Genomic DNA, 71,240 nt, shown 5'->3' with positions numbered 1-71,240 from the left:
AGGGTGGCCTGGGTCCTCCAGCCCCTTCCTGGGGAGGGGGGTCTATGTTGGCCTGGGACCTCCAGGCCATGCCTGGGTGGTGGGTGTCTAGGGAGGGGGGTTAGGTTGGCCTGGGTCCTCTAGGCCCTGACTAGGGAGGGGGGACTAGGGTAGCCTGGGTCCTCCAGGTCCTGGCTGGGGAGGGTGGTCTAGCGCAGCCTGGGTCCTCCAGGCTCTTGCTGGGGAGGGGCATCTAGGAAGGGGGATCTAGGATGGCCTGGTTCCTCCAGGTACTGACTGGGGAGGGGGGCTAGGGAGGCCTGGGTCCTCCAGGCAGTGGCTGGGGAGAGGGGTCTAGGGAGGCCTTGGTCCTCCAGGCTCTGGCTGAGGAGGGGGTTCTAGGGTGGCCTGGGTCCTCCAGCACCTGGCTGGGGAGGGGGGTCTAGGGCAGCCTGGGTCCTCCAGGTCCTGGCTGGGGAGGGGGGTCTAGGGTGGCCTGGGTCCTCCAGGTCCTGGCTGGGGAGGGGGGTCTAGGGCAGCCTGGGTCCTCCAGGTCCTGGCTAGGGAGGGTGGACTAGGGTGGCCTGGGTCCTCCAGGTCCTGGCTGGGGAGGGGGGTCTAGGGCAGCCTGGGTCCTCCAGGTCCTGGCTGGGGAGGGGGGTCTAGGGCGGCCTGGGTCCTCCAGGTCCTGGCTGGGGAGGGGGGTCTAGGGTGGCCTGGGTCCTCCAGGTCCTGGCTGGGGATGGTGGACTAGGGTGGCCTGGGTCCTCCAGGTCCTGGCTGGGGATGGTGGACTAGGGTGGCCTGGGTCCTCCAGGTCCTGGCTAGGGAGGGTGGACTAGGGTGGCCTGGGTCCTCCAGGTCCTGGCTGGGGAGGGGGGACAAGGGTGGCCTGGGTCCTCCAGGTCCTGGCTGGGGAGGGGGGACTAGGGTGGCCTGGGTCCTCCAGGTCCTGGCTGGGGAGGGTGGACTAGGGTGGCCTGGGTCCTCCAGGTCCTGGCTGGGGAGGGTGGACTAGGGTGGCCTGGGTCCTCCAGGTCCTGGCTGGGGAGGGTGGACTAGGGTGGCCTGGGTCCTCCAGGTCCTGGCTGGGGAGGGGGGTCTAGGGCAGCCTGGGTCCTCCAGGTCCTGGCTAGGGAGGGTGGACTAGGGTGGCCTGGGTCCTCCAGGTCCTGGCTGGGGAGGGGGGTCTTGGGCAGCCTGGGTCCTCCAGGTCCTGGCTAGGGAGGGGGGTCTAGGGCAGCCTGGGTCCTCCAGGTCCTGGCTAGGGAGGGTGGACTAGGGTGGCCTGGGTCCTCCAGGTCCTGGCTGGGGAGGGGGGTCTAGGGTGGCCTGGGTCCTCCAGGTCCTGGCTGGGGAGGGGGGTCTAGGGAGGCCTGGGTCCTCCAGGTCCTGGGTGGGGAGGGGGGTCTAGGGCAGCCTGGGTCCTCCAGGTCCTGGCTGGGGAGGGGGGTCTAGGGTGGCCTGGGTCCTCCAGGTCCTGGCTGGGGAGGGGGGTCTAGGGTGGCCTGGGTCCTCCAGGTCCTGGCTGGGGAGGGTGGACTAGGGTGGCCTGGGTCCTCCAGGTCCTGGCTAGGGAGGGTGGACTAGGGTGGCCTGGGTCCTCCAGGTCCTGGCTGGGGAGGGGGGACTAGGGTGGCCTGGGTCCTCCAGGTCCTGGCTGGGGAGGGGGGTCTAGGGTGGCCTGGGTCCTCTAGGTCCTGGCTGGGGAGGGGGGTCTTGGGCGGCCTGGGTCCTCCAGGGCCTGGCTGGGGAGGGGGGACTAGGGTGGCCTGGGTCCTCCAGGGCCTGGCTAGGGAGGGGGGACTAGGGTGGCCTGGGTCCTCCAGGTCCTGGCTAGGGAGGGTGGACTAGGGTGGCCTGGGTCCTCCAGGTCCTGGCTGGGGAGGGGGGTCTAGGGCAGCCTGGGTCCTCCAGGTCCTGGCTAGGGAGGGTGGACTAGGGCGGCCTGGGTCCTCCGGCGCGAGCAGCGGCAGGAGTCGGTCGTGGCATCAGCCGTGGAGCGAGGGCCCCGGTGGATTGGGGCCAGGGACGACTGCCTCCCCATCTCCGGGGAGTGGAAATGCGCAGCACCTACAAATTCAAAGCTAAATTCTCGGGAGACCCATCGACATTCCCTTCGTTCCTGGTGCACCTCCAAGCCTACATGATGGACATGGGATTCACCTTCCATGATGATGCCGAGCGCGTGCGCTTCGTGGGTGAGTCCCTGGAAGGGAAGGCAGCAAAGTGGTTCATGGACTTGTACCGTTACAACCCAAGAGCTATCCGCAATTACAACCACTTCCTGAGAACCATGCGCCAGATGTACGTGGAGCCGTTCGAGAAGGAGACGAGAAGAAACTCAATGCCTTGAAGCAAGGGAAACTGACTGTGGCCGAATATGCCAGGGAATTCAAGGAGCTTTCCTCAGCGGTGCCAGACTGGACCGAGCCCCAACGAGTGCACGCGTTCGTGGGGGGCCTCTCCGGGGACTTGTCCAGCAAGTGCCTCCTTTTAGAAGACCCCCTCATGGTGGCCGGTTGGGTCCAACTGGCAGGAGAGATGGAGAGCCGTCTGGAAAGGGCGGCTGAATATCGAGTTGCCGGCAAGGCTGGGGTGAAGACCTCTACCCCCGTGAAAGCCAAGCCAAAGACGAAACTGGAACCGAACGAGCGCACTCGGCGCATGGAGAAGGGATTGTGCTTGGGCTGCGGTCAGGCTGGCCACTTCCTCGCACAATGCCCATCGAAGACAGTGCCTAGCGCCAAAACAACGGGAGGTACCCCCCCTAAAGCTTCTCCGGCCAAGAAGACGCTCCCGAAGAAAAGTGCCAAGTCTCTGCTGGTCCCAGCCGGCGCGGCAGCGATTGTGGAGGAATCGGAGGAGGGCAGTGGCCAAGACAGAGAAGATCAAGCGGAAGAGCAGTCGGGAAACGAAGACGGTCTGCTGTAAAGGCGCCCCGCCAGCAGGCCTCCGGCAGGGGCAAACGAGTGGTGAGTGATTCCCCCCAGATACTCTTGCCTGCAACTCTCACCGACCCCAAGTCTGGGCGGAAAGTGGGGGTTCGCTGCATTGTGGACTCAGGGTGTACCCAGACTTTAGTAAGCCCAGCACTAGCCGAGACTTTGGGGGTGGGCAAGGTGCCATTGGGTGAACCCCTACCCATCACTCAGCTGGATGGGAAATGCGCTCCTGGGGGGGGAGGCTACCGTAAAGACGCGCCCGATGGATTTGGACGTGGAGAAACATTGGGAGCAGATTCAACCCCTGGTAGCACCCCACTCAGCATTCCCGTGTGTCCTGGGGCTGGATTGGTTGAGGGAGCATGATCCCACAGTGAAGTGGAAAAAGGGAACAGTGAAGTTTTCCTCGCCCAGTTGTAAGCAGCATGTTCGGCCCCAGCTCCCCCAAAACGACCGAGTCGTGGCCGCGGTAGGGTCCGCCGGGGGAGCGGCCCTCCCACAGGAGTATCGAGACTTTGCAGATGTGTTCGCCGAAGCTGAGTGCAATCAGCTTCCCCCCCACCGCAAAACTGACTGTGCCATCGAGTTAAGGAAAGGGGAACCCCTTCCTAAAGCCAAACTTTATTCGATGAGCCCGAGGGAGATGAATGAACCCAGGGAGTTTTTGGACAAAAACTTAGCCCGGGGGTTCATCAGACCCGCCACTTCGCCCTTGGCGGCCCCGGTCCTGTTTGTGAAAAAGAAAGACGGGTCCTTGCGCCTCTGCACGGACTACAGAGGGCTGAACGCTGTTTCCACTTGCAATGCCTACCCGCTACCTTTGATTAAGGACCTGCTGGGTCACTTGGGGAAGGCGCGGATTTTTACAAAATTGGACTTGAGGGAGGCCTATTACCGGGTCCGGATAAAAAAGGGGCATGAATATTTAACTGCTTTTAACACCCCCCTGGGGCAATTTGAGTACACCGTCATGCCGTTCGGCCTCGCCGGCCAAGAAACTTGGTCCTAAATACGTGGGACCCTTCCCTATTGTGAAACTTATCAATGCTGTAACTGTAGAGTTGTCCTTGCCTAAAACTTATAGGAATGTACATCCGGTTTTTCATTCCAGCCTGCTGCGGAGAGATCCTGTTCCGGATGTGTGGCACCCCCCGCTATCTACACCTGTACCGGTCTACATCGATAAAGACACTCACTACGAAGTCAACCAAATCTTAGACTCTCGTGTGCACAAGGGTCGCCTCCAATATTTGGTAGATTGGAAGGATTTCCCTTCAGGGGACAAGGAGTGGGTAGAGGCGGAGAATGTAAAAGCACCTCGCCTCCTCCGGGCTTTCCACCGTGCGTTCCCTGATTGCCCCCGACCGGTCGATGCAGGCTAGGGTGGGGGAGGTCCTTTTAGTGTGGAGGGATGTCAGGATTGTAGAATCTCTGTCATAAATTAGCTCGAGTTCCTCCATGTCAGTTATATTGTTTTATATTGCTTGGCGCCTGCTTGCTCCAGGCCCTGTATCCTTGCTAGCCATAAAAGTGAATAGTTTGTTATGTTAACCTTATCACATGTTGTGGGCTCTTGCCTGGGCCTGGGATTGTTGTCACCTCCTCAAGGTTGTGAGAATGTATTTTTGTTTGTCTTACACATATGTCTTTTCTCTGACTCCCCTCCCTTGGGAACTGTCAAGTTTTGAGCGGGAGAATTGTATTGATAAGCAGAGGCAAATCTGTACTCGGGTCAGATTTGACTTTTCAGTCCCTAGCGTATAGTACTTTCCAATAAAGCTTTCTTTCATTAAGAAGCCTGTTGTGAGTTTTCTGTACGTTTGACAGGGGGGTCTAGTGCGGCCTTGGTCCTCCTGGACCTGCCTGGGGAGAGGGATCTAGGGAGAACTGGGTACACCAGGCCCTGGCTGGGGAGGGGAGTCTAGAGCGGCCTGGGTACTCCAGGCCCTTGCTGGGGAGGGGGTTTTAGGTCAGCCTGTGTCTTCCAGGGCCTTGCTGGGGAGGTGGGTCTAGGGTGGCGTAGGTCCTCCTGGCCCTGGCTGGGGAGGGGGATCCTGGGCGGACTCGGTTATCCAGGCCCTGGCTGGGGAGGGGGGTCTAGGGCAGCCTGAGTCCTCCAAGCCCTGGCTCAGCGGGGGGGGGGTCTAGGGCGGCCTGGCTGGTGTGGTGGGTCTAGAGCAGCCTAGGTCCTCCTGGCCCTGCCTGGGGAGGGGTGTCGAGGCCGAACTGGGTCCTCCAGGCCCTGGCTGGGGAGGGGGGTCTAGAGCGGCCTGGGTTCTCCAGGACCTAGGTGGGGAGTGGGGTCTAGGGGGAGTAGTATGGCCTGGGTCCTCCAGGCCCTGAATGGGGAGGGGGATTTAGGTTGGTCTGGGTCCTCCAGGCCTAGCCTGGGGAGGGGGGTCTAGGGCGGCCTGGTGGTCTAGGGCGGCCTGGGTCCTCCAGGCCCTAGCTGGCGAGGGGGGTCTAGGGGGGTCAATTGTGGCCTGGGTAATCCAGGCCCTGGCTGTGGAGGGGGTCTAGGGCGGCCTGGGTCCTCTAGGCCATGGCTAGCGTGGGGGTCTAGGGCGGCCTCGGTCCTCTAGTCCCTTGCTGGGGAGGGTGGTCTAGGGCGTCCTGGGTCCTCCAGGCCTTGGCTCGGGAGGGGGGTCAAGGCCAGCCTGGGTCCTCCAGGCCCTTACTGGAGAGGGCGGTCTAGAGCGGCCTGGATCTTCCCGGCCCTAGCTGGGGAGGTGGGTCTAGGTCGGCTTGGGTCCTCCAGGCCATTGCTGGGAAGGGGGTTTATGGTGGCCTGGGTCCTCCAGCCCCTTCCTGGGGAGGCGGGTCTAGGGCAGCCTGTGTCCTCCAGGGCCTTGCTGGGGAGGGGAGTCTAGAGCGGCCTGGGTCCTCCAGGCCCTGGCTGGGGAGGTACGTCTAGGGTGGGGAGGTGCGTCTACGGCAGCCTAGTTCCTCCAGGCCCTGGTTGGCTAGGGGGGTCTAGAGCGGCATGGGTCCTCCAGGCTTTGGCTGGGGAGGAGGTTCTAGGGCGGCCTAGGTCCTCCAGGCCATGGCTGTGGAGAGGGTCTAGGGTGGCCTGGTTCATCCAGGCCCTTGCTGGGGAGGGGGTTCTCGAGCGGCCTGGGTCCTCCAGGTCCTGGCTGGGGAGGGGAGTCTTTGGCGGCCTAGGTCTTTTTGGCTGTAGAGACCCCCTCCCCCCTCTAGGGCGGCCTAGGTCCTCCAGGCCATGGCTGGGGAGGTAGGTCTAGGTTGACCTGTTTCCTCCAGGCCCTGGCTGGCTAGGGGGGGTCTAGAGCGGCATGGGTCCTCCAGGCCCTGGCTGGGGAGGTGTGTCTAGGGCGGCCTGGAGGGGGGTCTAGGGGTCTAGGCTGGGGAGGGGGGTCTGGGCGGCCTGGGTCCTCCCGGTCCTGGTTGGGGTGGGGGGTCTAGTGTGTCCTGGGTCCTCCAGGCCCTGGCTGGGGAGGGTGGTCTAGTGTAGCCTGGGTCCTCCAGGTCCAGGCTGGGCAGGGGGATCTAGGGTGTCCTGGGTCCTCCAGGCCCTAGCTGGGGAGGGGGGTCTAGTGTGGCCAGGTTCCTCCAGGCCCTGTCTGGGGAGGAGGGCCTAGGGCAGACTGGGTCCTACAGGCCCTGGCCAGGGAGGGGGGTCTAGGTTTGCATGGGTCCTCCAGGCCTGGGCTGGGGAGGGGGGTCTAGGGTTGCATGGGCCCTCCAGGCTTTCGCTGGGGAGGGGGGTCTAGGGGGGTCTAGTGTGGCCTTGGTCTTCCAGGCCCTGGATGCGGAGATGGGGGTCTAGGGCAGCCTGGGTCCTTCGGGCCCTGGCTGGGGAGGAGGGTCTAGGGTAGCCTGGGTCCTTCAGGCCCTTGCTGGGAAGGGGGGTTCTAGGTTGGCCGGGGTCCTCCAGGCCCTGGCTGGGGAGGGGTGTCTATGGTGTCTTGGGTCTTCCAGGCCCAGGCCGGGGCAGCGGAGCGGTAGGGCAGCCAGAGTCTTCCAGGCCCTGGCTGGGTTGGGGAGTTTAGGGAGGCCGTGGTGCTCCAGGCCCAGGCTGGGGAGGGGGGAACTAGGACCTGTTCTCCTCCAGTCCCTGGCTGGGGTGGGGGTTGGGCAGCCAGGGCCTGACCCTGGCTGGGGAGGGGGTGTATTGGGCATCTTGCCTCCTCCAGGGCTTGGCTAGGGAGGGGGGTCTAGGGTGGCCTAGTTCCTTCAGGCCTTGTCTGTAGAGCCCTCCTCCCCCCTCTAAAGCGACCTGGGTCCTCTAGGGCGGCCTGGCTCCTCCGGGTACTGGCTGGGGGGCGGGGTTGTCTAGGGTGGCCTGGGCCCTCCCGGACCTTGCTGGGGAGGAGGGATAGGGTCTAGGGTGGCCTGGGTCCTGGCAAGAGATGGGAGCAACAGTGAGAACCGGGCATGGAATCACTGGTTCAAAATTGAGAAAGGAGTTCGGCAAGGCTTTATATTGTCGTCTTGCGTATTTAGTTTGTATGGGAGCACATCATGAGAAAGACGGGGTTAGATGAGTCACAAATTGGGATCAAGACTTCAGGGAGAAATATCAGGAACCTCAGATATGCAGATGATACCACTCTAATGGCAGATAGCGAAGACTAACTATAGATCCTGTTGATGCGGGTGAAGGAGGAGAGTGCAAAAGTTGGCTTGAAAGTTGGCATCAAGAAAACAAAGATCATGGCATCCGGCCCTCTCAATTCCTGGCAAATAGATGGGGAAGAAATGGAGATAGTGAAAGATTTTATTTTCCTGGGCTCCAAGATCACTGCAGATGGGGACTGCAGCAAAGAAATTAAAAGACGCTTGCTCCTAGGGAGGAAAGCTATGGCAAATCTAGACAGCATCCTAAAAAGCAGAGACATCACCCTGCCAACAAAAGCACATCTAGTCAAGGCTATGGTCTTCCCAGTTGCAATGTATGGCTGTGAAAGTTGGACCATAAGGAAGGCCGAGCGTCAAAGAATTGAGGCTTTTGAACTCTGGTGCTGGAGAAGACATTGCTCGATTAGAATGCGGTACGGGTAAGACAGAAGACACAAATTCTGGAATCGTTTTGTTAGAAGCAGCCAAGAAGGCCTCATCTCAGTGGCCCTAATTGAACCCTGAGCAGCACAAAGCAAACCAGATCAGCTCAGAAATTCATCTTCGGGGAGAAGGCTGTGGAAGACCATCTTGACTTAGTTTTTAAAAAGAAGAAAAAAAAAGGAATCACAAGGCAGGATAATGTAATAGTCCTCTCTGTATTATTAGTAAAAGTCCAAATAATGATAAAGAGTCAACCAAAATGGGATCCTAGGTAAATAACCCGCTTTCTGTGTTTCATCAGTGGTTGCTCTGCAGAGTAAGTAAACAAGTTGAAAATATACCCATATACACTTTCAAAAAAACATAATTAATAATTTTACAAAGCTACAATAAGACATACTGTCAGGATCACTGCCTGCTCGCTGCCATGAATCTCTATATTGGCCAGGGTTTCTCCATATTTGCTTAGCCTTAGTTTTACCTTTCGCTTTTGGGTCTCTATGTAACCTCGACCCTCTATATTTTTAGCTGTCTGCCTGAAATCGAAACCTGTCTGCTGTACCCTGCTATCATGATTTGCTGTGAACTATTTGTCTTTTGAACCGGCCAGCAAGGCCTGCTCTTTGTAACAAAAACAGTTATCTTGTCAGTGGGCGCCGGGCAGCCCAAGGACGTGTGAGAAGTAACACTCCCTGGTTATTGCACCTGGTGCTCCTTCCCCCCTCCCTTGGGAACCTTCATGTTTTGGGTGGGAGAATTCTCTTGAAAAGGGTCTGCAAATGTAACAGTGGGCAGAATTGACTTCGCTAGTTTAGGTGTCTGAAGTAACTTCTCAATAGAATCATAGAATCCTAGAGTTGGGAGGGGCCATACAGGCCATCTAGTCCAACCCCCTGCTCAACGCAGGATTAGCCCTAAGCATCCTAAAGCATCCAAGAAAAGTGTGTATCCAACCTTTGCTAAAGAAGAGTACCTACAGGTTACTAGGCACTTTAGATCAATTATCAGAAAGGCCAAAGCTGAGAGTGAGCTAAGATCATAGAATCATAGAATTGGAAGGGGCCATACAGGCCATCTAGTCCTACCCCCTGCTCAACGCAGGATTAGCTCTAAGCATCCTAAAGCATCCAAGAAAAGTGTGTATTCAACCTTTGCTTGAAGACTTCCAGTGAGGGGGAGCTCACCACCTCCTTAGGCAGCCTATTCCACTGCTGAACTACTCTGACTGTGAAAAACTTTTTCCTGATATCTAGCCTATATCGTTGTACTTGAAGTTTAAACCCATTACTGCGTGTCCTCTCCTCTGCAGCCAGCAGAAACAGCATCCTGCCCTCCTCCAAGTGACAACCTTTCAAATACTTAAAGAGGGCTATCATGTCCCCTCTCAACCTCCTTTTCTCCAGGCTGAACATTCCCAAGTCCCTCAACCTATCTTCATAGGGCTTGGTCCCTTGGCCCCAGATCATCTTCGTCGCTCTCCTCTGTACCCTTTCAATTTTATCGATGTCCTTCTTGAAGTGAGGCCTCCAGAACTGCACACAGTACTCCAGGTGTGGTCTGACCAGTGCCGTATACAATGGGACTATGACATCTTGTGATTTTGATGTGATGCCTCTGTTGATACAGCCCAAAATGGCATTTGCCTTTTTTACCGCTGCATCACACTGCCTGCTCATGTTTAGTTTACAATCCACAAGTACCCCAAGGTCTCGTTCACACACAGTGCTACCTAGAAGCGTATCCCCCATCCAGTAGGCATGCTTTTCATTTTTCTGACCCAGATGCAGAACTTTACACTTATCTTTATTGAATTGCATCTTGTTCTCATTTTCCCATTTTTCCATTGTGTTCAGATCTCGTTGAACTCTGTCTCTATCTTCCGGAGTATTTGCCAGTCCTCCCAATTTGGTGTCATCTGCAAACTTGATGAGTAGTCCCTCCACCCCCTCATCTAGATCATTAATAAATATGTTAAAAATTACCGGGCCGAGCACCGAGCCCTGAGGTACCCCGCTACTCACCTCTCTCCAGTCTGATGAAACACCATTGACAACAACTCTTTGAGTGCGGTTCTCTAACCAATTCCCTATCCACCTGACTATCTGAAAATCCAGATTGCAGTCCTTCAACTTATCCATCAGAACATCATGGGGAATCTTGTCAAAAGCTTTACTAAAATCCAAGTAAATGACATCAACCGAATTTCCCCGATCCAGCAAACCTGTTACTTGGTCAAAAAAAGAAACTAGGTTGGTCTGGCAGGACCTGTTGGAGACAAATCCATGCTGACTTCCTTGGATCACCAAATTGTCCTCCAGATGTTTGCAGATCGCTCCCTTTAATATCTGCTCCATTATCTTCCCCACAACAGAGGTCAGACTCACTGGTCTGTAGTTTCCTGGGTCATCCTTCCTCCCTTTTTTGTAGATCGGACTAACGTTTGCTCTTTTCCAGTCCTCCGGGACATCTCCATTCCTTAAAGAGGTTCCGAAGATGATGGACAAGGGCTGTGCAAGTTCTCTGGAAAGTTCTTTGAGTACTCTTGGGTGCATTTCATCTGGACCAGGGGATTTGAACTCATCCAGTGCAGCTAAATGCCTCTCGACAACCTCTCTATCCATGTTAACCTGCCACCCAGACACTATCCTTTGGCTACAGCCATCTCTAGATGTGCCTAAACACTTTGACCTGTGGGGAAAAACAGATGTAAAATAGGCACTAAGCCTTTCTGCTTTCTTTGCATCTTTCGTTAGAGTTTGTCCATCTGCACCCAACAGTGGGCCTATTGCCTCCTTGACTTTACGTTTGCTCCTCACATAACTGAAAAATCTTTTCTTGTTACAATGGGCTTTCCTGGCCAATCTTAGCTCACTCTCAGCTTTGGCCTTTCTGATGAATGATCTACAGTGCCTAGTAACCTGTAGGTACTCTTCTTTAGAGCTCTGTCCTTCCTTCCATTTCCTGAACATTTTCCTTTTCTTTCTTAGTTCCTCTTGAAGTTCTCTGTTCATCCAAATAGGCTTCTTAGAGCTCCTGTAGTGTTTTCGTATTTCTGGAATAGTCATTGATTGAGCATGCAATAGCTCTTGTTTGAGTAGCGCCCACCCTTCACATGCTCCCTTCCTTTCCAGCATTCTCGTCCATGGGGTATGACACTCATCATGTCTCTGAGTTTATTAAAGTTTGCGCTACGAAAATCCAACATCCGCGTCTGGCTACAAGCTTCCTTGGCTCCCCATCTCAAAAGGAATTCTATGAGGACATGGTCACTTCCCCCTAGGGTCCCCACCTCCTTCACCTCATCCACCAACTCTTGCCTGTTGGTCAGTATTAAGTCCAGTATGGCTGAACCTCTTGTGGGTTCATCTACCATTTGATAAATGAAATTGTCAGCCAGGCAGGTCAGAAACTTGCATGACTGAGGACGCTTCGCAGAGTTTGTTTCCCAGCACACATCTGGGAAATTGAAGTCACCCATGATGACAAGGTCCTGCCATTTGGATATTTTCTCAAGCTGCTCACAAATTGCAGCATCCACATCCTCTCGTTGATCAGGCGGTCGGTAGCAGACACCAACCACCACACTGTTTGTTTTCCCCTCGCTTATTTTCACCCAGATGCTTTCCACTGCAGATATGCTCTCCTTCACTAGCATTTCCTGACAGGTAAGCCCTTTCCTCACATACAGTGCCACTCCTCCACCTCTTCGATCTATTCTGTTTTTTCTGAACAGTTCATATCCATCCACCATTACATTCCAGTCATGAGAATCATTCCACCAAGTTTCTGTGATGCCTACTAGATCATACCTTTCCATCAGCATGAGAAGTTCCAGCTCTTCCTTTTTATTGCCCATGCTTCGGGCGTTAGTATAAAACAACTGAATCCTTTTACTTTTGGTTCCCTATGAGCTGGCCTTGCCGGTTGGGCTGCCTCCGATAGTTTTCCTTCCATACACTCCCTATGTTGATCGTCTCCTTCCCCTAGTGGCTTTAGTTTAAAGATCTCCTGATGAATCTCCCCAGGTTCCTGCCAAACACATTCTTCCCCAGTTTCGATAAGTGCAGTCCATCAGGTGCTAGTAGGCCTTCCTCAAGAAAGCCTATCCCATGGTCCCAGAAACCAAATCTCTCCTGCCGGCACCAACTACGCAGCCAGTGATTCACCTCCGTTATCTTCCTCTCCCGACGCATTCCTCTTCCCTTGACAGGCAAGATTGAAGACAATACCACTTGTGCCCCCATTTGCTTGAGCTTCCTCCCCAGATCTTGATAGTCTTTTTTAATAGGAGCGATGGTATTCAGGGACATGTCATTCGTTCCCACATTTGTTGTTGTTATGTGCGAAGTCGTGTCCGACCCATCGCGACCCCATGGACAATGATCCTCCAGGCCTTCCTGTCCTCTACCATTCCCCGGAGTCCATTTAAGTTTGCACCTACTGCTTCAGTGACTCCATCCATCCACCTCATTCTCTGTCGTCCCCTTCTTCTTTTGCCCTCGATCTCTCCCAGCATTAGGCTCTTCTCCAGGGAGTCCTTCCTTCTCATGAGGTGGCCAAAATATTTGAGTTTCATCTTCAGGATCTGGCCTTCTAAAGAGCAGTCAGGGCTGATCTCCTCGAGGACTGACCGGTTTGTTCGCCTTGCAGTCCAAGGGACTCGCAAGAGTCTTCTCCAGCACCTTCTCGTTCCCACATGGATAATCACAAATGGGTAGTGATCCGTAGATTTGAGGAGTTTGGGCAGCCTTTCTGAAACATGTTTAATTTTCGCCCCTGGCAAGCAACACACCTCTCAGGTTAGGGGGTCGGGCCCAGCTACATGGCGATCCACTAGCAGGGAGTCTCCAATTACCAGTACTCTCCTCTTTTTTTTCTTCTCAACTCCATTTCCTTCTGTCCACGTGGCCTCTTCCCTTTGTCTTAGACTTTTTATGGGGACCTCCTCCCTCGTTGACCCTTGCACCTCTTCTGCAAGGGCCTGAAATCTATTCTGGAGCTGCAAAGGCCCCGAGAACTGTCTCGCTCTTCGCCGTTGAGTCTTTTTCCGAACTGTCTGCAGAGGCTCCCTATTGTGGTCAATCTCCTTATTCTCTTCAGGACTAGTTGTATTGTCTTTATTCCGAGTTGCAGGGCTCTGGTCGATGAACTCCTCCCCTTCCTTACTTTGGGTCAGAGTAATAATTCTGTTTTCTAATCCCCTAATCTTTTCCTCCAAAAGTCTTACCAGCTTACACTTGGGGCAGCTGTAGTTCATCTTGTCTTCTGGGAGGAAGGCAATCATGTCACACTCACTGCAGATGATGGGATGAGTGTCCTGGAGGTCCATTGTAATGTCTAGGCAGTGCAAGTACTAGGGAAATATAATCTACTGATTCTAATTGCTCAGCCAAGAACCCCAGACTAAGAGCCACAGGCCAAGAGCCCTTTGTCTCTCGCCCTTCGGCTCGCGCCTCTGGCGAGGAGCAGCCCTTTTTAATCCTCCCAAAAATTACCCAGCAATCACCTCACCCAGGCAGCACAATAGCCTCACCTGGTTAGCAGCAACTCTCCCCAGTAGCTCTCTCCACGTGCTCTCAGTTGTCTGAGCTCTGCCTCTGGTGAGGAGTAGCCCTTTTTAAGCCTCCCAACAATTACCCAGCAATCACCTCACCCAGTTAGCACAACAGCCTCACCTGGTCAGCAGCAACTCTCCCCAGTAGCTCTCTCCAGGTGCTCTCAGTTGTCTGAGCTCTGCCTCTGGCGAGGAGCAGCCCTTTTTAAGCCTCCCAACAATTACACAGCAATCACCTCACCCAGGCAGCACAACAGCCTCACCTGGTCAGCAGCAACTCTCCCCAGTAGCTCTCCCCAGGTGGTCTCAGTTGTCTGAGCTCTGCCTCTGGCGAGGAGCAGCCCTTTTTAAGCCTCCCAACAATTACCCAGCAATCACTTCACCCAGGCAGCACAATAGCCTCAGCTGGTCAGCATCAACTCTCCCCACTAGCTCTCTCCAGGTGCTCTCAGTTGTCTGAGCTCTGCCTCTGGCGAGGAGCAGCCCTTTTTAATCCTCCCAACAATTACCCAGCAATCCCCTCACCCAGGCAGCACAATAGCTTCACCTGGTCAGCAGCAACTCTCCCCAGTAGCTCTCTCCATGTGCTCTCAGTTGTCTGAGCTCTGCCTCTGGTGAGGAGCAGCCCTTTTTAATCCTCCCAACAATTACCCAGCAATCCCCTCACCCAGTCAGCACAATAGCCTCACCTGGTCAGCAGCAAGTCTCCCCAGTAGCTCTCTCCACGTGCTCTCAGTTGTCTGAGCTCTGCCTCTGGTGAGGAGCAGCCCTTTTTAATCCTCCCAACAATTACCCAGCAATCACCTCACCCAGTCAGCACAATAGCCTCACCTGGTCAGCAGCAACTCTCCCCAGTAGCTCTCTCCACGTGCTCTCAGTTGTCTGAGCTCTGCCTCTGGTGAGGAGCAGCCCTTTTTAAGCCTCCCAACAATTACCCAGCAATCACTTCACCCAGGCAGCACAATAGCCTCACCTGGTCAGCAGCAACTCTCCCCAGTAGCTCTCTCCACGTGCTCTCAGTTGTTTGAGCTCTGCCTCTGGTGAGGAGTAGCCCTTTTTAAGCCTCCCAACAATTACCCAGCAATCCCCTCACCCAGGCAGCACAATAGCCTCACCTGGTCAGCAGCAACTCTCCCCAGTAGCTCTCTCCACGTGCTCTCAGTTGTTTGAGCTCTGCCTCTGGTGAGGAGTAGCCCTTTTTAAGCCTCCCAACAATTACCCAGCAATCCCCTCACCCAGGCAGCACAATAGCCTCACCTGGTCAGCAGCAACTCTCCCCAGTAGCTCTCTCCACGTGCTCTCAGTTGTTTGAGCTCTGCCTCTGGTGAGGAGTAGCCCTTTTTAAGCCTCCCAACAATTACCCAGCAATCCCCTCACCCAGGCAGCACAATAGCCTCACCTGGTCAGCAGCAACTCTCCCCAGTAGCTCTCTCCACGTGCTCTCAGTTGTCTGAGCTCTGCCTCTGGTGAGGAGTAGCCCTTTTTAAGCCTCCCAACAATTACCCAGCAATCCCCTCACCCAGTCAGCACAATAGCCTCACCTGGTCAGCAGCAACTCTCCCCAGTAGCTCTCTCCACGTGCTCTCAGTTGTCTGAGCTCTGCCTCTGGTGAGGAGCAGTCCTTTTTAAGCCTCCCAACAATTACCCAGCAATCCCCTCACCCAGGCAGCACAATAGCCTCACCTGGTCAGCAGCAACTCTCCCCAGTAGCTCTCTCCACGTGCTCTCAGTTGTCTGAGCTCTGCCTCTGGTGAGGAGCAGTCCTTTTTAAGCCTCCCAACAATTACCCAGCAATCACCTCACCCAGGCAGCACAATAGCCTCACCTGGTCAGCAGCAACTCTCCCCAGTAGCTCTCTCCACGTGCTCTCAGTTGTCAGAGCTCTGCCTCTGGCGAGGAGCAGCCCTTTTTAATCCTCCCAACAATTACCCAGCAATCACCTCACCCAGGCAGCACAATAGCCTCACCTGGTCAGCAGCAACTCTCCCCAGTAGCTCTCTCCACGTGCTCTCAGTTGTTTGAGCTCTGCCTCTGGTGAGGAGCAGTCCTTTTTAAGCCTCCCAACAATTACCCAGCAATCCCCTCACCCAGGCAGCACAATAGCCTCACCTGGTCAGCAGCAACTCTCCCCAGTAGCTCTCTCCACGTGCTCTCAGTTGTCTGAGCTCTGCCTCTGGCGAGGAGCAGCCCTTTTTAAGCCTCCCAACAATTACCCAGCAATCACCTCACCCAGGCAGCACAACAGCCTCACCTGGTCAGCAGCAACTCTCCCCAGTAGCTCTCTCCACGTGCTCTCAGTTGTCTGAGATCTGCCTCTGGCGAGGAGCAGCCCTTTTTAATCCTCCCAACAATCACCCAGCAATCACCTCACCCAGTCAGCACAACAGCCTCACCTGGTCAGCAGCAACTCTCCCCAGTAGCTCTCTCCACGTGCTCTCAGTTGTCTGAGCTCTGCCTCTGGCGAGGAGCAGCCCTTTTTAATCCTCCCAACAATCACCCAGCAATCACCTCACCCAGGCAGCACAACAGCCTCACCTGGTCAGCAGCAACTCTCCCCAGTAGCTCTCTCCAGGTGCTCTCAGTTGTCTGAGCTCTGCCTCTGGCGAGGAGCAGCCCTTTTTAAGCCTCCCAACAATTACCCAGCAATCACCTCACCCAGGCAGCACAATAGCCTCACCTGGTCAGCAGCAACTCTCCCCAGTAGCTCTCTCCAGGTGCTCTCAGTTGTCTGAGCTCTGCCTCTGGCGAGGAGCAGCCCTTTTTCAGCCTCCCAACAATTACCCAGCAATCACCTCACCCAGGCAGCACAACAGCCTCACCTGGTCAGCAGCAACTCTCCCCAGTAGCTCTCTCCACGTGCTCTCAGTTGTCAGGTCCAACTAAAACGCTTTCTTTTCATAGAAGCTCGTTGTGAGTTCTTGCTGCACTTGACATTGTCAATTCTGCCCACTGTTACATTTGCAGAGCACCTCCGCCAGCACCAGCTGTTTGCTAAATTATCCAAGTGTGAGTTCCGCCGCAACTTGCTGGAGTTTCTGGGGTTCCGGGTATCCAGTGTGGGGATTGAGATGGATCCGGGGAAAGTAAAAGATTTGTTAGCATGGGAACCCCCAAAGACGCTCAAACAGCTCCAGAGTTCCTTAGGGTTCGCAAACCTTTACAGAACGTTCATCCCCAACTTCGCCAAGGTGGCCCTCCCCGTAACTGACTTATTGAAAACCAAAGACGGGGGGAAAGCGGCTACGCGCCCTGGGGCTCCGTTGAAATGGACACCGGTCTGTCAGGCGGCTTTTGACAAGTTGAAAGGGTTGTTTACCTCGGAGCCCGTGCTGGCCCACGCCGATCCAGCAAAACAGTTCACGGTCCAAGTGGACTCCTCGGTTGTAGCCATGGGGGCCGTAATCCTGCAAGAGGGGGGGGATGGCAAGTTGCACCCCATTGCCTACCTGTCGAAAAAACTCTCAGGGCCTGAACGGAATTGGGCAATTTGGGAGAAGGAGGCTGCGGCTGTGAAATTGGCGCTGGCCACCTGGAGACACTGGTTGGAGGGGGCGGCGGTCCCGTTCGTGGTCTGGACGGATCATAAGAACTTACAAGCCCTCAAACAGCCCCCTCCCTCTCCGCCAAGCAGATGAGGTGGGCGGAGCTTTCCTCCCGGTTCGACTTCACTCTCAAGCATCTGCCAGGGAAACTGAACTTTTTGGCAAACGCGCTGTCGCCCCTCCCCCAGTACAACAGTAAGCGCGACCCATTGGTGGACACGGTCTTCACGCCCTCCCAGTTGGGGTTGGTAGCCATGACACGCAGCAAGGTGAGGGGTGGGATTCCCATCCCTGGGGGTTGGGCCCAGAAAGACGTCCTTACGGACGAGGAGTTCCAGGCGCTACGCCCCTCGTTGGACGAGAAGGGGGGCCTGTTTTTGAAAGACAATTGATTGTATGTCCCGAAGGGGGCCCGGGGGGAGGTCCTGAAATTGTGCCACGATTCCAAGATCCATTACAGCAAATAACCAAAACTGATTTTTACAAAAAACAATTGTAATCAATGTTAACATTAAGACCCCACGGCATCACAGTATTCAGATGATGAATGAAAAAGCAAAGGTTGGATACACACTTTTCTTGGATGCTTTAGGCGGCCAGTGCTGTGGCGCAGAGAGGAGGGGGGGCGATGTTCCGCCCCTGCTCTCCACTGCACTGGCCTCCTAAGCCCTGCTTTGGGCTTCGGGAATCGCTGAGGCGGCCAAACTGCGCCGAAGCACACAACACTCATGAGGAATTAGCCCGACTGCAGGGATGGGCAGAGGCATTGGCAGAGAGATCGGACAAGGTTACCAACCAGGTTCGGAAATTCTTGGAGATTTGGAGTGGAGCCATTTGGAAATCAGTTGTAAATCTGGGGGAACTACAGACCCTACCTGGAAGTTGCACCCCTAAAAAAACCCCCAAATCCATGAGGCTTCTACACCTGGGAGAAGTTGGATCCTGCATGCCTATTCCTGCCTCAAACTTCCTCCTCTCCCCTGTTACCCTAGAGGTAGCCCATAATGGAAGGGTGCCTCACACAGTTACACCTTCATGCACAGAAGCCCATGGCTGGACTCTGAGCAGGTGGCACACACAGAAACCAACCTGACAGAGACTGACTATGGAGTCAGTAGGAAGCCAGGCCAGGTCTATGTTATCTAAATCACCCCCCCCCAGCCAAAGACCATTAGACTATCTACAGCAGTGGTCCCCAACCTTTCTGAGGCTGGGGACCGGCAGGGCATCGGGCCGCGCCCGCGTGGGCCACACATGCGTGATGCCCGGCCCGGCCCTGATTTCCTCTCCCCGCCCTCCCGCAGTAAGAAGCTTCCCGGGCCGCAGAATCATGGACCAGAATCATAGATGGGCCAGAATCATAGAACCATAGAGTTGGAAGGGGACATACAGGCCATCTACTCCAACCCCCTGCATCACACAGCCTGCTCATGTTTAGCTTACAATCCACAAGTACTCCAAGGTCTCGTTCACACACAGTGCTACCTAGAAGCGTATCCCCCATCCAATAGGCATGCTTTTCATTTTTCTGACCCAGATGCAGAACTTTACACTTATCTTTATTAAATTGCATCTTGTTCTCATTTGCCCATTTTTCCATTGTGTTCAGATCTCGTTGAACTCTGTCTCTATCTTTCGGAGTATTTGCCAGTCCTCCCAATTTGGTGTCATTTGCAAACTTGCTGTCTGCAATCTTTGGCTCAATATATTTTTGTTTATCCTACCTAGAGGTTGTGTCGGGAACCCGCTTGCTAACTGAAAAAACAGGGTGCCCCTTGAAGAAAACGTCACGCCAGGCCTGGTGAACGATACAACAGGAACAAGTTTTATTTCAGCAACGTGGAGTCCGCTGGTATGGAGTAAGAGCTTCCACCGAACTCCAGGTGGAAGCTCTCTTTTATACAAAACCCACCTCCTTTGGCTGTATTGCCCCACCCAGTACTTCCGGAGGGAACATGCTGATACAATCATGACTCATGCACATATGCGAGGTTTTCCGGGGTTCCCGATGGCCCATTTTCCTGGAACAAAGGGCCATCTCCGGGCCCTTGTCAAAAGGTGGAGGGGGACATTGAGGTTCTTTAGCGGCCATTGCCACCTCAACGATCGGGTGGGGCGCCCAGCTGCCGGCTTGCCTGTGATCACCATGCCCTACCTCCGTGATCGCGGGCGCCTCTGATGGCGGGGTTCGGTCTGGTTCCCAAGCCACCAAGGACCGAACCACGACATTCTGCCCCCCCAAAGGTCCATTCTCCAACCCCCCGGGACGGCCAGGATACCGCTTGTGGAAACGTTCAGTGAGTCGGGGCGCAAGGACGTCCGCTGCCCAGACCCATTCCCGGTCCCCCAAAGCGAAGTCCTTCCATTCCACGAGGTACTGCAACTTCCCCCTGTGGAGTCTAGAGTCCAGGATATCCGCCACCTCGTGGTGCTCCCCCCCCGGCAGGACCTCGGGCGCTGGCGGGGAAAACACGGGGTGCCAAACGTCACCGTCCGGAGTTTTTTTTAGAAGGCTCACGTGAAAGACGGGATGGATGTGCCGGAGGTTCTTGGGGAGCTTGAGCTTGACCGAAACTTCGTTGATCGGGGCCAAGACCTCGAAAGGCCCCAAAAACCGAGGGCCTAGCTTCTTGCTGGGCAAATTCAACCGGAGGTTCCGGGTGGAAAGGTAAACTCGATCCCCCGGTCGGATCTCCTCAGCTGGTCGTCTCTTTCGGTCGGCGTCCTCTTTCTGCGCTGCCTTGACTTTGTGGAGCTGCTCCTGCAGCGACTTCCAGCAGCTCCCGGCACGCTTCCCCCACTCGCGAAGGTCGGCCGATTCCCGGGCGGGGACCTCTCCAAGCTCCGGGAAGTGTCTCAGGTCTGTCCCGTAGACGACGGCAAAAGGCGACATCTCCGTGCTGCTGTGGTCTGCGTTGTTGTACGCGAACTCGGCCAGGGGGAGCAGGGGCACCCAGGTGTCTTGATGATAGGAACCGAAACACCGCAAGTACTGCTCCAGTACTTGATTAACCCGCTCGGTCTGCCCGTCCGTCTGGGGGTGGTAAGCGGAGCTCAGCCCTTGCTCGATGTCTAACAGGCGCAGGAAAGCTTGCCAAAACCGGGACACGAATTGTGAGCCCCGATCGGAAATCACCTTGTCCGGCAGCCCGTGCAGTCGGAACACGTGATCCAGGAACATCCGAGCCAACTGTGAAGCACTGGGGACACTGGCGCAAGGAATGAAGTGGGCCTGTTTGGAAAATAGATCTACCACCACCCAGATCACCGTTTTCCCCTTGCTGGGAGGCAAGTCTGTTATAAAGTCCATGGAGATCACTGACCACGGCCGGGTCGGGACCTCGAGCGGGTGCAGCAGCCCTTTCGGCTTGCCAACCCCCGGCTTGCAGGTCAGGCAGACAGGACAACCACTGACGTAAGCTTTTATGTCCCGCCGCAGACTGGGCCACCAAAACCGCCGCCGGGCCAACTTCCAGGATTTTACGAAACCGAAGTGCCCGGCGGTCTTAGCATCGTGGCAGAGGCTGAGGGCTTCCCGTCGTAGCCCTTCTGGGACGTAGACAGCCTCCCCCCTCCGCCAGAGACCGGAGTCCAAAATCAAAGAGTCCCGGAGCTCAGCCAGCTCCTCGTCTGTCCCGTAGGCTGCCACTAGGCGGTCTCGGAGCGGGGCGGTCGCCGGGTCGGGCTCCCATTCCCCCCTGGCCCGACGCCTAGTGACGACCCCCCGTCCCAGCTGCTCCTCACCGAACACAGACCTGGTGCAGGGAGCGTACCCCTCCCCATGATGCGGCAGCCGGGAGAGGGCGTCCGTGAGGAAATTCTCTTTGCCGGGGATGTGACCCAGCTTGAAATTGTACCGCGAAAAGAACTCCGCCCACCTCATCTGCTTGGCGTTCAGGGATCGCGGTTGCCGGAGCGCCTCCAGATTCTTGTGATCTGTCCAGACCTCGAACGGCTCCTCTGTTTCCTCCAGCCAATGCCGCCATTCGGTGAGGGCGAACTTAATCGCAAACGCCTCCTTCTCCCAGGTAGACCAGTTCCGCTCCGTTTCGGCGAATTTTCGTGAGAGGTAGGCCGCCGGCCTCAGCTGTCCCGCCTGGTCTCGCTGCAGGAGAACCGCCCCGGCTGCTGCGTCGCTGGCGTCGACTTGTACCACCATCGGCTGGGTTGGGTCGACGTGCAGTAGCGTGGGCTCAGACGCGAAAGCTTGCTTGAGGGCCAGGAACGCTGCCTCCGATTTCTCATTCCAGCCGAGCGCTGCGCTGGGCCGCGTGGCGCGAGGACCTCTCCCCTTGGTACCTAGCAAGTCCGTGAGGGGAGCCACTACGGAGGAGTATCTGGGGATGAAGCCTCTAAAAAAATTAGCAAACCCCAGGAAGCTTTGTAGCTGTTTCCGGGTGCGGGGCCTTTCCCAGTCCAGCACCGCCTGCACCTTCTCGGGGTCCATAGCTATGCCCTGGGCTGAGATGCGGTAGCCCAAATAGTCCAGGGAGGGACGGTGGAATTCGCACTTAGCCAGCTTCACGTATAGGTGGTTTGCCAGCAGGCGCTTTAACACCTCCCTCACCAGGGTCACGTGCTCTTGGGGATCTTGGCTGTAGATCAGGACGTCATCCAAATAAACAACCACCCCCTGAAACAGAAGGTCCTGCAACACCTCATTAATTAGACTCATGAAAACCCCAGGTGCCCCGCTTAAACCGAACGGCATCACTTTAAATTCGAATTGTCCCAATTGACAGTTAAACGCCGTTTTCCACTCATCCCCCTCCCGGATGCGTACCCGGTAGTACGCCTCCCTTAGGTCCAGCTTAGTGAACAGAGTCCCTTTGCCCAGCCGGGCCAGCAAATCCGGGATCAGCGGGAGGGGGTAAGCGTTCCCCGCTGCGATGGCGTTGAGGCCCCGGTAGTCCTGGCACAGCCGTCGGGACCCAGCTTTTTTCCGGACGAACAAGACTGGAGCTCCCATGGGACTGGAAGCGGGCCGGATGAAACCTCGGGCCAGATTTTTCCCCAAAAACTCCCGGAGGTCCTTGAGCTCACCCTCACTCATTTTGTAGATGCGCCCTTTGGGCAGTACCGCCCCCTCTGGGATGTTGATAGCGCAGTCCGTGCGGCGGTGTGGGGGTAGCTCGTCCGCTTCCCGCTCGCTGAAAACGGCTGCGAGGTCTCGGTACTCTGGCGGGACCTCGGGCTCTGGTTTCTCCTGCTGCGCCGCCTCCGCTCCCCTGGGACGCGCCGCCGTCCTCTTGTGGCTGGAATTCTCGCGGGGGACCCGATGCCGTGCACCCACCGTCAAGTCGAACTTCAGGGTCCCCGCCCGCCAGTCCACCACGGGGTTGTGTTCCTTCAGCCAATCCAGGCCCAACACCGCCCGATATCCCGCTACGGGGACCTGGATCAGCCACCGCAGCTCTTGGTGGTCCCCTATGTGGATGGCGATAGGACCCACCTCCTCCCCGAAAGGTCCCCCCTGAATCGGGCTGCCGTCCATCTGGACGAAAACCAGGGGAACCTTCCGAATGCGCTTCGGTAGCCCCAAAGCCCGGGCTATCTGGGGGTGGACCATGCTGTGGTCGCATCCAGAGTCCAAAAGAGCCTCCCCCACCCAACTTAGTCCGTTCTCCGGGTTCCGGAGCTCTAAAATTACCACGTTCGGAGGTCGCGCCTCATGCTGTAGGGGTTTTCCCTCGCACCGCGGGACCTGCTGCCCGGCGCCGTCTACAGCAGGTCCTGGCCGTTTCCCGTCGCCTGGACGCTTCCCGGTTCGTTGCGGAGGTCCTCCGCCCGGCGTGCCTGCTGGGGGCGTGTCGCACCTCCCCCCTGGGAGAGCCCGCGGTCCTCCCCCCCTTGCCGCTGGCACGCTGCTGCGAAATGTCCTGACCCCCCGCATTTCAGGCACAGTCCTTCCCGGCGTCTCCTTTCCCGCTCGGGGTTCGGGGGTCGTTTGGGGCGAGAGTTGTCGGGGCCCGGTCTTGGCGCCTCGGCTGACCCGCCTTTGGCCTCCCGGGGGGGTGCGGCGGCCCAACCCAGGCTGGCTTCCAGCTTGGCGACCACAAAACACCACCCCTCCAGTGTAGACAGATCTTCTTCCGTCCCCTTGATCACGGCCCATTCCCTGAGCTTCGGGTTAAGGCCCTCCCGGAAGTACTCGATTTGGGTCTCCTCGTTCCAGGAGAACACCTTGCCTGCTTCCCTCCGGAAAATGTCTATATAGTCCATAACCCCCCTAGTACCCTGTCGAAGTCCCTTGATCCGACTCTTTGCCTTGTCCTCAGCCTGGGGGTCCTGGAATCGTCGGCGGAGCGCGACCACGAAGTCCTGCAGGTCCTGAGTTGCCGGGTCGCCGCGCTCGGCCAACCCCAGGTACCACTGACCCGCCTTGCCCTGGAGACACGAGGCCACCCCCCAGACCAAGTCCTCGGAGTCCTCATACCGGTCTCCATATCTCCGGGCATGCGTCAGCGCGTGGAGGAGGAACTGCGGGAGGTCGTCCGGCGTCCCGTCGAAACGCGCCTTAAGCTCTGGGGGGGAACGTTTTGGAGAGTAGTCCGACCCCCTCCGGATCCGGGATTCTCGGCGTCCGCCGTCTCGTCCTGCTCCGCTCCACCGGCTACCAACTTGCCCAACGACGCCGTGCCGCTCCCTGCCTTGCACGTCGCTCCTGCGTTGGTCCGGCTCTCGCCGCCCCGTCGGCTCACCCGCTCCCCCGAGGTCCTCTGCTGTCTCGCCTCTCCGCTGGCCGTCTCGCCTACTCGGGACTGAAAACTGCTCCGGGTCGGGGTCCGGGGCCCGCTCACCAGTGCCGGGCTCGTCCTCGTCGCTGGAGGCGTCCTCACTCGACGCGATCCCCTCCGCCGTTGTATTACCAGTCCCTCCGGGCCCGGCCCGAGCTTGCTCACGGGCTTCAGCTGCCTGCAAGCGCCTGGCCAAGTCCGCCATGGCCCGCCGCAGGTCCTCTAGGGATTCCTCAGGTCTTACCGGGCGAAGCGCCTGCCTCAGCTGGGTGTCCCAGGTTGGGGCCAACCCCCCAGACCTCGGCGCGCTCCCCGCCGTGCTTGGGAACCCCATGGCCCGGCGCCTTCCCTTGGCCGCCGCTGCCGAGGGTCTCGGGGTCCCGGACAGCTGCTCCTGGCCCCCCGATTTTCGGAGGAAATCTCCCGGGGACATTAAACCCATGTTCCCGGGGTTCGTGGGGGTCGAGACCGCCTCGTTGCTTGAAAACGCCATCTCTGGATCCGTCCCGATAAGCGCTCGGATGCGATGCCGACCCTGGAGTTCGGTGGGAAGCTCTTACGATGTCGGGAACCCGCTTGCTAACTGAAAAAACAGGGTGCCCCTTGAAGAAAACGTCACGCCAGGCCTGGTGAACGATACAACAGGAACAAGTTTTATTTCAGCAACGTGGAGTCCGCTGGTATGGAGTAAGAGCTTCCACCGAACTCCAGGTGGAAGCTCTCTTTTATACAAAACCCACCTCCTTTGGCTGTATTGCCCCACCCAGTACTTCCGGAGGGAACATGCTGATACAATCATGACTCATGCACATATGCGAGGTTTTCCGGGGTTCCCGATGGCCCATTTTCCTGGAACAAAGGGCCATCTCCGGGCCCTTGTCAAAAGGTGGAGGGGGACATTGAGGTTCTTTAGCGGCCATTGCCACCTCAACGATCGGGTGGGGCGCCCAGCTGCCGGCTTGCCTGTGATCACCATGCCCTACCTCCGTGATCGCGGGCGCCTCTGATGGCGGGGTTCGGTCTGGTTCCCAAGCCACCAAGGACCGAACCACGACAGGTTGGCAGCCCTAGCAGACAGAGAGATTTGCATAACCTTATCCTCTTTCTCTGAGCCCCCCACCCCATCCCAGGCTGGCACCTTCAGAAAGAGACACAACCTTTGCATGTTTCTTCTAGAACAGTGGTCCACAACGTTCTTCAGGCTGTGGACCGGCGGCGGCGTGGAGGATGGTCGCCCAGCCAAGCATGCGCGGCACTCCTGTGCATGTGCACATGTGTGGCTGGGTTGCGCATGCTCGGCCCGGCCCTGCGGAGGCAGGGAGCCGCGGCCCAGTGCCAGGGCCTTCGCAGCCTGGCCTGTCTTCGTGGCCTGCTTTAGAAGACAGGAATAGTTGCCCTGCAGCTCCTGGTGAGGGAGCAGTCAGAGGGTCAAGTTCCTGGTCCATCTTCGACTTTATTGGCTTCCCCTTTCACACGGAACATCCAAAATTTAAAATATATTAAAAATTAATTGATTCCCACCTGTTTAGGAAAGCCTTCCAGGACTTGTCAAGAAACCCCAGGATTTCAAAGAAACTGTCCTAGGTTTTTAACTGAACTTTCTGCAGCACTGACCCCCCCCCCCCTTATTTATTATTTGCCCACAGTATTCTATAGGTATTGTATGGCCATGTGTGCCTTTGGACTGGTTTTATAATTTTCTGGCCTTTGTGATGATCTGGGTTTGATCTGGGATAGTTGCATTTTTTGTGGCTGAGGGTTCTTTAAATTGCTTATTGAAGGGGATTCTTTCAGGAGGCTGACTGAACCCAGAAGCCTACATTTGGGGAGGAATTACAGGTGTGGCAGATGTCCTGATGGCTGAAATTATACATTTCTAATTAATGACTCCCAGACTACTGAACCCTCCTTCATCTTTGCTTCCAGCCTACAGAGGCAGATAACTACTAGTGTGGAAAAGCCAAGGGAAAGTACGGGTGTGTGGCACCAACCCTGATACATGTTTACTGCTTACTTAGCACAGGAGCCTTAACTACCCATTGCATGTTTTCTTTCCAGCCCCTCTCCTATAAGGCCCTCCTTGACAAAGACAGGAAGAACAGGCCTGTTGTGAAAGCAATCACACCACATGTCCTGAGCTCACTTCCCTTCCAACAAAAGGCAGACCCAGCCGGCAGGTTCAAAAGACAAATGATTCACAGCTCCCTGCGATAGCAGGATGCAGCAGAATAGTTTCGATTTCAGGCATGCAAGCATAATATATGGGCCTTGGTTACAAGGGGCCCCCAGGAACAGAAAGGAACAGAAAGACAAAAGGCAAAGCGAACAAACATGGAGAATCTCATGTCAACTTATGGCAGGAACAGGCAGTGATCCTGACATCCCTCTGCATCAAAATCAGCTCCCACCCCTCACCCAGCGTCTACAGGCCGAGGGCATTGGGGATAAGCCCGATGAAAAGCGCGGAGCAACCGCGGGGCCTTCACATTTGCAGCCTCTACCCATTCTCTATCCCCAGAAGGGAAATCCTTCCATTCCACCAAATATTGAAGCCCCCCTTTGTGGATGCGAGAGTCCAAGATTTGTTCCACTTCGTAGTGGGTGTCCTTATCGATGAAAACAGGAACAGGCGTCGAGCAGGGAGGGTGCCAAGCGTCCGGCAGGGGGGCTCGTCGTAGCAAGCTGGAATGAAAAACCGGATGCACATTCCTGTAAGTTTTTGGCAACCCCAATTCCATAGTCACATCATTGATCAATCTAGTGATAGGAAAAGGCCCTACAAATTTGGGCCCCAGTTTGCGTGATTGTTATTGGCAGCGGAGGTTTTTTGTGGAGAGGTAGACCTGGTCCCCCACCGCCCAAACCGGGTTGGGAGAGCGTTTTTTGTCCGCTTGGGTCTTATATGACTGTTTGGCCTCTTCCAGGCTGGAGACAATGGACGACCAAGCTTCAGCAATGTCTTTAGCCCATTTGGTCACATCAGGGGCCTCGGAGGACACTAACTCCCAGGTAGGGGCTGCCAATAGGTCAGTCCCATAGACCGCTTTGAAAGGTGACACCCCCGTGGAGGCGTGGACCCCATTGTTTAGGCAAACTCAGCCAGAGGCAAGAGGGCGGCCCAGTCGTTCTGCTGATGATTGATAAAGCAGCGCAGGTATTGTTCCAAAATTTGGTTCACCCGTTCAGTTTGGCTGTTGGACTCCGGGTGATACCCCGAGGTAAGGGCTTGCTCCACCCCTAGCAGCCGCAAAAACTCCCGTCAGAACTTGGCAACGAACTGGGGGCCCCGATCCGAGAGCAGTCTCCTAGGGATACCATGTAGTCTAAAAACGTGGGTGACAAACAAGGAGGCCAGTTTGGCGGCCGAGGGCAACCCCCCACAGGGGATAAAATGGGCTTGCTTGGAAAAAGCGTCCACCACCACCCAGATCACGCTTTTGCCCTGGCTCAGAGGGAGATCAGTTATGAAGTCCATGGACACGTCAGACCATGGGCAGGAAGGAGTGGGCAAAAGTTGTAGCAAGCCACATTTCTTTCCCCCCAATGGTTTGGATGCGAGACAAGTGGGGCACCCTTGCACATATTTTTCCGCATCCACTCGCAGGGACGGCCACCAGTAATGTTGCCTTGTCAAATGCAGAGTTTTCACAAAACCGAAGTGTCCCGCGGCTTTAGAGTCATGGCACAATTTTAAAATGTCCCCCCGCGCCGCGGCGGGGACGTAGAGCCGGTCATCTTTGAAAAACAAGCCCCCCTTGTCGATCAATGTGGGGCGCAGAGTGACGAATTCAGCGTCCTGGAGGACCTCCTTCTGGACCCACCCCCTGGGAACGGGGATGCCCCCTTTTGACTGGCTGCACGTTACCGCGGCCAATCCCAGCTGGGCGGGTGTGAACACCGTGTCCACCAATGGGTCGCGCTTGCTGTTGTACTGCGGCAGGCGCGAAAGGGCGTCCGCTAGAAAGTTCAGTTTCCCAGGCAGGTGCTTGAGGGAGAAGTTGAACCGGGAGAAAAACTCCGCCCACCGCATCTGCTTGGCGGACAGAGAGCGGGGCTGCTTGAGCGCTTGCAAGTTCTTATGGTCCGTCCAAACCACGAACGGGACAGCAGATCCCTCCAACCAATGCCTCCATGTAGCTAATGCCAATTTTACAGCCGCCGCCTCCTTCTCCCAGATTGCCCAATTGCGTTCGGGCCCTGAAAACTTTTTTGACAGGTAGGCATTCGGGTGCAGCTTCCCATCGCCCCCCTCCTGGAGGATCACGGCCCCCATGGCCACATCTGAGGAGTCCACTTGCACCGTGAACTGCTTGGTCGGGTCTGCGTGGGCCAATACTGGCAGAGTGGCGTCCATTTGTGCGGGGCGCCCGGTCGCGTGGCCACCTTCCCCCCCTCCTTGGTTTTTAGCAAGTCCGTTAGGGGAAGGGCCACTTTGGCAAAATTCGGGATAAAGGTTCTGTAAAAGTTGGCGAACCCTAAGAAGCTCTGGAGTTGCTTCCGCGTTTTGGGAGGTTCCCACGCTAGCAAGTCCTTCACCTTCCCTGGATCCATCTCAATCCCCACGTGGGAAACCCTAAACCCAAGGAACTCCACGGAGTCGCGGTGGAATTCGCACTTGGAAAGTTTGGCAAACAACTGGTGCTTTTGTAGCTGGCTAAGCACTTCCCTGACCAGCCCTGCGTGCTCTGCAGCAGTGGTCCCCAACCTTTCTGAGGTTGGGGACCGGCAGGGCATTGGGGCGCGGCCCGCGGCCCACGTGCGCGGGCCACGCCCACGCATCGGCCGCACCCGCATCGGCTGCACATCGGGCCACGCCCCCGCGAGCCGCGCCTGCACATCAGGCCGCGCCCCCACGGGTGCGGCCCGGCCCCGATTCCCTCTCCCCGCCCTGCTACAGTAAGAAGCTTCCTGGGCGGCAAGCTTGCGGCCGGGGAAGTATTTTACTGCAGGGGGGGGGTGGGGAGAGGGAGCCGCGGCCCGGCGCCATGGCCTTCGCGGCCCGGCACCGGGCCGCGGCCCGCAGGTTGGGGACCACTGCTCTGCAGGATCGTCCGAGTACATCAAAATGTCATCAATGTACACCAAAAACCCCTGGTACAGTAAGTCATGCATGATTTCGTTAATCATGTTCATGAACACGCCCGGAGCGCAGGCGAGGCCGAACGGCATGACAGTGTACTCAAATTGGCCCGTGGGGGTGTTAAAAGCCGTCAGGTATTCGTGCCCCTTTTTTATGCGGACCCGGTAGTACGCTTCCCTCAAGTCGAGTTTTGTAAAAATCTTCGCCCTCCCCAAATGTCCCAACAAGTCTTTGATGAACGGCAAGGGGTAAGCGTTGCAGGTGGACACAGCATTCAGCCCCCGGTAATCCATGCAGAGGCGTAGCGTGCCGTCCTTCTTTTTTACAAAAAGGACCGGGGCCGCCAAGGGGGAGGTGGCCAGTCTAATGAAGCCCCTGGCTAAGTTCTTGTCCAAGAACTCCCTGAGCTCCTTCATCTCCCTCGGACTCATGGAGTACAATTTGGCTTTTGGGAGCGGCTCCCCCTTTTTTAGTTGAATCGCGCAGTCTGTCTTGTGGTGGGGGGGCAGCTGATTGCACTCCGTCTCCGCAAACACATCCTCAAACCCCCGGTACTCCTTCGGGAGAGCAAGCACCCCCGCCCCGGCAACTGCAGCGAGTACCGGCCCCTCAGGGGGCGGCGAGGGGCGTCGGTGCCGCTTGCACCCTGGAGACGAAAATTTCACAGTCCCCTTTTTCCATTTCACGGTGGGTTCGTGCTCCCGCAGCCAGTCCAAACCCAGCACGCACGGAAAGGCAGAACGGGGGGCCACCAAGGGTTGTATCTGTTCCCAATGCTTATCAATGTCCAAATCAATGGGGAATGTCTTTACAGTCGCTTCCCCCCCGGGGCACATTCCCCGTCAAGCTGGGTGATGGGTAGGGGTTCCTTCAGAGGTACCTTCCCTACCCCCAAAGTCTCGGCCAAGTCTGGGCTCACCAGGGTCTTGGTGCAACCCGAGTCCACGATGCAGCGCACCCCCAACCGCTTCCCCGAGCTGGGTTCCGTGAGGGTGGCTGGCAAAAGTACCAAAGGGGAATCACTCACCGAACGCTTGCTCCTGCCCTGGACCTGCTGGCAGGGCGTCTTCACAGCAGGTCGTCTTCGTTTCCCGACAGCTCGCTGGCATTCGAGCCCTCCTCCAGGCCACTGTCGCTAGACTCCACTGAGGCGGGCGCCACTCCCGCCGGGGCCAACAGGGACTGGACCGCCTTTTTGGTAGCCGGTTTCTTTGTCGTCGACCCCCGGGCTGAGGCACCCCCCCGCCGACTTGGCTTCGGTGGGGCTCGCTCCTCCTGTTTTCGTTGGGCACTGGGCTAGGAAATGCCCGGCTTGGCCACAGCCCAGGCACAATCCCTTCTCACGCCGGCGGGCCCGCTTGCTGGAATCCACCTTGCCCTTCGGCTTGGGTTTCTTGGGCGTGGAGGTCTTCACAGCTGCCTTTTCCTGCCCACCGCCTAGATCCGCCGCTTTCAGCAAACGACTCTCCATCTCCCCTGCCAGGTGCACCCAACCCATCACGGTCGCTGGGTCATCCAAGTGCAGGCACTTGCGGGTCAGATTCCCGGAGAGCCCCGCGATGAAAGCATTCACCCTCTGTGGCTTCGTCCACTCCGGTACCGAGGCTGACAGCTTCCGGAACTCCCAGGAGTACTCAGCCACCGATTTCGCCCCTTGCTTGATCGCTTTGAGCTTCTTCTCCGCCGTTTCTCTCTTGAACGGGTCCACATACATCAGACGCATGGTTCTCACAAAGTGGTCGTAGTTTCTCACAGCTCTAAGGTTGTAGCGGTAGAGGTCCATGAACCACTTCGCTGCTTTGCCCTCCAAGCACTCCCCCACGAACCGAATACGCTCCGCGTCGTCCTGGAAAGTGAAACCCATGTCCATCATGTAGGCTTGGAGCTGGACCAGGAACCCTGGGAAGGCCACCGGATCCCCAGAGAAACGGGCCTTGAACTTATAGGTGCTCCGCATCTCTACTCCGCGAAGCTGCGGTGGCAATCGGGCGTTACCCCAATCCCTTGGCTGTAGGGCTCCTCGGGGACACGGGCGCACCCTGCGTCCCACTCCTGCAGCTTCCCCAGCCGCGGCCACGACGCCTGCGGCCGCGCCGACTCCTGCTGCCCCAGCCGCCGCCGCTACGCCAGCCGCCGCCGCCGCTTGAGCTGCTCCGGCTCCTCCCGCCGCGGCCTGGGCTTCTTCTCGGGCCCCCGCCTGGGGTTCCTCCCGCCTTCCTGCTGCGGCACCCGCGAGGTCGCCGTAGTCATCCTCCTCTTCCGAAGAGTGGGTTGCGGCCTCCGCCGCTGCCACAATCACGCTCCTGGCTCCAGCCGCTGCGCCCGCGGCCACCGCCATGTGCTCCCGCAGGGCCGAATGCGCCCCCGATCAACGACCACTCGGCCCTCGAGCGTCGGCTTGCAGCTCCCGCAATAGGCGCCTCGCCTTGCACTGGGATTCTGGTGCCAATTCACCCGATACCGAGTGCAGCCAGTTGGACACACAGCTTATTCGCTGCTATAGCTCCTGCACCTCCAGGGTCGCCGCCGTCCCTCGGTCTGGCACCCCCGCGGGCAGTTTGTCGGGCCACAGCTCGTCACCGGTCAGGTGGTCGTACTTGGATAATCGCCTGCGCTCGGTGATGTGTCTCTCCAGGAACTCCGAGGGTCCCAGGGTGGTTTCACTCAGGACTCTTGCCATCCCCGAGCCAAAGGAGCCCGACGTGGCCAATTCGTCCTGCGTGTAATCCCCATACATGTCCTCGTCCTGCTCACTATAGATATTGCCTTCATCCTGCATGCTGACAGGCGAAAGGTGTTGTGAGATTTGACTTAATGTCAAGCGTTACAAGAACTCACAACAAGCTTCTTTAATAAAGAAAGCGTTTATTGAGAAGTTACTTCATACACCTAAGCTAAGAAAGTCAAATCTGCCTGAGTTCACATTTGCCTCCCCTTATCAATAGTGTTCTCCCGCCCAAAACTTGAAAGTTCCCAAGGGAGGGGGAGATGAGGCGCCAGGTGCCATAAACCATAGTGTTACTTCTCGCACGTCCTTGGTCGCCTCCGGACAAGACAAGATGTTATGGTTACAAAAGGCAGACCCAGCCGGCAGGTTCAAAAGACAAATGATTCACAGCTCCCTGAGATAGCAGGATGCAGCAAAATAGTTTCGGTTTCAGGCATGCAAGCATAATATATGGGCCTTGGTTACAAGGGGCCCCCAGGAACAGAAAGGAACTGAAAGACAAAAGGCAAAGCGAACAAACATGGAGAATCTCATGTCAACTTATGGCAGGAACAGGCAGTGATCCTGACAACTGGGTTCGATACTGCACTCCTCCCCCACATGCAGCCAGCTGGGTCACCTTGGCGCTGATAAAGCTGTTCTGACTGAGCAGGAATATCAGGGCTCTCTTAGCCTCATCCACCTCACAGGGGGTCTGTTGTAGGGAGAGGAAAGGGAAGGTGAATTTAAGCCGCTTTGAGACTCCTTCAGGGAGAGAAAAGCAGCATATAAGAACCAATTCTTCTTCTTCTTGATATAGATTATATAGATTTGTGGAACACAATTGAGAACACAAATACAGATTTGTGGAACACACTTTAGCGACAGTCTGTCTATGGTTTATTTTTAGGTCAGGCAGAATATATCTTGAGTTCATTGTTAGCTGCTTTGGCACTATGTGTATAGTTATTTCTTTGTCTCTCAAAGTAACTTTGAATTTGTCAAAAGCAGATAACTCCTGAATGTAGCATCCCTCCATATAATGGAATGTATTCTTTGAAACAAAGAGCAAGAAAATTGTAATAAGATATATAGCCATCCGTGATAGGTCAGATTGTACGCCCTTCGTCGTCGACCTGATTGGTCAAAGGGACAGTGAGGGAGTGAGCGTCAGGATACCTCATGATGACATATGAAGGTCTTAAAAATGAGCTGCACTGATGCAGACTTCAGTGAATGCACCAATTAGGTTTCTCTCCATGCTTGCAAACATGTATCCTAAATAAATCCTCTTGCTGCTTAGCTGTCTTTGTTGTGGTCTTGTAAATTTTACACTGCATGATCCATAACAATTTGGTGTCAGAAGTGGGATCCGCTTTTGGATCATTTTGACTCTCTGGCTGAAGAACTTATTGGTCTCAATTTCGGGGAGGCGCCCTGGTCTTCTTTTGACTAGCCCTGGATGAGTTCCATTGCTTCGCAGCCAGTGAGTCAAGAACCCAGCAGCAACAGGCAAGGATTTCTTGGTGAGTAGATTGGTTAAATAAGAACACTGCTCCAATAATATATTTGAGTGTGATTTTTAACGGGCGTCTGACTGGCAAGTAAGAAGCATTAGGCTGCCAGCCGTGGGACTGTGGTCCCGAAAGACTCAGACGACAGGCTCTGGAAGAACACCAAAGATTTTGTTGGGTGGTTTTTTTCAATGGGCGTCTGACTGACTACTAAGAAGCATTAGGCTGCCAGCCGTGGGACTGCGGTCCCGAAAGACTCAGACGACAGGCTCTGGAAGGAAACATTGTACAATGGGGAGTAAGACGTCTAATAATAGGTTTTCTGTGGGGGACGCCCCGTCTGCTGGCAGTCAGACTGCGCAAAAGTCCCGGTCTTTCTGTGAACAGTCAGATAAGAATTCCTAAGGATTGTCCATTGGGACAGGTGTGTAAAACATGGGATAATAAATTTAAAGGAGATGGATCCATGAAACTGTGGCCAGAATATGATTTGAAAAATAATTGTAAGTGCCCCCTTTGGGCTCTTGTTATCTTTTGTATGTTTGTTATCTTTTGTGTGCTTATTTGTTTGAAGGAGGAGGGTCACTGGAGGCAGGAGAGGGAATCCCTTGTGTTCTGCTGTGGAGTGAAATAATGCAGAGTGGAAAATGTAAAATGGCCATCCCTTGTATGGCAGTAAGAAACAAAATAGTCAAACCCTCTGCTCCCTCCAAGCAGAATAATAAAACATGGGATCTGCTCATTTGTTCTCCCCCTCCCTATCAACCCCCTAGTCCCGATGGTCCTGTGCATGAGGAAGAGGATCCAGGGAGGGGAAGTTGATCCTGGTTTTCTCCCCGCTCTGGAGCCTACAGGGAGAAGTAACCCTTCCTCTGCACGCATCATTGGGCTGGCAGAGTTTAGGGATCTTTATGATCAAACTGAATATTGGGGAGATGGAACAATGCAGGCAGCCTTGGGACAGCCAGCTATTGATGTGTAGGCTTCTGCCCCAAAATTAAACGTGGCTGCCGAGTTCCCTCTCCGCTAGGTTCCGCAAGGAAATAACCAGATTGGCTATGTTGAGGTGCCCCTTATTTCTGATGATATTCGGGGAATGAGGGGGCATCTTCCAAAATTCAGGAGGACCCAGAAGAATTTAGATTGGCTTTTGGGACCTTCCTTTTTCACACCTACTGAAATTCAACATTTTGGCAGAGGTGGTTAATAGTGGCATAGAATAGGCTAGGAAAGTTTTGATTGAAAGAGGAGCAAGGCAACCAAGGAGTCTGGTAAATAAAGGTAATGAGAAGGAGGGATGTAGAAAAGGAGAAATTAAAGGTATAGTTGATGATATAAACAATACAAGAGTTACTGTACTGGTAAAGGAGTGTGGAAGGGACAAAATGAAAGGGTTTTGGCTGGGAAAGCATGAGACAGAGTACGGACTTGTCCCAAGGAAAGCAGGCTAAAAGAGAAAGTGAGAGAAAAGCGAAAGAGGGGTGGTGGAATCAGAGATTGGTATGTTCTGTTGCTTTTATGTTTTTTTTCGGGTTCATAAATATCTAGGCAGGCTAAAAGGAGTATACCCTGGACAGGATTTAAAATCCATAATTGGTAAGTGAGAAAAAAATTATATTTGTATTGAAATATGGAAAAATTGATAGGTTTTCTTTCTGCTAACATATCACCCTTTGTGATTCCTGTAGTATTACAAGATGTCATTTACTTGGATTTTAGTAAAGCTTTTGACAAGGTTCCCCATAATGTTCTTTTTTTTTTAAATAATTTTATTGTTTATTATTATAAAGCATTTACAGAAAAATTGTGAAGAAAAAGCGACCAGCTGATATGGTTTGCCATCTCTTTTAACATAGATATTCAGTTCCCATCACATATTATTCCTAATCTAGAAGTTTTTACCATTTTTCTTAGCCAAGTGATTGTTAATTCATATGAGAGTATGATCTGTTATAAGAATACATTCTGTTATTATCTTAAATGATATTAGGTCAGTCTCCTTCATAAATTGGCCCTGACCCAAGAATTACTACTGCAGTCTTGTTAATACCTATGAAATATGGTTTGTCCTCCTCTTTTAGCATTCATATTGACATACATATTCAATTCCCATCGCATATTAATCCTGATCTAGGAGTTATTACCATCTTTCTTAACAAAATAGTTGTTGATACATAGGAGGGTATAATCTATTATAAGGATATATTCTATTATTGTCTTAGATCAGGGGTCCTCAAACTTTTAAAACAGGGGGCCAGTTCACTGTCCCTCAGACCATTGGAGGGCCGGACTATCGTTTTAAAAAAAAAAACTGAACAATTTCCTATGTATACTGCACATATCTTATTTTGAAGTTAAAATGAAGAACAAGTAAAGTTAAATCAACAAACATGCCAGTATTTTAATGGGAACTATGGGCCTGCTTTTGGCTAATAAGATGGTCAATGTCCGGTTCCATATTTGTCACTGCTAGTCGTAACAAGTGATGCAAGTGTGCATCAGTTAGTCTGGATCTGGTTGGAGATTTCAGATGTTTCATTCTGGAAAAAGTCTGTTCACAGACATAAGTGCTGCCAAAGATGGTTCCCATTTTGAGTGCATGGTTCCTGAGATTAGGATATGTCTCAGAGGGGAGAGATGCATAAAAATTAAGAAGGCTGCTTGACTTGAATGCATCTTTCAGAGAGTCACAATTCTGCAGATCAGCCAGTTCCATTTGGTAAATTGTATCCACATTTTCAATGTCAATAGAAAATGGGTTACGGAAAAGCTGTATGTCCTGTTCATAGAGATGAAGCTCTTTAAATCTAAATTGGAATTCCTTTTGCAACTTTTCCAGTGAATCCACACATGTTTTGTTTGGGAATGCAACCAATGGTTTTTCCGCTAACAGATTTTGAGTTGTGGGGAGATGGCAGAAATTTTCCTCCTTCACTTGTTTGATGAGAAGGCCTAATTTTACTTCAAATGCTTTCACATGTGATTGCATATCACAGATGAGCTTCCTCTTTCCTTGAAGTTGCACATTGAAACTGTTGAGTAGCTCTGTTACATCTGTCAGAAAGGCAAGGTGCCATTTCCATTCTGGATCATTGAGCTCTGGTACTTCTTTGTTTTTTGAAAGCAGAAAAGATGTAATTTGTGGAAGTAAGTCATAGAAATGTTTCAAAACTCTCCCTCGACTCAGCCAACGGACTTCTGTGTGGTACAGAACATCTTCATAGGCAACATTTAGCTCAGACAGAAATTCCTGAAATTGTCTGTGGTTTAGTGCATTAGCTCTAATGAAGTTAACACAAGAGACCACAATTTTCATAACAGAGTCCCACTTCAGTGATTTACTACACAGCGCTTGTTGGTGGATGAGGCAGTGTATGGCTATTGGATGAGAATGGTTATGTTTGTCCATCTCTTGGTTAATGCGAGCAATTACTCCTTTCTTAGACCCCACCATGCTAGGAGCACCATCAGTTGTCACACTGGCTAGTTTAGCCCAGTCCAGCTCCAAACCATTCACAGTTTGGCAAACCTTTTCATAGATATCCTCTCCTGTAGTTGTTCCTTTGATGCTTTGCAGTGCAGCAAGCTCTTCTGTGACTTCAAAATAGTCATTCATCCCACGAATAAAAATGAGAAGTTGTGCAGAATCACGAACATCATTACTTTCGTCGAATGCCAAGGAAAAATAGGAAAGTTTTTTTGCAGAGTTTTGCAAATGCTGATGTAAATTGTCTCCCATCTCTTCAATCCTTCGTGTAATTGTAGGTCCTGAAAGACTCACTGTACTAAATAAATCTGTCTTCTCTGGACACATCACTTTGGCTACAGAAAGAAGGCATTCTTTAACAAATTCTCCCTCCACGAATGGTCTGCCAGTACACGCTATTAGCTTGGCAACTTGAAAACTTGCTTGCAGTGCTGAAATATTTAGCTGCTTCTGCTTCACAAAAGTATTTTGCTGAGTTGTCAATGTAGTTTTCAGTTTTAATATTTTATCTTTTCTCACTTCTCCGACCAAACAATCATATTTATCTTTATGTTGAGTTTGATAGTGTCGACGTAAATTGTATTCTTTGAACACAGACACTATATTCTGGCATATCAAACACACAGCTTTCTCCTTGTACTGCATGAAAAAGTAATCATAAGTCCACTGTTCTTTAAATATCCTACACTCCGAATCAATTTTTCTCTTTCTTGATATCATTGTTTCCTAGGGATTACAATTAGCTATTAGTAAAATACCAAGCACTACAAAAACAATATACCAGCAATAACTTTGCCCACACAGAGTCATACAGACTGCACTGCCCATCAATGCAGCCTTGCCAGTCCACATCATTTCAGCCTCACCAGTGCCCATATTGGTGGAACTCCACTTTTATCTCAGGCTCAAACTGGTGTGGTGCGGGAACCGGCACAATTACAGAGCCGGTTCCTCCACCACCATTCCAGTTCACACTACCCTGTGCAAACTGCACTGCGATTTGTGAACTCGCAAAGGAATCTGATTGCATAGGTGAGATTAAGACCCATGCAATCAGATTCCACTGCAGGAAAAAAGAAGGCACATATGCCTTTTTTCTTCCAAATTTAATGTGAGTTCAGCCATACAAGCACATGGCTGAACTCGCACTGCTCAGAGATCACAACAGTGTGAACCAGGGCTTACACAGCACACAGCATACAACATCATACACAACTGAATAGCAATCAGAATATAAATGCAGTTTGGTGTAGTGGTTAGGAGTGTGGACTTCTAATCTGGCATGCCAGGTTCAATTCTGCACTCCCCACATGCAGCCAGCCACCTTGGGCTCACCACGGCACTGATAAAAGCTGATCTGACCGAGCAGGAATCTCAGGGCTCTCTCAGCCTCACCCACCTCACAGGGGGTCTGTTGTGGGGAGAGGAAAGGGAAGGCGGCCGTAAGCCACTTTGAGTCTCCTTCGGGTAGAGAAAAGCGGCATATAAGAACCCGCTCTTCTTCTCCTTCAGTAATATCAGGGCTCTCTCAGCCTCCCCTCCCTCACAGGGTGTGTGTTGTGGGGAGAGGAAAGGGAAGGCGACTGTAAGCCACTTTGAGCCTCCTTTGGATAGAGAAAAGCAGCATAGAAGAACCAACTCTTCTTCTTCAGTAATCTCAGGGCTCTCTCAGCCTCCCCTCCCTCACAGGGTGTCTGTTGTGGGGAAGGGAAGGGGATTGTAAGCCGCTTCAGATTCCTTCAGGTAGAGAAAAGCGGCATATAAGAGCCAACTCTTCTTCTTCTACTGTCAATTAAATTGGGTTTCCTACTCCTTCGCTGTCTGCAGAGCTGGATTAAGTTCCCATGCAATAACACTGAGCACTGACCATTTGCATTTCCTCTGAGCACTGACAATTTGCATTATCATTGTTATGCCACCCACCTAGAAACCACCCCAACCAACTAACCAACTTCAAAAAAAGGCTCGCCTTATGTTAAAAAAAATCCTAATTGTTTTAATGTGGTGGGGGGCGGGTCTCTCTTCGGAGGAAGGCAGCAAAAAGAGCTTGGCAAAAGAGATCCGACGGGAAGGTGGGGGGGGGGTAAAGATTAAAATCCTTGCAAGAGCAGAGTTCTTCTAAAGCAGCCGCTGTGCGCTGCAGACCCTGCGCTGCGTTGTAAACCTCATTTTCCTGTTGCTACTCTTAGCTCAAGCCAACTAACCAACTTAAGAAAAAAGGCTCTCCTAACGTAAAAAAAAAGAATCCTAGCTTGTTTTTAACCTCGATCAGGCAGCCGCTGGCTTTGCACAGGCACACTCGTTATCCCTCCAATCACGCCAGAGACAGAGGAAGAATGAAGAGACGGAGAAAAGGCGGGACTCAGAGAGTGCAGCTCAAATTTCACACATGCGCACCGCAGGGAGTCGGCTGCTGACAGGCGGCTGGAGGGAAAAACACCCGGCGGGCCAGATAAAAATCGTCCGGGGGCCGGATTTGGCCCGCAGGCCGTAGTTTGTGGACCCCTGTCTTAGATGATATAAAGTCAGTTCCCTTCATATATTGGATCTGTCCTAAAGATTACTGCTACTGTCTTTCCCAGGAAGCCAGGAAAATACTCCATTGTTCTACTCATCTTTCGGGTGGACGCAGAAAATGAAATTGTGCTTTTTTCCATAGTAGAGTGTTTCTGATTGTCCTTCTGTCAGGGCCAAAGAAATCTCTTGCTTGATTCTTGCTTGTAGTCGCCTTTGAGGAGGCTCTGAATCCTTTGTCAATCTGGATCTCTTCCTCTGGTCGCACAGGGATATCTCCTGATAGCTTCCTAGTTGCTGTCGCTTTTGAATAGACTCTTTTTATTTTGCTGATCCAAATCATTTCCTGCTCTGAATAGACTTCCAGGTTTTCGGTGCTTTCCTTCCTTGAATCTGTTTTCCCAGGTTCTTCAAAGGTACTTTGAGTTTTTACATCTCTGGCACTCTCTCCCTCCAGTTGATTAACTTCCAGACATTGAAGTTTCACTTGATTTGTTGTTAGCTGAGCTACGTCATCAGCTGGTCTCTCCGGACCATAGACTCCATCCAAAAGCTCCCCCTTAGTCCCACAAATTTCCTTTTCCAGCTTATTGACTGCTTTCAGTATCTTTGAGTTTCCTTTGCATAACAAATGGAAAAGCTGTGCCTTAGATAGTTCTTCCATAGTTCTAGGCAGTCACAAACTATAAACAGAAAGTCTTGTGAGGTCTCGCGGGAGCACGAGCGATCCCAAATTATCAGTTTGTCGATCTCCGTATCAAGTCAAATTCCCTCACTGAACTTTCACCAATAAATCTTCAAAGCACTCTCTTTGTTTAGTTAATGGGTATAATTAGCTGGGAGTCTCTCACTCGGTGAAAGAAGGAATTCGCTTGTGAATTGGTTGAGGGGGAGGGGAGGGAAGAGCTTGTGGGAGAAGAGAGAGAAAAGCCAGAAAGCTTTCAATTCTTACTGTTGCAGATTCCAGCTTCTGTCAGCTTCTGCTCCTGTCGATCTGGTAAATGATGGTCTGGGAAGAATGTAAGGTCAGCTGGTCGTTTCAAGCTTGTAAAGTTGTTTGTGACAAAGACGCCATCGTGACCTTGAGCTCAGGCCGCTATTAATCCGGGGAGTTCGGTATCTCCCCACGGATCTGTAGGACCCTCAGGATGCCGTTCCCGGTTCCTGGGGCGACCGGTGAGCAGATTTGCGTATCTGCTCAGGTCAGCCAGGTGCAGAAGCTCCTGACCCTCGGCATGGCTTAAGAGCTGAACAGAAGTGCAGCTTCCTTATGGCGCCATCTTCAGTCTTCCCCCCCATGATGTTCTGATGGATAAATTGAAGGACTGCAATCTGGATTTTCAGATAGTCAGGTGGATGGGGAATTGGTTAGAGAACTGCACTCAAAGAGTTGTTGTCAATGGTGTTTCATCAGACTGGAGAGAGGTGAGTAGCGGGGTACCTCAGGGCTCGGTGCTCGGCCCGGTACTTTTTAACATATTTATTAATGATCTAGATGAGGGGGTGGAGGGACTACTCATCAAGTTTGCAGATGACACCAAATTGGGAGGACTGGCAAATACTCCGGAAGATAGAGACAGAGTTCAACGAGATCTGAACACAATGGAAAAATGGGCAAATGAGAACAAGATGCAATTTAATAAAGATAAGTGTAAAGTTCTGCATCTGGGTCAGAAAAATGAAAAGCATGCCTACTGGATGGGGGATACGCTTCTAGGTAACACTTTGTGTGAACGAGACCTTGGGGTACTTGTGGATTGTAAATTAAACATGAGCAGGCAGTGTGATGCAGCGGTAAAAAAGGCAAATGCCATTTTGGGCTGTATCAACAGGGGCATCACATCAAAATCACAAGATGTCATAGTCCCATTGTATACGGCACTGGTCAGACCACACCTGGAGTACTGTGTGCAGTTCTGGAGGCCTCACTTCAAGAAGGACGTAGATAAAATTGAAAGGCTACAGAGGAGAGCGACAAGGATGATCTGGGGCCAAGGGACCAAGCCCTATGAAGATAGGTTGAGGGACTTGGGAATGTTCAGCCTGGAGAAAAGGAGGTTGAGAGGGGACACAATAGCCCTCTTTAAGTATTTGAAAGGTTGTCACTTGGAGGAGGGCAGGATACTGTTTCTGTTGGCTGCAGAGGAGAGGACACGCAGTAATGGGTTTAAACTTCAAGGACAACAATATAGGCTAGATATCAGGAAAAAAAATTTCACAGTCAGAGTAGTTCAGCAGTGGAATAGGCTGCCTAAGGAGGTGGTGCGCTCCCCCTCACTGGCAGTCTTCAAGCAAAGGTTGGATACACACTTTTCTTGGATGCTTTAGGATGCTTAGGGCTAATCCTGCGTTGAGCAGGGGGTTGGACTAGATGGCCTGTATGGCCCCTTCCAACTCTATGATTCTATGATTCTATGATTCTATGAAACCAAATGAAATAATGTATTGATGTGTTAAAGGTGTTATTAATTGAGCAATGTTTATTCTAACTCTGCCTCTACATGATAAGTCTTGAAGTTATTCATATCATCATGTTATTAAGAAAGTTTTTGGCTTTTATGAGAATCTCTGGTTAGAGAACAAGTGGGCTCTATATTGAATGTAATAAATAATATGCGTATTTCCAATGGTAAGAACTAAATGTGTTTTTTTATTTTGGGTGCACACATAATTTTATGTGTGTGCTAAATGAAAGGCGGCTGGGAGACAAGATTGTTCTCCCCCTCCTCTCACAGTTCTTGTTTGCCCTTTGTTAGTTTCCACTATATAAGTCAGTGGGTTTTATGGGAGTTTCTTAAATCTCCAAAGAGTTGGCTTCCATAAGATATGAGAAACCCTAATTTTGTAAATGGAGTAAAAATTATTAGGCTCAGTGAAGCCAAAATAGGCTTTCTTTCCCCCTCTCTGTTTTAGTCCAGCGATGGAATGGAATCTCAAGGTTTCTGTGTCTAGGAGACGCATTTTAAAATCTGACAAGGGGGAGAGAACGGGGGATTGAAAAATGGTCTTTGCAGTGAAACCTCTTTTTTTATTAGAAAATGTTCAGGGTTGTTTTGGTTTTAAAATTGAATCATCTGCTTTGAACTATGTCTGTTCAGGTTTGGTTTGTTTATGTTTGACAACTAAGAAGTGAAGGTGTCTGTATATTATAAATTAGGTTGGATATAACCAAAAGCAACTTGTTTTTAGATACATTTTGTAATGTGAAAGTTTTTTTTTTATTGTTTTAAAATAATCCTGGGCGGGAGATAACAACCAGGGGCTTATCACGTCACAGGAATTCTTTTTTGGTCACCCAACCCTCCCCCTTTCTCTGGTAGAAAGAAAAAAGAGAGAGAGAGAGAGAGAGAGAGAGAGAGAGAGAGAGAGAGAGAAAGTTAAAAGTTCTGCCCAAGAGAGGGGGGAGAGAATGGGAAATATCAGCGTTTTTCAGAAGCACATTAGCTCTGTCATGGGCTAAAATAACCTATGGTCCTTATGGGTTTAAATATAAGTTTAGATTAAGTGAAAGCTGAGCACAATATAAATGGGAGCAAATGAAACTGTTATCTAAAGGTTTTCACCCTATGAGAACTGTTTTAGACTGAAGCCTTTTAATGTAATGCTTTTTAAATAAATGCTTAGTCCCAAAACAGGGACTTTATTTGTATAAGCCTCCATCTTCCTCTGACATTTTAAACTGGACATTACCCTGTTGTGGGAAAGTTGTGGGGAAATGGCAGAGGAAATTTGGAAATACCTGGAAATGTCTAAATGCTGTTAAAATGATGATGGGTCTTGATAAACTGAGTGATATTGGTTGAAGGGTTTATAAAGCTGGAAAACAGGCAGAGGGAAAATGGAAAGAGGTTTGTGGGAGTAAAAGGTAAAGGTAAAGGTATTCCCTGTGCAAGCACCGAGTCATGCCTTCCCTTGGGGTGACGCCCTCCAGCGTTTTCATGGCTGACTCAATACGGGGTGGTTTGCCAGTGCCTTCCCCAGTCATTACCGTTTACCCCCCAGCAAGCTGGGTACTCATTTTACCGACCTCGGAAGGATGGAAGGCTGAGTCAACCTTGAGCCGGCTGCTGGGATTGAACTCCCAGCCTAATGGGCAAAGCTTTCAGATGGCTGCCTTACCACTCTGTGCCACAAGAGGCTCATAGTGGGAGTAAAGATGTGGGAGTAAAGATGTTAATATTGAGGGCCATTTCGCACGGCTTCAAAGTAGCACAATGGTTGCTAATTGGAAACGCTACTAATTTGCCATAACCCACGACGTCGTAGACAATCTGCAACAGTCCTGCAACCGACCCGCAAAAAGCGCTTCGTTGTAGCGCTTCTAGGGGAATCCAGAAAAGTGGATTCACCCTCCGGATAGCGATACAGTCCTGCAACCAATCTGCGACAATAGCGCCAAAGACTTGTGCGTTACCATTGTTGCGGGTTCTTCAAAGTCCCTCCTCCCAAGCCTTTCCTCCAAACTTCCGGCGAACTGTCCACCATTTTTTTTTCTCCGAGCGAGCGGGGATCAACGAGGCAACGAGACAGCGACTGGCTTTCAAGCACGATCACTTTCGGAAATTCTGCCCGGACACCACAAGAGTATTTCAAAAGCACAGTGGCACACACCGTCACGTTCCAAACATTTGCCCAAAGCTTAAAACCCCGTCTACCTTCGGCCAGTACTAGCGGAGTCAACGTACAGGGAGCATTTTAAAAAACTTTCCTCTGAGCGTGCCAATGAACGTTCGCCGCTCGCAGTCTCCTGTTTAGATTAGTGGGGTTCAATAGATATGATTCGAGGTGATACCATGAGGGGCGGTTTATGTGTAGTGGGTCTTTGTGTGGTTCCGGGTACGTGGTTGTGCTTGGGTGCGGACAACCCCTTCCATCGGCGGCTAGACCTCCGGCAAGCGGAGTCGCCGTCCACCGTTCATTTTAAAAAACTTTCCGCTGAGCGTGCCAACGAACGTTCGCCGCTCGCAGTCTCCTGTTTAGCTTAGAGGGGTTCAATAGAAATGATTCGAGGTGATATAATGAGGGGCGGTTTATGTGTGGTGGGTCTTTGTGTAGTTCCGGGTGCGTGGTTGTGCTTGGGTGCGGACAACCCCTTCCATCGGCGGCTAGACCTCCGGCAAGCGGAGTCACCGTCCACCGTTCATTTTAAAAAACTTTCCGCTGAGCGTGCCAACGAACGTTCGCCAGTAACATGTCATTGATTTATGCTTTGGTTGGTGAATATTATTGGGGAACTGTCGCGTACCGCTGCACTTGCTCTCGGTTTTACACCAGCATGCGTTTTTGTAATGGCGGACATTTCAGTAAAATGGCTCCCGCTGCATGTACAAACTGCTCTTCTCGCGTGTAGACGAATCAGCGCATGCGAGAAGTCAAACAACAAGGGCGCTAATCTGGCCATTAGGGGCAGATCCTGTTCCCGCGCAAGGAGTTTTGAACGTGACATGTGACCTCATGTGGCCAATGTGCGTGTCCCCTACTGCCCTCCACCAATCAGGAGCCGGCTAGTCCCTTTGTCTTTGTGTGCGGGAAGGTATATGATCCGTTGCACCCTGCACCTCTCACCACCTCCATTTTGCTCAGCTACTCGCGAAGGCACCATGGAATCTTCTTCACAAGCGTCGTCCGTCCCGGCAACCGGCCGTGGGCCAACATGGAGGGACGCGGAGATCAGGGACCTGATCGCGATTTTCTCGGAAGAGAAAATCCAGGACGCCTTCCAGTCCTCGCACAGGAATCGGGAGGTCTTTGAACAAGTGGCCATCAAGATGCGTGCCCTGGGCCACAACAGGACCGGCCTTGAATGCCGGTCAAAAACAAAGACCATGCGGGCGGAGTACATGCGGGCCGTGAACCACAACAAGGGTTCCGGCAACGCTAAAGTGACCTGCCCGTACTTCGAGGAGCAGCGGCCACTGTACGGCGACGGGGACGGAGCCGGCAGGCCGAAGCGCGTCGGGAGGAGCCTGAAGGTGGTTCGGAAGCCGGCTGCCCCGGTGGAGGAACCACCCGCTGAGGAGGATCCTGGCGAGGGCACCTCGTCCACCGTCCGGCCTCCACCCCCGGTCCAGCAACGAGGCGCGGACATGGTGGTGCTGGATCTACTCGCCATCGCTCCTGGGGAGCCTGAAGAGATTCCTCAGCAGACGCCCCTTGCCTCCGGTAAGCACTTTTATTTTTATTTTATATTTAATTTCGAGCAAATGTGTGTTCTGACGTTTGGGAATCGTTTTCTCGTGTGTTCGTTGCAACGCATAATATGCTAGGATGTTTGTGGATTGCTTGCTATGGTGGCTTTTTAAAACGGTAGTGTTTAACCTACAACCCAAAAAGTTTTGCAGCATGCCTCAGCCATAGGCCTTCTGCAGTGCTTTAGCCACTACTTTGGGAGCTTGCTGTGTGGTTCAGGTTGTATGTTTGCTCCTTTTTCACTATTGTAAGCCGTGTGTTCGTTGCAACGCATAATATGCTAGCCTGTTTGTGTACTGCTTGCTATGGTGGCTTTTTAAAACGGTTATGTTTGACCAAGAACCCGAAAAGTTTTGCAGCATGCCTCAGCCATTGGCCTTCTGCAGTACTGTAGCCACTACTTTGGGAGCATGCTGTGTGGTTCAGGTTGTATGCTTGCTCCTTTTTCACTATTATCTGCTCTTGTCCACAGAGACACAGATGCCAGGGACGGGGCCCCTCGAGTCTCCAGCGGCGGTGGACGAGGACAGTGACTCTGGGGCATCAACAAACGTTGGTAAGTATCAGTTGCAATAAGGGGGGGGGGTTTAACTGCTTTGTGCTTTTCTGTTTGTGCAGGGCAGCAGCACTGCTAAGAGACAGAAGAAAGTCCCTCTACGTTGCTGCTTTAGGGTTTAAAGCTTGCTTTGCCACACTTTGGTCCTAGATCCTTCTTTTTTTCCTTCTTCGCAGATTTCATACCCGGGACGCAGGAGGAGGAGGAGCGTGGGGTGGCTGGACCTCCTGCCCAGCGCAGGCGGATACAGATCCAAGATGGTGAGCGTGCATGAACTGTTCCTTTCGAGCCATGGCTGCAGGACAATGTCGCAAGCCACTAACCGTGTGCTCCCTTTTTATTGTTGTGAGTCTTGCTGTGAAAGTAGGCAAAGGAAAAAGCCCACCATGGGCAAACAAACACTAACCATGTGCTCCCCGGGCATTGTTTAGAGTCTTGGTTTAACAATATGTGACCAAAAAAGGCCACCATGTGCACCAGGGTGGGTTTGGACTGTCTCGATGGTACTAACAGTTCTGTTTCTCATTTTTTGCCAACAGAGGTCCTTTCAGAAGACGATGAGCCAGCCGGCTCACCACCTAGAGGTGCTCTCCAAGCAGAGGAGAGGCTTGCGAGGGAACGCGGCAGGCTGAGGCGCGTCTCCATCTTAACTGGCGTTGGAGAAAGGATCCTCGAGCACTGCCAGGAGGAGTCCAGGCGTGCCACTGCCGCAGACCAAGCGATGCTCTCCCTCGTGGCCCAGGAGGGGAAAAAATTGCGGGCAATCCTTAGGGAGTCAAACCAATCCCTACGCGAAAGCGTGGAGGAGGTGAGACTGATAAGGAGACTGATGGAGAGGGCGGTCGTGGTAATGGAGACGGCCAACCCTCCTCAGATTACCGTACACGTCCCCCCCCCACCCACACCTACACCACCACCTCCAGCACCCACCCCACCGACCCCGTCTCAGAATGCCTCGACCCAAACTAGAAGGAGGACTGTTCTCGGGAAGAGAATAATAAAACCCGCGGACAAGTTCTCCCCCTCCTAGTTTGGGCCAGTTTGTCTCTTTAACTTTATCTGTGTTTGCTGTTGTTTGTTAAATAAAGTTTATATTTTTGACTCTGTCTCTGTGTACCCTCTCTAGTGATTGTGTCTATTCTGGTACTGTTGTGTGGGGCGGAGGTTGGAGGGGTGTCAGTTAAAGGTGTTTTAGGAGTGTGGGGTGAAAGGTGTGCGAGTGTAAGGAGTCACACTGGAGTCTTTTTCAGAAAATTTGCAACAACATTTTATTTTAAAAAACAGTTCAACAGGGGGAAAAAATTAGGGAATGTAACTTGGACCCCCCCCCCCACCACCCCAACCCTCCAGGAAAGCCAACTTTTTTTTAACAAATTTATATATTTAACAGAGATAGAAAATTAGGGAATGTAACTTGGACCCCCCCCCCACACCCCCCACCCCAAAACACAAACAGAAAAAAAAAACTCAGGTCCCACTGCTCCCCTCCCCAGCCCCTTCCATCTCCCTCACTCTCCTGCACAACCGTCCCATGGTTCCCCTGACTTTGCGGCGGAAGAGGTCTTCGTCCTCCTTCTTCTTAACTGTGTGGGGAGGGAGAAAAAGTACACATTAGTGCCAAACATATTTTCCAATCTGGAGTTTACATGGATACACTTTTTAGTGGCCTTAGCCACAGTGTGAGAAGAGTTGGGCAGTGGGGAACATAACCTACGTTCTTCCGCCTCCCTCTGCTGCCTTTGCCTCTCCATCTCCCCTTTTAGGTCTGCCACTTCTGCCTCTAAGGATGTTACCCTGGCCTCCATGGCACGCAGCCTTGCCTCCATAGTTTCTGCTATAGAAATCAAATAAAGAATTTAATCACACTTCAAATGGAAGCATCACAGCAGGCTCCCTTATGGCTCCATGGGGGTACACACACATGGGTCTCCCTCAAAGACATAAAACTCTCACCTGCAGCCTGTCCTGAGGTGGAAGGTCCCTCTTCCTCCCCTTCCTCACGCTCAGGTACTTTTGCTAGCTTGGATGGTGATTGTGTAGCTGGGCAAAGAAAAAGAGAAATCATAAGTAAAAGCACACAAACCAGAGATGAAACACAGCTGATGGCCACACCACAATCAGAGTCAAAGCGCATTACCAAAGTGGTTCTACAGTACTGGCGGGCTAAGTCAGAGGGGGTTGACAGCATCTTAATACTTTCTCGAATTTCATTGGGGACAGTAGGGGAAAGAGGCAGCTAGACATCCCATGCATGCTTAAGGGTAAAACACAACGAGGGCAGCACTCACCCATATGCCTCCTCATCTCCAGGGGGGGCTTCCCAGCCTTCTCCCATATCTTGACCATCAGGTCGTGGAAGACCGTTCTCCCACTTGGCTGCGGGACCCCCCCACCCCCCACTGTTCTAGACTGTTCAGGAAGTCCAGCTTCACCCTCTTAAATTTCGTCCGGACCTGCTCCCAGGTCCGGACGTAGCCCCTCTCCCTCAGCTTTGATGCCAACACCAGGTAAGCACCCTTGGTGTGGCAGTGGGTGCTGGCCATAAGGCGGCCAACACTTTTTGATTGGAGAACAAGCTCCAGAAGTGCCTCAGCCTCGGCGCGCTGCCAGAAGGAGCCCTTCCGTGGCTTCGGCATCTTCGAAATGACGGTTAGGGAACGAACATGCGTTGCTCCGAACGACCATCCTTATTTTAAATGTATCAAAGCTGCCCACCAATGAAATTATTCCTTGGAACATAAGTGGATTGATCCTCCGGTTTGACAGGGGTCGCCAATACTTCCTGGCTACCCGCCTCCCCAAACTTTCCCTGTTCAGCGCTTCCGTATTGTGTTTGTCAATTTCAGCGGGGAGTTAGCATTTAGGGCTGTCAAAGTGCCTTTGGACCAGGGAATCCCCGTTTTTTTGCTGGCTAAGTAGACAAACCACACAAGACAAGGTTAAACAAAGAACATAAAACTTTATTCAACACCAGAGTAGAAAAAACAATCAAACACGCCTCCTGTTTCTGTAGATGTGGGTGGCTATAGCGTCCCGAACCTTGTACCCCTCCGCATAGATCCTTTTTTTCCTTGCTTCAGGGATGTCTTGTGTGTCCTCAAGGACTACAGGAGCAGGTTCATCCACAGGGAAGGGGATGTTATGTCCCTTGTCCTCGCAGATGTTGTGCAAAATGACACATGCGATGATCAGCGGAGTCACGTTGTCTATATGCACATGGAGTCGAGACATCAAGCAACGGAACCATGACTTCAAACGTCCAAAGGCACGCTCCACTACATTCCTTGCCCGGGAGTGACTGAGGTTGTAGTGGCTCTGCACGTCTGTCCTTGGCCGTTTATAGGGAGTCATGAGCCAGCGGCGTAATGGGTAGGCTCCGTCCCCGAGCACCAACGCCGGCACACGCACGCCCTCAATGGTGGCGGTGGGGTTTCCTGGAACAAAGACCCCTTCGTCCATGGCTTTCCTGAGGTTAGATTCCCTGAAAACAAGGGCATCATGCCTCCTGCCACTCCACCCCACCTCGGCATTGATAAACCGTCCGGAGAAGTCCACAGTTCCTTGCAGGAGAACAGAACAAAAGTCCTTCCTGTTCCTGTACTCCTTTATGCTTCCCCCGGGTGCACGGATAGGGATGTGGCTTCCATCGACGGCCGCAAAACAATACGGGAATCCAAGCCTGGCAAACCCGTCCATACTCTGGAATAAGGGAAAAAAACCATGGCATGTTAGCGTGGGGTGCATCGCGTGTTCGTTGCTCACCTGTCAAACCAGAAAAAAAAATTTAAAGGGAAAAGGGCATAGAATGACACTCACCGCTCCAAGGCGGTCTCCGAGGCACACCACTTTGCTGAACAATTCCGCCTCCATGGCTAGGCAGAACTCCCTAAGGATATCGCCAACCGTTGTGACTTCGAGTCCGAATTGCTGGGCTACTGTCCGGAAGTACTGAGGGGTGGCCAAGTACCACACTGCGGCTGCCACCCTTTTTTCCACTGGCACGGGGCGCCGCATGCCAGTGACTTGCCTTTCCATGCGGCCACGTAGAGCCTCCACGAGTTCAAAAAATGTTCCCCTGGACATTCTAAAGTTGGCAATCCAGTGGTCATCATCCCAGCGAGACCACACAAAATTTTCCCACCAGTCAGAGGATCTTTCATCCACCCAGAACTGTCTGGGGAACCGGACCTCTGCCAGAGCTTGCCAGTGCTTCTTTGCCGCCATGGTTGCCCGTAGAGAACGTCTTCTACTGGTGGTCATCGTTCCGGCAATACGTTCTCGGTAGTCCTCGATAGCAGCCCTCCTATGCCGCACGGTGGTATGGATACGCTGGACTACCGCAAGCATCTGAGCCAACAATTGAAAAATAATCCTCTCCATTGCAACGTTAACCTGTGCTGTGGGCAGTAGGCTACGCAAACAAAGAGTGAGGCCGACCACGTGTCTGCCTAGGTGCATATAAGCAGGTAACCTGTGGGCGTGTACTGTGGGCGGGGATTAACCTATCAAAGATATCAATGCATCAACCTCTGGTTCATAGAAAACAATAGAAAACCCTTTCCAACGGCGCCAATGATTTAACGATGATGCGTTGCTAGGGGGTTTCCTGGGTTTTTAAAAAAAAAACGGGAACCCCACCAATTTCGGCTTTAGGGTCGAGGTCAAAGGTGTGCCTGCAGTTTGATTGACGGGCACGGGAGGCCAGAAGCGCTAAAAAGGGACCTCCTCTGTAGCGATAAGACGGAGACCGGAAGCCTGTGGGTTACGAAAGTGACGAGAAGTGAAAGTGCTAAATTCCGCAAAAACCGCAGCTGTGCGTTACGGGCACAGCTAGTTACATTTCGCTAGTCAAAGTAGCGATTTCGCAAACCGCAACCAAGTTTTAATGTAAACCGCCCTGAGCCTTCGGGGAGGGCGGTATATAAATCTAAATAAATAAAATAAATAAAATAAAGTAGCCACTTTGAGCTCTGTGCGAAATGGCCCTGAGGGTTGGAGGCAATCCTGGACTGTATAGATTTCTGGGAGAATGAAATAAATTGTTCGTTCTTGCTGATTCCTGACTGTTCTTTGGTGCTGATTGGAAGAGATTTATTGAGTAAATTACATGCTTATGTACATTTACCAAAGGGGGTAACTCTGAAAAGGAGAGATGGGTTATTGTATGTAGATAAGAAAGTTTGAGAAGAAGAAGACAAGGAAGGCCAGTGAAAGCCCTGAGCCTCCGGGGAGGGCGGTATATAAGTATGATAAATAAATAAAATAAATAAATAAAGAATTGTATGTCTTTGAAGAGAGGATTGGGCTTGTTACCAGGTACATAGGAGCTTGGGCTCGTAACATTTGGATAGAAAGAGCCTCGTAATTTTATTTTATAATGTTCCAATATTGATCATTGTATAAAAGAAATACAGGTAATGTATAGACTGGTGTAGAATCTCAGAGTTAAGGTAATATTAATTTGTCAGATCCATATATTTTTCAAACCACCTGCCTGGAAACCAAAATCCCAGGAGGGCGTTTTTCTCACTCTCTCTTACACAATCTTGTTTCAAGAAACTGTTTGCTTTCAGATGGAAATACCTAATGAACAGGTATCAAGATTTACAACAGGTAGACCATGTTGTCCCAAGGATTTGTTGATTTTCAATTTATTTTTGAGCAGATGTTTACAGAAACAGGACCAATGGAAAAAGGTTTTGTCTACAAAATATGTGATTCCAGCATTCAAGCAACTGTAAGTTTGTTTAAAAAATTGTCAAACAAAAGAGACTTTGCAATTTTAAAGGAAAGGCCAGACTGCTTTATGTTAAGTGTGTTACAGAAACACAAGAGAACCTTCTGTGGAAACCAGAAAAAATCAAAACCTTAAAAAAAAAAAAAACTGAAACAAGAGATTTATAACAAGCACCAACTCGGGGCCTGACAGATTTTCTTATTGTTTGTCTATAAACACCAAAGTAAAGCTGCAGGATTCTAGACTCAGCCATGGAAAGGTAAGACGCAACCTATTGCTTGCTTTTCCAAGCAGATGGACGCACTAGACCTGTTGTTCCTCATGGTGCAAGAGGTCAGACTGGTGTGATGGGATTGCCTGAACCAGCTGGCAAACATGATGTTCCCAGAGGCTGTGGTTTCCCTGGCTCAGATGTCATTGCTGGCCTCAAGGATCTCCCTGGTGAACGTGGATCTCTTGGCCCTGCTGGATCCAAAGGATCTCCCGGTGAAGCTGGATGCCCAGGTGAACCTGGTCTCCATGGAGCCAAGGATCTGACTGGTAATCCTGGCAGCCCTAGTCCTGATGGTAAGACTGGACCTGCTAGTCAAGATAAACCCCATGGCTAGAGGATGACCTCAAGATTTAAGGGCCATTGCAGTTACCTTGATGGAGGAGGCTCAGAGGTATCTGGGAACAGCCCCTCCATGTCTACTGTCCATATGGCAGTGATTAATCAATTCAAGACTGTTGGAGTATGAAAATATCTTACTGTAACAACTGGCTAAACCCAGCCACACTGTTTTCCTTGGAGATAGAACTGACCCCTGATTAAGATGGTATAGGATTGATGTGAACACCAAGGTCAGGCTGGATCTAAAGAAATGGAGAGTGGATCACAGACTATGATGTTGTCACAAGCAATGACATTCTGGAAGTCAGCCCTCTCCCACCTGCATGATCAGCTGAGACCGCAGAGGTTTAGACTCTCATATAAGCCTTACACCTGAGAAAAAGGTAAGAAGAAAAATATTTATATAGACTCAAAGTATGGACATGGGTTAATAAGTTCAAATGAAAATTTATAGCAAAAGGGGTCCCTCACATCAAATGAGGCTGAATTAATGTATCAAGATTTTGTTAAAAGTTATTCCAGGCTATGGAACACCTTGAAGAAGTGGCCGTGATCTGAGTAAGGGCCAACACCAGGCACTAGACCGAAAAAGGCCAAAAGAAACCAGAATGCAAAGCAACAAAATGATTTTTAAGTGCCTTAAATTAAGCACAAAGTGTACCTCACTAAATTTAAAGAAAGATTAATAGAACAGGAGGAGAGAGAAATTGGATGGTGTTTGGATCTAGACACTGGCTGGTAAAAATTATTCCTATAAGGTACGTGTTTGTTTTGTTTTATTCTGCTCTGAGTTCTTCTAGTCTATACATAAAAAGAAACAATAATTTAGGATTTAGTTAGATATATTATATTGGAACAGAGGTGAGATAATAGATAAATAGTATTAAATGTTTTAGGTGTTAATAAATCTGCTGAAAGACTAACTCTGTTAAAAATGTAAACTTTAATAATTTCTTGACTTGTTTTGCCAATAGCTTCATTTCCCAGAAAGCAGAGTGGGCCGAAATATTCCTCAGTCATCTCTTGTGAGGGGATGTTTGGATTGAAGCTAAATGTTTGGATTGAAGTTAAAAGGGGCAAAAACATTCTAACAAGGGAGTTGGACTGGATGATCCAGGAGGTCCCTTCCAATTATGTGATTTAATGATTTTATTGTTCTGTGATTTTATGTTAATACATCAAAGGGAAGATGAGTAACATTTCCCTTTGAAAAACTGATACGAGCTTTCCATAGCTCTTGTCAGTTTAGGTGTGTGAATGTGAAAAACAATTGGAAATTACTAGGGGATTTGTCAAGAATTCTTTAAAGATCTAGGACACAGTTAATTATAAATTGACTTTTGCCCTATGACTTTCCAGTTTATTTCTTAACCAGGTAACCAGGTATGGATGAAGTCCTGAGAAACCAGATTATTAAAACTGATGATGAAGTGGAAAAGCCCTTCCAAATATTATTGATTGGTAATAATAAGTGTCAAAATAGATTCCAGAGACAATGGGTCCATTTTACCATATGTGAGCTGCTGCAATATCTTTTGAGGCTGAAGAACAAATTGCTGCCTAATAAAAACTATAATGCACGTGCTAGTGCAAACTTGGGATGGCAGGAATTATAAACAACAGAAACCACCCATCTCCAGAACTACCTTTCAGTCAAGTAACACAGAACTCATGAGGAAATGAACCTATTTGGGACCCACTCATTATGTTATCTTTGCAGGAGCTTTTAAAAATTGTTTATTTATTATTTCTTTATGGGCTATAATTGATTTAGGAGGGTACCTTCTGTTCTTTCTATTTTGGGAAAATCTAGAAAGACTACAAGAGAGACCCAGCTATTTACGCTTATTGGGGAAGGGTTGTTTTTCTTTCTTTAAAAACTAATATTCACCAGAAGTGGAAAGTAAGATTTTATGTTTGCAGGAACATACACAATGAAAGCAAACAAATTAATTAGAAATTTGTTTTACCCTGGGTGATACCTTTTGGGATATCTGATATTATTTTCCGTAAGATTACAAGCGAGTCAACCAGATCCTATAAACCCTTTTGTATATAACACTATCAGTGTACCTCCCCCTTTAGTGAATAATAGAACACTATATTCTAGATAACAGGGAAATTTCCAGATTTTCTCTTACAACCCAGACATCAAGCCCCAAAAGGTATTGGCTTGATATACGCAAAACTCATCCATGGGGAACACTGATTAACAGAACTGTAATTACCTGGATGGCCCTGTTTCTTACTTGAATGGAGGTGGATGAATATGTAAAGAATTAACATGGAAATTGACTTACATGCACAATGATAAATACATGGGAGATGCAAAAGGTTGGGCAAAGGGACCAAGCCCTATGAAGATAGGTTGAGGTGAATGTTCAGCCTGGAGAAAAGGAGGTTGAGAGGGGACATGATAGCCCTCTTTAAGTATTTGAAAGGTTGTCACTTGGAGGAGGGCAGGATGCTGTTTCTGCTGGCTGCAGAGGAGAGGACACGCAGTAATGGGTTTAAACTTCAAGTACAACGATATAGGCTAGATATCAGGAAAAAATTATCACAGTCAGAGTAGTTCAGCAGTGGAATAGGTTGCCTAAGGAGGTGGTGAACTCCCCCTCACTTGCAGTCTTCAAGCAAAGGTTGGATACACACTTTTCTTGGATGCTTTAGGATGCTTTGGGCTGATCCTGCGTTGAGCAGGGGGTTGGACTAGATGGCCTGTATGGCCCCTTCCAACTCTATGATTCTATGATTCTATGAATAGTGAATTTAAAGGCCTAAAAAGAGTAATCCAAAGTCTAAGAAAGACAAAACTCAATTTATGGGCCACTTAAACTGCAAAGGTTTTAAACCTAATAACATAAAAGCAAATTAAGTTTAACAGTGCAATTTATCAAAAACACTTGGCTTTAAATTATTTGCTTGCTGCAAATGTGTGTGGTGGTGTGTTTAGAATAACCTCCAAACAAACAGAGGCCAAAATATTAGCCCTGTAAGAATACAAACCACTCTCTAACACAGATTCAACTGAAGGAGAAACCATGATAGAAGAAAAATGTTAATGTGTTCCACAAAGAAGTAGCCACAGTCTGTCTATGGTTTATTTTTAGGTCAGGCAGAATATATCTTGAGTTCATTGTTAGCTGCTTTGGCACTATGTGTATAGTTATTTCTTTGTCTCTCAAAGTAACCTTGAATTTGTCAAAAGCAGATAGCTCCTGAATGTAGCATCCCTCCATATAAAGGAATGTATTCTTTGAAACAAAGAGCGAGAAAATTGTAATAAGTTATATAGCCATCCGTGATAGGTCAGATTGTACGCCCTTCGTCGTCGACCTGATTGGTCAAAGGGACAGTGAGGGAGTGAGCGTCAGGATACCTCATGATGATGTATCAAGATCTTAAAAATGAGCTGCACTGATGCAGACTAGGGATGGGCGATTCGGGTACGGAAACGCCCGAATTGCCCGAATCGGGGCCGATTCGGGCGTTTCCGAGCCAGAAACGGTCCGAATCGGCCCTCTGGCTCCTCCTAGCGGTCCGAATCGCTGAGATTTAGCGATTCGGGCTGCCGAATCGATTCGGGTGAGTTGGAGGCTTCAGGCAGCCGTTGCCTGAAGCCTCTCTGGCTGTCTTTTTTTTTTTTTACTTTTTTTTTGCCGCCTAAAATGGCGGCGGGGGGAGGGGGGGAGTGAGTGGCCAACCAGAATGCCTGAAGCTTTTCAGCTCAGACATTCTGGCCACTCACAGAAGGGTTTTTATTTTTTAAATCCCCTTGCTTTGTAGCCTGCCTAGGAGGAGGCTACTTAAAGCAAGGGGCTGCTTGCTGGAGCTCACTTTGAGCTCTTGCTGGCTGGCTGGCTGGCTGTGCTGCTCCTAAGCTCCTGCTTGGTAGAGCGGCCTGCCTGCCTGCCTGCCTCCTGTCCTGACTGGTGGACCTCTGGACCTGGCCTGTGTGGAGTCTGCACTGGAGAAGACAGCAATAGTTTGTTTTAGGGTTTTTTTTCTTCTCCTTTTCTAATTTTCTCTTTTTTTCCCTCCCTTTTTCTACAGGTTTCCTCAGTTGCCACCTTTGGGCTTCGTGCCCTGGGTGGCAGCTGGTTGTTTGATAGGTGTGTAGGTGTTTTTTGGTGGGGGGCTAGTTTTAGTTTAGTTTGTTCTTTAGTTTAGTTTAGTTTGTTAGGTTGTGTTTGTTCTTAAGTTGGTTTAGCTTAGGGCCTTGCAGGGCCAGTTTTTGTCAGCCACCTTTGGGGGAGTGCCCTGGGTGGCTGCTGCTTGTTTGTTGGGAGCTGTTTCTTTGGTAGAGTTAGCTTGTTTGGTTAGGGCACTGCGGGGCAAGTTTTTCTTGGTGGCCACCCTTGGGGGAGTGCCCTGGGTGGCTGCTGGTTGTTTGCAGAAGCTGTTTGGTTAGCCTAGGCTAGGCTTGGTTTGATTTGGCAGATTGGGCCTTGCAGGGCCACTTTTGCTTGGTTGCCACCTTTGGGAGAGTGCCCTGGGTGGCTGGCAGCTGGTTGGTGTTTTGGGGATTGTTTGTTTCCTTCCTGGGGGGAATTGCTGTGTTCTTCTTGGGGTGTCCAATTAGTGACCCTTTAAATAGGCAGTAAAATCCATAGTGTTAGGAGAAATTATAAAGTGCAAATAATTTTTTAGAATAGTTTCTTTCCTAAGTAGCCAGATAGGATTTTTATAAGAGAACAGTGATTTGGGTTTTAGGTTAAAATTGTATTTTCTTAGTAGTTTAAAAACATTTAAACCAGCAGGGGCTGTGCCTTATTGAAGGCCAGTTTTCCTGGTAGAGACAGGAATTGATTTAGAGGCCAACAGGTTTAGGGGTTCTTCTTAGCAGATCAGGTGGGGGCTTGGTGCACAAATCTGCTCCAGCCTTCCTTCTAGCTAGTAACACTCAGGTAGTTTAAAACACTTTAAAAGTCTAAAAAGGTTTTTTTTTTTTCTAATTTTTCCCTGCTGTAGGTTAGGTAGGGCCAGTTAAACTTAGCTAGGACCAGAAAGGTTCCTTTAGTTTAACAAGAGAGAGAGAGAGAGAGAGAGAGAGAGAGAGAGAGAGAACAGGAAAACTCCATAGAAGTTAGGTCAGCTTAGGGTCTAAAAAAACTAAACAGGTAGCTGGTGGGAGGGTTTTATAAGTTTCAAGGTTTCCTTAGAAACAGGTGTTAGGGCAGTTAGTGGTAGGGCCTCAAATTTCCCTGTCTCTTAGATTACAGACAGTTAGTAGGAAATGTTTGTCCAAGGGAACATGAGTGGGAAGAAGGAAGGTCAGGCTAGGGGCCCTGGGGGAAAGGCCCTACAGAAAACTAGAGGGGTGGAGGGGAGTGAGAGGGGGAAGGAAGCGTCCTTCCCCCCACCTGAGAAGAGGCCTGTCTTGGGTCGACCTTCCACCACTCCGACCTCTGGCCGGAGTGGTGCAATAAAGAGTGTCCGCAAGGGTCTCTTTATTGAGGCGGCTGACGGGGCACCCCCTTCTAAGGTGCGGCAGGCAGGGGTCTTTGCTGGCACTTCTGTGGGGCCTGCTGATCAGGCAGCCCCTCGTGCCGCTCCTTTTGCTAGCGAGGCATGGGGGCGTCAGGAGGAGTTGCCTGATCTCTCCCTCGGGGTGAGCCTTGGGGACATGAGTGGCTTGTCCTTCATGTCCCCAGGCATCACCTTGGGGGTGCAGAGAGCCCTGGAGGAGATGGGTGAGGGACTGGCCCACCAGTCTACTCCCCTTTCTCCTCCAGGATCCAGCAGGCTTCAGTTGGGGGGGGGAACAGGAGCAGATGGTTGAGGTGGTGCAAGAGGGAGAGATGGAGGTGGCACCCCCTGCCCCGCCATCTCGACCCCTTCCCCCTCTCTCACCTCTTTCTGTCCCCACCTCAGGACATGGTGTGTCCGGCCCGAGCTCCTCACAGGAGGCAGCTCAGAGGACTTCGCAGGCTGCAAGCCAGCCTGCGTCGTCCAAAGCCTCCAAAGTCTGGAATTACTTCCAGACAGTGGAGGGAACCCACCTAGCAGAGTGCCAGCTCTGTAGGCAGAGGGTTAGTCGTGGAAGGCAGGAGCGCCACTACACGACTAGCGGCCTCATGAACCACCTGAAGAGGCACCACCAGGCTGTCCTGCTTCAGGGGGAGAGACAGGCCGGCAGTGGGGTCCTGCGCAGGCACAACCTACCAGCACGGGGCTGGATAGTCTACCTGGGACCTCCACCTCGAGAGCTCTCCCTAAGAGTTCTGCTCAGGGGGCGGGTGGAGTTAGAGGGAGGCAAGTGACCATGGTGGAGATGCTTGCCCGGGCTGGCAGTGGCATGCCAAAAGGGGGGTTTGAGGCAGGGTGTAGGGCCGCGAACCATGACCTAGCTGCGCTCATGGCCGTGGGTGGGTACCCCTTTCGTCTGGCCGACGACATGTACTTCCACCGACTATGCCGTCGCATATCCACCTGGTACATGCCTCCTAGTCGTACCACGATTAGCAGGACAGTGTTGCCCTCTCTTTATAGGGCAGCCAGGTGCCGCGTGGAGGTAGATATGTCCCGAGCTTCAGGGACCGTACACTTCACCTCGGACATATGGACGTCATGTCATGCGCAAGATGCGTACATCTCGCTGACTGCGCATTGGTGGGACGTACGGGAGGTGCTGGGTGGGGTTGAGCCTGTTAGGCAGGGTGAGGGCTGCCGGGCAGGCTATCGCCATGCCTTGCTGCACATCGAACCCTTCGATGTGCGGCACACGGCAGACAACATCGAGGGCACCATTCGTAGAATGGTAGATGGCTGGGTAGGCAGTGGGACGGGGGTCACCAAGGGCTTCTTGGTGACAGATGGTGCCCTCAACATGACCAAGGCGGTCAAGGGCATGGGCCTGAAGCACATCTCCTGTGCGGCCCACCTTCTCCACCTCGTGGTTAAGGATGCCCTTGGGATCGGCTCCAAGGGAACCGGTTCATCCGACGAAGCCATTGACTTCAGGCATCTCATCGAGAAGTGCCGGAAGATCATGGCGCATTTCTCTCACAGCTCGTACGACGTCTCGAGGCTGGAGAGAAAGCAGGTCCTGATGGGCGTGCCGCAGCACTGCCTTATCAGAGACGTCAGCACGCGCTGGAACTCCACCCGCGCCATGCTTGAGCGCTTGGTGGAGCAGAGGAGAGCCTTAGACGCCCTTGTCCAGGAGACGAGGATGTTTATGCCTGGGGAGTGGCTCACCCACCGAGAGTGGGAGATCATTTCTCAGAGCGTGGAAGTGCTTGGGCCCTTCAAGACTTCCACGGAGATGCTCTCGTCTGACACGGCGAGTTTGGGTCTGGTCGTGCCCATGGTCCACAAGGCCCGTGTGGTGCTGGCCCCCTTCCTGGACCCGGCTCGAGGACGTGCAGACGTTGTTCCAGCCGTGCGCGCGCTTGCGAGGAGGCTTCTGAGAGGGCTTGAGAGCCGCTTCGAACCCCTCTGCAAGTCTGTGACATATAGGCTCGCCGCCATGTGTGATCCGCGCATCAAGGGCAGCTTAGCAGAGAGGGAGCGGAGCCTTCCTGAATGGCGCGAGCTGCTCATTCAGAGGCTTGCCTGGTGGAAGTCCAAGGAGGCTGAGGTGTCAGGCCAGGCAGGGGAGGAAGGAGCCAGCACGTCCGCTGCTCCTCCCCCCCCCCAGCCTCTGCTGGCACATCAGCCACTGCGGGCCACCCTAGCGAGAAGGCTGAGCAGGGCAACTTCTTGCTGGGGTTCCTCCAGCCCACTCCTTCTCTTGAGGGCAGCGGGTGCCCGAGGGAGGACAGTGCGTCTGGAATGGTGAGGGATTACCTTGGTGAGCCCCAGGAGTCCGAGAACGCCTGTCCCTTGAGATACTGGGCCAGGATGGAGGCAGTCTGGCTGGCCCTCTCCCGCCTGGCCCGTGTCTACCTTTCGTGCCCGCCAACGAGCGTCCAGAGCAAGCGGGCATTTTCTCATGCGATCAGCACCGTCTGCGAGTATCGCTCCCGCCTGGCGCCCGAAAGAGTCCAGCAATTGGTCTTCCTCAAGGTCAACTTGCCGGCTCTTGGCCATCCAGAACTATTCTTGGAGGAGGACTGAGGTGAGCACAGAATTGCTGTGACTGCATCCTCTCTGAGTCTGTTCTGGGTGGCGGGGATGAAAAACGCTCGCCCAAGGTAAAAATTCAGACAGGACCAGTGCCCGAAACGGTCCGAATCGGGGCCTCTGTGCACACCCCTAATGCAGACATCAGAGAATGCACCAATTAGCTTTCTCTCCATGCTTGCAAACATGTATCCTAAATAAATTATCTTGCTGCTTAGCTGTCTTTGTTGTGGTCTTGTAAATTTTACACTGCATGATCCATAACATTCTTCTTCTTCTTCTTCTTCTTCTTCTTCTTCTTCTTCTTCTTCTCCTTCTCCTTTGAACAAACTTCTCCCTTGCTTGTCTTTAGACCAACAAACAGAATGAGCATAGAACAGAACAGTTAGTTAGTTGGGTTTCTCTCTCCTCTCTTTCTATACAAAGATATTTCTCTGCTAAATAAAACTACTTTTTAGGCAGCCTGGTTCTGGGCTCCTCTTTGTATATTTAAACTTTGCCCCCATGGCAAACAGACAGAGAATTGGCAGGCACATTGTTGGTTGCACCCATGGAAAGCCAGGCAGGCAGAAGGACACAGAGAACCCCCTCTCCCAAATTTTATTTTAAAAAAGAGTTGGCCCTTGGGAGCATTTTTGCAGGGCAATATAACAGAAAACAGCTGAAGGTGTGTTTACACCTGGAAAACAGACCCAGAATGGCAACGAAATAGCTATTAGTTATTTTAATTTGCTTTGCACAAAGTAGAACATATCATGGTTGATTGAGTTCACCAGAAAACAAACAGCAGGGCACAGAATGAATTCAGAAGACAGGCAGTCATATATTTTGACTGTCAGCTTGAGAATTCCTGCATGTGCACTCTGGAACATCAGAATCTCCAGAAAAGGAACAGAGTCTGACTGATAGATGGGACCCACCTGACAGCAATGCTGAAATGATCAAAGAAAGAGGCCAATGGGGGCCTTGCTTGCACCTGTTACCGGCAAGCTGGGCACTGTGGGGGATTTGGGGGGGGGATGCAGTAGACATGACTGTGGCAGGCTTCACTTCTTTCATTTAAAGTGCAGCTCTAACTTCTTGCCATTGGTGACAATGACACATTTACCAATGGACATCTTTGTGTTCCTTATTCTCTACTTCCTGGGGTTATTATGCATGAATAGGTTTTCATCCAAGTAAGCACATTGATGCTTTTAAATAAACATTTTATAAAAACGGTTGTGTTTTTCTGCAAAAATTATGAATTTGAAAGATGGACTTATGACAGCAAAGAGTGTGGGGGGGGGCAATTCCTCTGTTGTGCTAGATGCTCATTGGCAGGCTATAGTCAGCTGCAATGTCACATGACCACCACTGTGGCACATGCTACTGGCAGGGCCTTATGGGAATTGTAGTTCATGGAGATAGAGATCTCAACAAGAAATTTCCATGGAGGCACAACCTTTTGAAAAAAACTACAATCTTTCCCCCTCAGAGGTATGCTGTTCATCATAGAGAATGGATTGAAATGCTTCTGAGGGAATTAATAAATTAATTTCTGCTGCTTTAATGTTGTCATAGCGGAGGTGGGAGGGTCTGCACCAAACATGGATTGTCTCAAGCTGCCATTGGTAGATGAGGGACTAGAGGCTGGCCTTTCCCCTATTGGTAAACGGTAACACAGGAGAGGAGATCAAAAACACACAAGTGTTTATGCATGCAAAGCCAAGTGTTTTCGTGACGGTTGTAAAAGAAAAGTCATTTTAAAGCTAGTTTTAAATACTGCACTGAAAAGACACAGTGGCTGCTATGAGTGGGGATGCCATGCAGAATAAAAAATAATAGGATGGCTTTTCTGTGGCAAAATCAGCTCCACATACAGAAATAAAACATCGTCTCTTGGGCAGACTTTTAAAGAGGTTTCCTGCCATGCATAATATGCCCTGTTCACTCTCCTCCTCCCCAATCCCAGAGAAGCAGCAGTGAAGCAGGCCAGTACATTTAAACTGAATAGCTCTGGGGCTTTTCCCTTATTCGGGTTCCTGTCCTCCTTCTGGAAATATTAGGTTTTGAATTGCAAGCAATGAAATTTAGCAAAAACAAAAGGCAAGAGAGGAACTTTGGCACTTCTGTGCTGTGGCCATAGCAAGAGAGCTCCCTAGCTAGCCTGACCCCTTTAGATCTTGAAAGCTAAACAGGGTGGGTTGGGAAGGTTAGGACTCAGCTGGGAGGTCACTGAGGAAGGTCATGACGCAGAGGCAGACAATGGCAAGCCACTCTCCAGCCCTGAGGACCTCGTGAAGGGCCTACCCAAGTGGGCTTCATGTTCACCCCCACCGTGAGACTTAAGGATGAGGAGAGGAGAAACAGTGGGGGACCAGGATTTTCATGCTCCGAAGGAGCCCCAGAGCTGCTTTCTCTTCCTCGCCTCACAAAAGATCACTTAGGAGGCCGGAGAGGCTGAAAGGGACAAGGACTGTGGACTGTTCTAATGTGCATCTACTGACTGTTCCTGGAAACTTGAGGCTACTGTGTAATGTCTGCATTGTTTAATGGGTCATGTTTTGTTTCAACTCCTGTAGAATCCAAACTTTTCTGCTCTGCCTCTTGGCGGTCCCATCCTGTTGACTGCATCAGACGCAAACACTGTGCAATCATCCCCCCCCCAAGTCTATTGACCATTAATAATGTCAATAAATACATTGGGGGGATTATGAAAAATGGATCTCAACATTACGGCTCCATAAGTGGCCTGTGCAGGTGATTGCAGGCATACATCTGTGTCCTCAGCAATCAGCAGGGCCTTCCAGGCTTCCAAATTTCAAGGAAAGCTACTCCTCTGCATCAGGATTGTGTGTTCGCAGAAGGGCCATGCCAATCCCCAGATCCCTCAAGATCTGCATCTCGTGCGACAGAGTTTGAGCCTCGTCTGGACTGCAGGCCCTGGTGTCATTGTGAGGGGGGCCCACTGTGCAGCCTCTGGCACTCAAAGAAGTCTAGAATGACTGGTGTGTGTGGCCTGGCCTGGTGTTGGGAGGAAGGATAAAGGGTTCAAACATGTACTTAGCAATTAGAACTCCTAAGGAAATGAAACTGTTTTCTTCAGTGGAGGGAATCATTTAACAGGAGCTTGCAAACGGCTAAAGGGTGGAAGAAGTGGAGGGCTGCTAGGAAATGTTTATTAATCTTTCCATTCTCTGCCATTCCTTCCTTCCAGGAAATTCCCATCTCTTGCAGAGTCCATGCCCCCCTCCCTTTTTTTTGTGCTTGGCTTACAGGCTTTACTCCACCTGGGTTCCTTCCCCGTGCCTCATAAGCAAACATAGGACTGTCAGTGAAAGGGCCTGTTGCAGAGTTATGCTCCTTGGTGGTGCTCGAGGCTGGGGACTGATCCATACTTAGCACAGGATGTAGCTCCCAAACTTCCTTCTGTTGGGCCAATGGCAGACAACACAGGCCAGGCTTGAGTGGACTACGTCTCACTGAAACTTGGCCTTAGACTGTCTTTCTCTCTTGCTCAGGGGGGGGGGGCTGTTTCAGAGGCATGCCCCTTTAGAACAGGACTCCAAGGAGTCATATCTGCCAGCCCAGGGTCAGCCCAGCTTAACTAATTCTCCCCACGTGGCTTTTTGCCCATTGCAGTAAGTCATCACTTTGTATAAATAAATCTTCCTTTCATCTGTATGAGCCAAGCCTCTGGTGACAGGTGAAGGCTATCTCCGCCCTCCTCTCAAACAGTATTCTCGGGCAGGAAAAACACTTCTTCCCAATCCTAAATCAGGTTCTCTGCCAGAAAGACTGATAGGAAGGAAGGAAGGAAGGAAGGAAGGAAGGAAGGAAGGAAGGAAGGAAGGAAGGAAGGAAGGAAGGAAGGAAGGAAGGAAGGAAGGAAGGAAGGAAGGAAGGAAGGAGATCACAATGATATTACCAGAAGTATCCAGATCTTCATGAAACCATAAGAATTCTGTTCTCGTAGTGAAAAAGAGGACAGGTGTCTGGAGTGATAATACGATGTTGTTATCTCATCAATTTTGCTGGTTCATTGGAGAAGAGATATCAGAAGATTGAAAGAGAAGTTGTTTTCTAACAGCACAAATCAATATTCATTACAGCAAAAGTTGAAGATTGATAACATGAATGGAAATGGTAATAAAAAAACAAGACTCAACTCGTTACTTCTATTTCTATTCCAAGGGGGAGTGAGTCTCCAGTAAACAGATGCTACAGATTCCTCCTGCTTTCTTTGTAAATGACTCTCTGTAATATTCTCACTTCGTTTTTTGCAAACGCCCTGCTGAGGTTTTGATGTTCGACTTTCATCAAGAATATTGAGCATGAAATCTAAACATTATTTCTAGTGTCTCTTGACAACTGAGGAAAATAGCATACTACAGAAAGCATGACTGAGAAAAATAACATTTCGATGAAAAAACAAGATTCTGAGATCTGGAACAGGCTGAAAGACCAAGGGCTGGAGGATGGTTTTTGGTGTATAACCGGGAGAAATTAATCTGGACTCTCCAAAGAGTTTAGTTCCTTTCTAAACTCAAAACTATCTAAAGTCTCCATCATACACCATTCTTTTATTCAAGGTGTGGGCTTTGCTCTTGCATACACACTTCCTTAGACAATGTCAATCAAGCCAGGCAGCCAATCCCCTTTCTTCATGTTTTAAGGGTCCCGCTATGCCCACTAAAGAGCCTCTTGTGGCGCAGAGTGGTAAGGCAGCCATCTGAAAGCTTTGCCATGAGGCTGGGAGTTCAATCCCAGCAGCCGGCTCAAGGTTGACTCAGCCTTCCATCCTTCTGAGGTCGGTAAAATGTTTACCCAGCTTGCTGGGGGGTAAACGGTAATGACTGGGGAAGGCACTGGCAAACCACCCCGTATGGAGTCTGCCATGAAAACGCTAGAGGGCGTCACCCCAAGGGTCACACATGATCCAGTGCTTGCACAGGGGATACCTTTACCTTTATGCCCACTAATTTTTTTTAATTCATACTTCTCCATTGCTGCCTTTGTCATAATTGGGTGTTTTTATAGGGTTTTATTGTATTTTAATGTTTTATTTTTGTAATCCGCCACAAGACCCTTGGATGAGTGGTGGTATGCAAATTGAAAAATAAAATAAATTTAAACGCCTATGCATCTAATAATAGACATAGGGCAATAGATGCATCATGCTTTTTGAATGCCACCCCTTATGGAATCATGAGTCTTGATCATGAGTCTTTTAAAAATTAATCTCGTTCCTGATTTGGGGGGTTGGACTTTAGAAAGGCATGCTTGGTGTTACAACTTCTGGCATCGCCTGCACACATGTCCACCCATTTGTTCTCCAGGAAGTTAGCCATTTTTAAAAAGACATTCCCTGGGAACAAGAGAAAGGGAGGCGGTTGCGAGGGCGGGATAAGGCAGGCGTCTTTAGCACATTTTAGCCTCCATAACTTCCCTCTGCTGGTTGCCTGCTGCCTGTTCTCCCTTAGCTAGTGCTGAATAGGTTGGGGAATCCAGTTTTTGTGATTCCCCAACTAGTGCTTTAAAATGGAGAATGTAGCAAGCAGTTTGCTGCCTGGATGCTGGATTTGGTGACGTCACATGGAGGGGCCAGAATGTAACAACAACATAAGGTAAGCATTTCACTACATTTAACGGGTGCGGAAATGCACTTAGTTCTCTGTGCAGCAGCGATGAAAATTCACAATAGAATGGTCTGCACCAAGGGAAATGGACAGCTGTGTTTATATACATTCTTATTGCATGCTTTATTTTGTATTAGTATATTTTAGGATGTTTTAATTTTTGTTTTAATAGATGTATCACATCATCTTATGCTGGTCTATGACCTTAATAAAGAGTCTGTCGTTCTTTCGGTCTGTCTGTGAAGACCAGTGAGTTTGATTCAAAATTACATTACATACTACTTACATCACATTACAGTCTCATTGTAAGGAATGTGGATATAAGAGTTGAATGAGGTTAGCATATGTAGTGAGACAAGAAACCAATATCCCTGTTGAGTCCTGGGGATTCCATTGTTTTGAGTGTTGTTAAACTTGCATCACGGTCTTCCTTTCTAGTCTGTTCTTGAAGTTTCTTTGCAACAAAACAGCTACTTCCATCAATGTGACAGCTGCAATCTCGTGTATGTCCTACAAATTGTTTCATGTTAAAAATCAATCAAAGTATCAGGAGAGCCCATTTTTGGTTCCTCCTGACTTCTGTTGTGGCCCTGACTCAGCTGGGCAATCACATCCCCAAAGATGCTTCTAGAAAACTACAAAATGTGAGGACTGAAGATTGGGGGAAGAACAGCCTCTCCTCCCTCCATAGTTGCTTCCTGACTCAGGAAGGAGTTGTGTCCACCTCTGCCTTCTTCTTTTAGACATTTGCTATCACCTGCATGTAGCTGCTGAGCTTGGCATCAAAGTGAGGAAGAGGCCCAGATTCTTTTGGCTGCATGGCTCATTTCACTCAGACTAACTAAACACACCTTGCAAGTGTTTATATGACTCATATCCCCCCTAGACCATGTTGTGAGGTCAGTGTTATCGGCATAAATCTAGGGTGACGGTTTATACCCAGTCCAAACACTACAGCATCTCAAAGTAGCAAATATCATCTATGATCTGTAACACAAGCTAGACGTGTTTGTATCCTTGCTGGCCCTGCCCCAAGCACGTGCGGGGAGAATAAATGTTGCCACTGGAAAAGTGGGCCCGGAACAGCCTCCCTCCATTTACTTTGCCTGAAGTTCTTTCTCCCCAAATTTTTTTCTGATTCTGGGATGTGGAAGCAAGATGACACAGCTGCTGTCTTGTCCCTTGGTTTATCCCTTGGCCTGGACTTTCCTGCTGGGTGAGAACACATGAGAGCACCACTTAGCTGGAAGCGCCTGCAATGCTGCGATAAACTGCCTGTGGGGAGGGGATTGGGGGAAGCGTCCCTGAGGATGCCTGTCTGGTGGGTCATCGTCACTGCCTAGCAGAACATTACCCGCCACAGGCTGAGCAAGGATCACTTGCATTTGCGCTGTGTCCTCCTATGACTCCACATTCTCATCTGCTGGCAATTCAGGAGCTTGTGCTGTGATCTTTATCCTTTTCTTCCTGCATGGTAGTTCAAGTGACAGTAGGAACCGACATAAGGGCCCACCCTGCACTGATCTGCCCTGGGCAGCCCCTCTGGACAACGGTGGCATTTCCTGCTGCCTACACCTGAACGGCCTCAGTGCTGCCGGCAAGGCAGAGAGGCACACATCTCTCTCACATGGCTGACTGGGGAACCCTGATGTCAGAACGGCCGAAATGGCCAGCAAGGCCACGCTGCCTGTGTCGTCAACTGCTCCATGAAGGCCACTCGCATTTGGCTTAAGCACACAGGAGCCTTGTGGCACCATTCATTGCCACTGCTTGGTGTCACTGTTCTCCCCCTGGTAGGGCACATGAGCACTCTCCCTCCCAGTTGCTCTACTCAATGGCTGCACGGCTCAGGGCACACCTGGCAGCATTGTGCCACACCTGGACGCAACGGGCAGTCCCTGAAATCTCTATGGCTCCCCCCACTTCACTTTCTCCTGCTGCACGGGTGGGCCAGTGAGCCCTGGGCCTAATGCCGCCCACCTCCAGGCAGGGTCAGGACTATAGGGCCACAGTGGTAATGGATAACAAGGAAATGCAAGCAAAATGTGCATGCTGTGCATACACTTTCTAACACGATGTTACAAGCTCTACATTTGCTTTGATTTTTTGTACATAAACATGTGTTTCAAAGCAGTGGTGTCTGCACGACAGTCAGTTCTCTGCATTAAATACTGATTCACTGGGACAAGCCGCCGGTCAGTGCTGTGTTTCGAGATGTTCCTCATTTGCAGTGGATATTTCCCAATACCAAAACAAACAAACAAACAAAAAAACCCTCAAAATCTCAAAATGTATCTTTGTGACCAAAATCTCTAAGTTGGGCCCCAAAGCATTTTGATTGTATTTCACTGTTAATCTCCAGGCAGAGCTTGGAGATCTCCCAGAATTAGAGCTGTTCTTAGGGACTAGAGATCCTTATTATGGACAGTGGATCCTCCAGAAATATACCCTGCCGAGGCCCCCCTCAGCCTCCATCCACAGGAGGAACTGCTCAGCTGACCAGCTGGCTGAGATGCTCTCTGAGTTCTGGCTGGCCAGCCAGTTGGGGTCACTGGGGATGGGGGTGGCCAGCACTGACCTCCTAGACCACTGAAGGGCACAGAGGAGGAACGAGGCTGCCGGAGGGGAGAGGGCCATCACGTGCTTCCCTGGTGTGGGACTCTGCACGGATCTGCAAGGTGTGCCATTTTGGACTTTGGAAATGATGCCGAGGCCCTGGAGGTAGAGAAGCAAGTCCTCTTCTGCCCTTGCAGTGGCGTTTTGCCAGACCCACCAGTGCCCTGTGCAACGCAGCCATGCATACTTGGTACTCAGGCACCAAGCCTAGCTCAGCGACAGGGAGGCCCTCACTGCCGCACAGCTGTAGCGGTTCCAGAGGCCACGCGAGTCACCTGGGTCCACCTGGCCAATGTCACGTCTGAATCCGGCCTCCCCGGTCAAGCGAGGGGAGTGCGGGAGGGAGGGGAGGGCACAGAACGAGGAGGCCCACCAAGTCCGCGCAGCCAAGGCGGAGGCCATTTGTTACTCCGATTAGCCTGCCTGGAATCACAGACTCCGCCCCCCCCCCAGGGAAAGGAGCCGAGGGAACGCTATGGTGGGGAACCTAAGATGAAACATATTTGTTACTTGGAGCAGCGCTTTGACCTTATCATAAAAGGATTAGAGGGGTTTGCAGCGGAAATGAGCATGGGGATGTTTGCCCAACGTGTTTGGGTGTGTGTTTGCCTGTGCTTAATACAAGCACCAGCTCAGCCTTGGAGTCCGCCGGGGGTCTGGGCAGGAGGGCTCTCCCCTGCCTTCTGTGAGGCTCCAGCGCCCCCAAGGGGAGCCTCTTGTCACTGCACCACCAGAACCAGAAAGCCCCTCGGAAGAGTCTGGTTCCTGACTCAGGCTGCCCCCTCTGGGTTTCAACATTCCTGCAACTTTGAGGGTTGACCCTGGAAAGGGCAGTGTGTGGGAAAGAGGGAGTGTAAAGCCATGTGGAATATACTGCCATAAGCACCCCCCCCCCAAGCAGCCATTTCCCCCACAGGGGAGCTGAAGAGCTCTCATCTGAAGATCCAAAGTTGTAATTCTGGGAGGTCTGGGAGGTCTGCAGGCCCCACCTGGAGGTTGGGAAGCCAAATTTTCCCTGCCCAGGAGGAGGGGATAATCACTGAGGGGCTGCTTCCTCCCTTGGGGTCCAAACAGCAAAATGGGCCAAAAGATGCTTCTATGTATGTGGGCATTTAGCTAATCTCCAAGCTTTGGACTTTGCTTCTGATAGCTTTTGGTCAAGTCAGGTATATTTATGTGGTCACAGGCCAGGATGCCGAGGACTTTTACTGCAACAGAATTTTGCACAGAAACAATCCCTGGCTGCAGAGCATTAATGCAACAGAAAGGCCTTGAGAAGACAACCACTAACACTCATGAACATAGGGCAGAGAGGCTGAGAGGTGGTCCAGCAGGTTGCAAGAGGAAAACATCCCATCAACCCTGAACACTCCAGGATACCCCACAGCGCCCCCTTAGCGCACAGGTGGATGGAACAGTTGCCTGAGGAAGAGTGCTTGCACTCAAAAGATCACGCCTTGAATAAATCTTTGTTGGTCTTAAAGGTACCACTAGACTCAGATTGTTTTTCCCTCTGCATTCATGCTCCTGCCATTTCATTCTCCTGCCATTTCAGAAGACTTCACAGAATCACAGAATCATAGAATCATAGAGTTGGAAGGGGCCACACAGGCCATCTAGTCCAACCGCCTGCTCAACGCAGGATCAGCCCTAAGCATCCTAAAGCATCCAAGAAAAGTGTGTATCCAACCTTTGCTTGAAGACTGCCAGTGAGGGGGAGCTCCCCACCTCCTTAGGCAGCCTATTCCACTGCTGAACTACTCTGAGGGCCATTCCGCACCGGGATCCATGTAGCAAATTGTTTGCTGAACGAAAAATCGCCATTTTAAACAGTGGAATTCGTCGTTATGCATACCTGTCTTTGTAGTGGAATCCAGTTGCGTTTCTATCGTTTCCCACAGGGTTCCGGTCTCGGCAAAAATCGCTAAAAAGGAAGCGCTATTGCTGAGCTGTGTCACGCCCCTGGCCGTCAAACAGCCAATGGGCGGCCGTTAGCATGCTCCCAAACAGCCCCTTTCCCTTTAAGGAAGGTTTTTTAAAAAAAACAACGAAGCGCTTTTTGCAGATCGGTTTCAGGAGTGTTGCAGATTGTCAACGACTTTGTGCATAACGGCAAAACTGTAGCGATTTCAATTAGTAACCATTGTGCTATTTTGGATGAATGCGGAAAGCCCCTGACTGAAAATTTTTTTCCTCATATCTAGCCTATATTGTTGTACTTGGAGTTTAAACCCATTACTGCGTGTCCTCTCCTCTGCAGCCAACAGAAACAGCATCCTGCCCTCCTCCAAGTGACAACCTTTCAAATACTTAAAGAGGGCTATCATGTCCCCTCTCAACCTCCTTTTCTCCAGGCTGAACATTCCCAAGTCCCTCACCCTATCTTCAAAGGGCTTGGTCCCTTGGCCCCAGATCATCCTCGTCGCTCTCCTCTGTACCCTTTCAATTTTATCTACGTCCTTCTTGAAGTGAGGCCTCCAGAACTGCACACAGTACTCCAGGTGTGGTCTGACCAGTGCCGTATACAATGGGACTATGACATTTTGTGATTTTGTTGTGATACCCCTGTTGATACAGACCAAAATGGTATTTGCCTTTTTTACCGCTGCACCACACTGCCTGCTCATGTTTAGCTTACAATCCACAAATAACTCAAGGTCTCATTCACACACAGCGTTACCTAGAAGCATATCCCCCACCCAGTAGGCATGCTTTTCATTTTTCTGACCCAGATGCAGAACTTTACACTTGTCTTTATTA

This window comes from Paroedura picta, chromosome 13 (assembly GCF_049243985.1).
Source record: "Paroedura picta isolate Pp20150507F chromosome 13, Ppicta_v3.0, whole genome shotgun sequence".
Classification (NCBI taxonomy): domain Eukaryota; kingdom Metazoa; phylum Chordata; class Lepidosauria; order Squamata; family Gekkonidae; genus Paroedura; species Paroedura picta.
This window is presented reverse-complemented; position numbering follows the sequence as displayed.